The 54,035-nt window shown below is 31.8% G+C and overlaps 2 protein-coding genes across 2 annotated transcripts; one reads left to right on the forward strand and one right to left on the reverse strand.

Moving 5' to 3' along the window:
• Nucleotides 1-2,212: 2,212 nt before the first annotated feature.
• Nucleotides 2,213-17,129, reverse strand: LOC143043648 (ATP synthase mitochondrial F1 complex assembly factor 1-like). Its single transcript, XM_076215857.1, has 10 exons — nt 17,012-17,129; nt 15,008-15,282; nt 14,310-14,463; nt 13,839-13,901; nt 8,965-9,015; nt 5,665-5,712; nt 5,177-5,272; nt 4,023-4,089; nt 3,118-3,158; nt 2,213-2,421 (listed from the first exon to the last, which is right to left on the reverse strand). The coding sequence occupies exons 2-10, from the start codon at nt 15,268-15,270 to the stop codon at nt 2,254-2,256; spliced, it is 951 nt and encodes a 316-aa protein (XP_076071972.1). The 5' UTR covers nt 15,271-15,282; nt 17,012-17,129; the 3' UTR covers nt 2,213-2,253.
• Nucleotides 17,130-17,159: 30 nt separating this feature from the next.
• Nucleotides 17,160-50,308, forward strand: LOC143043635 (voltage-gated purine nucleotide uniporter SLC17A9-like). Its single transcript, XM_076215850.1, has 12 exons — nt 17,160-17,309; nt 21,404-21,530; nt 22,115-22,334; nt 23,269-23,368; nt 24,422-24,495; nt 25,758-25,914; nt 26,909-27,005; nt 27,339-27,426; nt 36,129-36,163; nt 39,659-39,830; nt 42,776-42,805; nt 43,135-50,308. The coding sequence occupies exons 1-12, from the start codon at nt 17,278-17,280 to the stop codon at nt 43,272-43,274; spliced, it is 1,272 nt and encodes a 423-aa protein (XP_076071965.1). The 5' UTR covers nt 17,160-17,277; the 3' UTR covers nt 43,275-50,308.
• The last annotated feature ends 3,727 nt before the right edge of the window (nt 50,309-54,035 follow it).

Consider the following 54,035-nt stretch of genomic DNA (forward strand, 5'->3'; position numbering starts at 1 on the left):
TGATGATGAAAATGCATATCTTCGAAAAATATAGTTTTTTGTGTGTGATAACTAGGGTTTATAATCTGCAACCACTGAAAATGTTTAGTCTACCCTTCCACGAAATATTTAATTAGAATTTTTTTTAAATGTTTAAGAATTTTCGAAAATTTGACATCACAACTGATCAGACAATAGTTTTAATTTGAATCAATGCAGACAAGATCATTAACCGATGCTCATTTGATTAGCTAGTAGATACATTTGTCTTTTAAAATACAACTGACATATAATGATCGTAATGGTGCTATGTGGATAAATTTATCGGTTTCCAAGAGCAAAATTGGCAACGCGTCATCCCTACAATGCTTTAATTTCTATGATTGTGAAAATGAACTGGTGTAATGGGGAGATAATTTTGACGAAGTAGAAACCTGACTGACTAGTAGTGTAAGAAGTATATCAAGTATGTTTGGTATATATGGAATGAATGTTAGGTGTACATGTCAGTCTGGCAAGTTTCATCTAACTTTGACCTCATTTTCACTGTCCATAGGTCAATTTTAGTTTTTTTTTTCTAATACTATAAGCAGTAGGTAAACATTAATTGGTGTATAGAATAACTGTAAGGTGTATATTTGTCTGGCAGTGTCTTTTGTCCTTGACCCTTATTTCATTGGTTCATTGGTCAATGTCATTTTTTTGTCTGTTTCCTAATACTATAATTAGCTGTAGGTCAACTTTACTTGGTGTGTGGAATGATTGTAAAGTGTACATGTCTGTCTGGTAGGCATCATCTGACCTTGACCTCATTTTTATTGGTCAATATTTATGTTTTAGTATTTAGGTTCTCTTTTCACTCATTTTAAGCAAAATATCCTATATTTGATGCATAGAATGATTGTAAGTTGTACGTCTGGCAGGATTCATCTGACCTTGACCTCATATCCACTGTGCATTGGTCAATATTAAATTTATATTCATTGTTTGGGTGGTTTCTTGTATACTATAATCAATACATTGTAGGTCAACTATATTTAGTGTATGGAATTGTTCTATGGTGTACATGTCTGTTTGGCTTTTTTTTTTTTATTGTGATCATATCCTCATATTTATGATTTATTGAAAACTGTTAAGTGTATGTGTGAAACTTTATTTTTTTGGGCTATCAATATAAAATTAATAATGGTCAGTAAAGAAGATAAGACAAAGTAATTTCATTGTGCACTCTTGTTAATGATTTGCACGAAAAACATAAGTTTTTAAGCCCCACCTACAATAGTAGAGGGGCATTATGTTTTCTGGTCTGTCCATTCGTCTGTGTGTCAGTTTGTCCGTGCGTCCGTTCAGGTTAAAGTTTTTGGTCAAGGTAGTTTTTGATGAAGCTGAAGTCCAATCAACTTGAAACTTAGTACAATTGTTGCTTATGATATGATCTTTCTAATTTAATAGCCAAATTAGACTTTTGACCCCAATTTCACAGTCCACTGAACATAGAAAATGAAAGTGGGAGTTTCAGGTTAAAGTTTTTGGTCAAGGTAGTTTTTGATGAAGCTGAAGTCCAATCAACTTGAAACTTAGTACACTTGTTGCTTATGATATGATCTTTCTAATGTTAAAGCCTAATTAGACTTTTGACCCCAATTTCACTGTCCACTGAACATAGAAAATTAAAGTGGGAGTTTCAGGTTAAAGTTTTTGGTCAAGGTAGTTTTTGATGAAATTGAAGTCCAATCAACTTGAAACTTAGTACATATATTCTCTATAGTATAATCTTTCTAATTTTAATGCCAAATTAGATTATTATCCAATTTCACGGTCCATGGATCATGGAAAAGGATAGTGCAAGTGGGGTATCCGTGGATTTTGGACACATTCTTGTTTGTTTATGTTTCTGTATTGGTGGTCTGAACAAAACATAGAAAAACAAGAATGTGTCCATAGTACACAGATGCCCCACTCGCACTATCATTTTCTATGTTCAGTGGACAGTGAAATTGGGGTCAAAACTTTAATTTGGCATTAAAATTAGAAAGATCATTTCATGGGGAACATGTGTACTAAGTTTCAAGTTGATTGGACTTCAACTTCATCAAAAACTACCTTGACCAAAAACTTTAACCTGAAGCGAATGAACGCACTGACGGACGAACGGACGGACGGAGGCACAGACCAGAAAACATAATGCCCCTCTACTATCGTAGGTGGGGCATAAAAAATACAAAAATACAGATAATGAATGAAGTTTATTTTTAGAACTAATTACAAGAACCATTAAGATGGTAATGTGTGTTTCATTTTTTCATATTCATTTAAGACATCAAGATGTTCAAATTTGTCTGGAGTTAGGTTAAACAATCTGACCAGATTAAATTTTTCACCAGCACTAGGACTGTAGTATGAACTCATCTGACAAACCAATATTATGGCTTCTTGTTTACTCTGTAAAAAATATATACAGTATATATTTCTTAAAACATTTGCAATTAGACATTTTGGCAAATATTATAGTCAATTCTATATAAATCTCTTCAAGTTTTGTTTAAGAGTTGCCAGTATTGAATTCAAACTTCTGAGTTATAATTCACTAAACACCTGAAGAAAGCCAAATGATTTTATCTAAAAAAAAAAAAAGGAAATTGATTCCAATGCTAAACACATGTCTCAAAAGTTGTACATAAGTTTCAAATTCTGAATGACCAGATGCTTTACACATGTAAAGTTTCTGTTGTATTGCTATAAATACACTCTTAAAGTTGATGTTCCATAAAACTTAAAGTTTAATCATGTCTTCTTACTGCTGGACACCTTCCGATTGTTTCTTAAAACAAATAAAATGCTTTTTTTACTCAATTATGGCCAAGCTGAACTATAACCTTGACTGATGTATGATAATGCTACAGGGTGTTGTTGACCTTGATTACCATGAGGGTCCCAAGTGGTAGATGAAGTAAATTTAATAAAAATTGATAATTCGATTTTATTTTATTATTCTTAACATTAAATTGTACTTTGAAGGAAAAAAGTCACTGCAATGACTACAATAAATAAAGTCAACAAGCAATTATTAATAAACATGAAGCTCTACATTTTTTTCAAGTATACATTTAGTCATTTACCTAAGATAAGTGTACTTACTATAATGTTTTCATCATACTGTCCAGCCATTAATACTATCCCTGGAAATTAAACAAATAGAATAATATACATGTAATTTCAAAGGTGTTCATTTGAATAGTTTCAAAAAAGTAATAATTGAAGTTGTATATATATGGATCTTTTACATTACAGGATAAAAGCCTCTCATCCAAAGAGAAGGGTTGCCAAAGTGCCATTTTAGCAAACAATTCAACATTTGCATATAATCTGAATAAATCTAAGACTTGTGTTTGTATATCTACTTCCAGATGTAAATGTATATTTTGAAAGTATTGAACTCATTGTACATTCTGTTAAGAGAGAAATTTTTATAAGGGGTTAATTTCATCATCAGTCACTACCTTATGACGGGGGAGGTTTCTTGTGGAGTAAAATATATTTTTTATGCATAGACTTTTTACAAGTCCCACTCTTGTTTGCAAAAATATGAAACACCAAACATAATCAAATAACTCTTCACATATTCAATATGAAAATAGTGTTTGTTATATGTATGTATTAAAAACATAAACATGGTTAATGTAAAATTGTAAATCAGCAATTAATATTGAATGTTTTTCAAATTGAAATTTCTGGTTGTATAACATTAAGTATATATATAAATTTTGTGTACCTTTTGTAGAAGTTACCTTCAACTAAAAGCAGTTACATGTGATATTTTCAACCATTAAAGTGAAGACTATTTAGTCAATATGACAATTCCTGACAGAAAACTAATTTATTTTATCTGATTGCAAAACAGATACCAAATGGCATAATGACCAAATTATTATGAAATCCTGCCTATAGAAAACATATGGACCCTTAACAAAACTATACTTTTAAATATTCTCCCTTATACAGCCTATTGCACAACAAAATATTTATTACATCCTGATTCCTACCTTTGTCATCTGCAAATTCAGGAAAATGTGCTATAGTCAGACATGGAGGAGCATTTTCTTTCAGAAGCTGTAAAATAACAAAATTGTACTATCAACTTATCATAAATGACTTTTCATATAATTTGTTAACTTGATTTAGGGTTTAAAAAAAATTCTATGTTTTACAAGTATTTTAAATAAAGTTCTGAAAACATTTGATGGAGATAGTTGGTACATGTACTAATGCCTCGTTCACACATACATTTAATTCGAATACGAATCAAATTCGCTAATTGCGTTCACACACTCTTCTTTTTTAATTCAAATTGATTCGATTTGGCTAAATCTCTTTATACAATTTGCATTAGAAATGCATTTTTGTTAATACAAATTAAAAGTTAACATCGTTCAGACAGTAAAGCGAATTTGACATGCATTGCAATTCGAATTAGAATTTAGAATTTACATTTGGACGAAAATGTTTCAATGCCAATTAAATTAATACGTGTGAACGCAGCATTAAATAAAATGGAATAAGGTCCAAAACTGTAAAATTAAAATGGAAGAATAAGTACGGAAATAATAGATAGTAAAGCTTTATATATAGATGAACTTTGAATAATTACTATTATGAAACTTTATGTTTCTATGGATATTTTTGCCATATCATCAATTTGACACATTCCAGTCATAACAGTCCAATAGATTAATTGATGATTTTTCACTTTCATCTTATTCCACAATTAACTATTAAATGTAAATTCAAAATGAAAACATGTTAATAACATTTGAATGCACCTTTTAGGAAGACATGTCATACTACATGGACTCCATGCCGACTATTCTAAGCTGTTACAAAAAAATATACTCTTAAGTGCAATGTACTGGGATCAAATTCACCGCTTCTGCTTTCAAGGGATGTAAAGCTACTATGTAACCATAAAAGTGGGTATAGCAACAGTAGAGGTAAAATAAACATTTCTAATGTTTCTCTACCAGATTCTTTCTTCCTACCTGTAAGTTCAGTTCATTCGATTTTGATGTGTTTTGTCATTTGAAATTGTCATGTGATTAGGGACTTTCCGATTTTATTTTCCTCAGAGTTCAGTATTTTTGTGATTTAACTTTTTGATCAAATTAACATTTGTTTAGCATATATCTTGATTGATACTTACCTGGTACATTCCCAGTGGGGTGAAATAGACATCTTTTCCATGAATCTGTGAGAAATAATATTCATAACCATCTCCTTTTGGTAATGGGTACATGAACTGAAAATCAAAAAGATTATTAAAATTTCATTAAATTGTTGATTTTTTAAAAATTAAAACCCCATAACTTTAGAATAGCCCAATCCGAAAATTGTCCTTATCACCCATGGAATCTTGAATTTAAAAAATATATGCCTTTCTTTCTATGATAACCCTAAATGCAATTTATAAGGTCATTTCAGGAAATTATAATCTTTAAAAAAAGTAATGCTGATGCAAGAATGACATAAAGTTTCACTGATTGAGCTTATAACATAATTCTGATCTGCTGTATTTTAAATAATTTGCTGAAAGCCAGAAATCTCATAATTCTTTATCCATGCATTTAAGTAGTGAAATGTAAAGATTGTATATCATAATTATAGTTTACTGAAACAAATTAGACAACTTACAAGAGGACAAGTCTTTGCTTTAGAAACTATACTTTCATAATTCATAGCCTGAAAAAAAAACAATAATCTGCATACAAAATAACTTAAGTAAGTAGAGTCAGATATCATATAAATATATAAGTAGGATATTTAACAAAGGTTAATTACTGCAACACGATGTAAAATCAAGTTTTATATTACCCTCTTCATTTGCTTTGTAAAAAAATATTGTTTTAATTCCAATAAAAACTTCAACTTGGCTTTACATTTTTACATCACAATTGAAATTGCAAACCATTTATATTTTGACAAAAACACACAAGAGATCACAATGGTCATTTTTGCAGAACCTGTTTTGTCATGAAATTCAATAAAATCTTTTCAAAAAGTAAGACAAATGTTTGTAGACTCTTAATTCATGAAATTGTGAAACACTTAGTTATTTTATAACATTTTTGCTTAAATAAAATCTAAATGGCTGCCTTCCTAAAGTGTCTTATAGGACCATTTGCTAACAATTGCTATAAAACAATTCACAACTATACATGGCAAAATTATATGTACAAAGAATAGTACAGGAGATGAAAGAACTATTGCTTAAATTATACATAGGTCTGCTTTTCAATCTAACATCAACATAATAGATATAGGAAGATGTGGTATAAGTGCCAATGAGACAACTCTCCATCCAAATAACAATTTAAAAAAAGTAAACCATTATAGGTCAATGTACGGCCTTCAACACAGAGCCTTTGCTCACACCGAACAACAAGCTATAAAGGGCCCCAAATTACTAGTGTAAAACCATTCAAACTGGAAAAAAAAACAAGAAACGAGAAACACGTATAAATTACATAAACAAACGACAACTACGGTAGATCAGATTCCTGACTTAGGACAGGTGCAAAAATTTGCAGCAGGATTAAACATTTTAATGGATCCAAACTTTCTCCCTTTTTCTGAAACAATAGCATAACATCACAACATAGAAAAACACACAGTAAAATATCAATTGGCAGGCTTAACTCAATCAAAAAAACGTACATTAATACACTATAAATGAATAAAATTTATCTGCGATACATATCTGAATGCAAATGCACAGTTAATAAAATATTAGGGACAAACATTCAGCGCCAAAAAGCAAACAAACAAGTCCAAACAAAGCCATGGCAAGTCACCACTGCGAAATATTTAACCCTTCGAAAATATTTACTTTAGAAAAAGAAAAAACGGTTTTAAAAACAATACAGGTAAATCTTGAAGTTTATACAAATGTAGTAAGAAGAAGCGAAACTTAGAATATATTCCAAATAATCAAAGCTGGTATATAGACAAGATCCATATAAATATAAAATAACAAAAAAGCATTATAAACAGTATCAACAGGTTGAATTAACAAGAAAATACGATTTAAGAGTACTCGCAGTTACTGCACAGCTAGTTAAAAGCCAAAAACAATTAATAATAAAAAAATCATGCATCAAAGACTAAAATCAACTAAAACACATCCCAGGGATTTAGTATTTTAACGTCATGAACAGTCAGAGAAGACATGACTTGTGCAATGCCAAAAATAAATGTATCGACAGGTAGTAGGATAGTGTGAAGCGACTTCTATAGAGATAAAAATTAATGTGTCTGTGTCTCTATACATCCCGCCTCAAAAGAAGATACAATTTAGTTATGTTTTAATTTGCTAATGACAAAATCGATATTAGTGCCAATGTATTCAGATATCTAATTACAATATTGGTACGATAACCTTTACTTATAAGTTTGTTTAAAGGTTCGATGAGTTTACACGGATCACATAGCGATTTCCTCGCTTTAAGTACAATATTACCATAAAATTTATAACACAAGATTAAAATCATTCTACAATGTATATGCAGAATCCACTGCATTGATGTATTCTACAGTTGACTGAGTTTGTTATTCCTGTAAATAAAATTATAAGCAGATTTCTAGGAATACCAGACTATTCATCTATACTATTAAACGAGAAGACCTCATTTTTGGTGTCGCTTCTTTTCTTTCCACAATAAATTAATCAACACGCCTCTATGTCCTATGGGTACAGTGCATAGTCGCATTTGTCATCCATTCATATGATTATTCAGATTGAGTTATTTTGGGAGAAAAACGAGAAAAAAGGCATCCGGATATTGTCCCGTCATTGGACGAAATTTTAAGTCTGATTAAGCTTCCGGTTTGCGTTTTCTGTATACTGTATTTTAAGAATTCTATCTGCTATCATTTTCAAGTTTACTATCCACGGCGGTCACATTGTTTATTAAATAGAGAGGGTCTGTATACTATATCAATGACCACCATGGTATCCACGGCGGTCACATAGTTTATTAAATAGAGAGGGTCTGTATATACTACATCAATGACCACCATGGATCGATTAGTAAACTTAAAATTGAAAGTAAATACACTATATTTATAATATAGTAATGAATTTTCATAATATACAGATAAGCTGCCTTATTCATGTACAAAAAATGAACGAAAAATAAATATGTAACACATAAACAAACGACAACCATTGAATTACAGGCTCCTTACTTAAATGTTCAGAACATCCTCAATGTATTATGTTCACATTGAAATTGATAGAAAACCAAAAATTGGGAATTTTGGAAATAAAGGAGGAGGGATATAAAAAAAAAAAAACATTTTCCTGTCACCAATAACCTATGACTTATGATACTTTTGCTGAAATTCCCCACTAAATGTATTATGTTCATATTGAAATTGATAGAAAACCAAAATTGGGAATTTTGGAAATAAAGGAGGAGGGATAAAAAAAAAAACACATTTTCCTGTCCCCAATAACCTTTAACTTATGATACTTTTGCTGAAATTTTTTCAACAACACTTTACATACTTTCAACTATGCCTTGAATGCCCGCGATTTCGCGGGTGTGTTCTAGTCATATCTGAAACTTGAATAACCAATAATAAGCATATATGTTATAATTATAAACCTGTCCTAATTCATGAATCTGTTGTTAAGTGGTTGTTGTTTGTTGATGTGGTTTATAAGTGTTTCTTGTTTTTTATATAGATAATTAGATTACACAGTTGGTTTTCCTGTTTGAATGGTTTTACACTAGTCATTTTTGGGGGTCCTTTATAGCTTGCTGTTCGGTGTTGAAAGCCTTTCTTTGACCTATAATTGTTTACTTTTACAAATTTTGATTTGAATGGAGAGTTGTCTCATTGGCACTCATACCACACCTTCTTATATCTATATAATGATAATTATAACAATAACACCAATTTCTGGTCTCTGTCCAATGGAAAACTTACCTCCACTGCTCCAAAGATGCAATCTTTTTCTGCATAGTATTGACTCCAAATCTGAAATAAATTAACTATTGTGTTAAAAAACATGTTATAACTGATTTATTCTTAGATAGATATTGTAAGTTATCTGGTTTGCTACTGGCCCCCTATGAATCCATAAGGGGTTTGAAGAGATTTTAAAATTGAACGTCTTCTTTAACAATTTCCCACAAATCATTGTAAAACAACATAAGATTATTTTTAAGAATTTTCATTTTGATGGTTTTTAAAAATTCTAAAAAAAAACAAAATCCACAACAAAAACTGATACTGTAAATTCAGAAATTATTGTGAGGTTTTTATTATTGCAAAAAATGCAACAGGGTTATAATCATAATAATTTTAACTTGCATTTTGAAATTTTTTATATGAATAAAACAGGATTTTCCTCAATATCGCAAAAATTAAAATCAAATTTTAGTCTAAAATGACAATAATAAATGCATGCAATAATTTCTGAATTTACAGTAGCTATGAATAAAATTACTTTCACATAACCCATGGTGACAAAGATTAATTCATTTCCCAATTGCATCTCAAAAGAAAATATCATGAATATAGTAATAATCTTTATTGTGATATAATCAAATTAATCTTTATTGTGATACATGTATAATCAAATTAATCTTTATTGTGATAGAATCAAATTAATCTTTATTGTGATATAATCAAATTAAAACATGTTTGTGATAAATCGATTATAGTATATTTTAAGTGTTTCATTCAAGAAAGATGAGGCAGGCTGATGTTTAACAAAACTAACATTACAGTAACCCTGCAACATTTTATGTGGCAATGATAAGTCTGTGATTGTTGTCATCTCTATGTATTTCAGTGGCGGATCCAGGGGGGGGGTTCCGGGGGTACGCACCCCCCTTTATTTTTGCCGATCAATGCATTTGTATCGGGACATATGTTTTGCACCCCCCCTGCACCCCCCTTTGCCCTGGGTTAGCACCCCCCCTTTCGAAAATTCCTGCATCCGCCCCTGTATTTTCTTTCTTTTAAGAATATTTTATTGGTACCATATGTCTATTCTTTTCTTTTGGAAACATACTGACCACCTGTCTATGTTAAGAGCCTGTCATTATAACTAAGCCCATTGTTTAAGCATTTAGCTTCAGAGGACAATTCTACACATCTTTTTTTTTTAGTTAACTTATGTTGCTAAGTTTATGATCTTATTAACATTTACCCACATCTGGCATTATCTAAGAAACTTAGCACTATCCAAGACTTGAACTCTAATATTTAATGTAACAATAGAATTTGAACCACTCACTGTACAATATCAATTTTAATATGATCTCCAATTTCCTATGCATGTATAAACCAAGTTACAGGAATGTAGGTCAATAGACTTGGTTATAGATACTTTCAGTCTTTCACATAGGTATGAATGTAGAAGGTACTCCAATAGACCCTCAACTTCAACTTTAGCCAATATAAAAAATAATACAACTTGGGGGATCTCCATACTGCCAAGTTATTTATAATATTGATGATGTGTAGTTGTAAAATTGAGAATGGAAATGTGGAATGTATCAAAGAGACAACAACCCAACGATAGAAGAACAGACAACAGCAGAAGGTTAACAACAGGTCTTCAATGCAGCAAAAAATTCCCGCACCCAGAGGCGTCCGTCAGCTGGCCCCTAAACAATATATATACTAGTTCAGTGATAATGAACGTCATACTAAACTCCAAATTCTACACAAGAAACTAAAATTAAAAATAATGCAAGACTAACAAAGGCCAGAGGCTCCTGACTTGTGACAGGCACAAAAATGCAGTGGGTTAAACATGTTTATGAGATCTAAACCCTCCCCCTATACCTCTAGCCAATGTAGAAAAGTAAACAGATAACAATACGCACATTAAAATTCAGTTCAAGAGAAGTCCGAGTCTGATGTCAGAAGGTGTAACCAAAGAAAATAAACAAAATGACAATAATACATAAATAACAACAGACTACTAGCAGTTAACTGACATGCCAGCTCCAGACTTCAATTAAACTGATTGAAAGATTATGTCTTCATCATATGAATATCAGGTACAATCCCTGTTAGGGGTTTAGTATCATACCATCATAACATATATGAGAAGAACATTTTTTTTTTTTTTTTTTACATAAATAAGGCCGTTAGTTTTCTCGTTTGAATTGTTTTACATTGTCTTATCAAGGCCTTTTATAGCTGACTATGCGGTATGGGCTTTGCTCATTGTTGAAGGCCGTACGGTGACCTATAGTTGTTAATTTCTGTGTCATTTTGGTCTTTTGTGGATAGTTGTCTCATTGGCAATCATACCACGTCTTCTTTTTTATATATAACCTGTGTCATGCCAACAACTGGTTTTTAAATGAATGTGTTTAGTTCTGATGCAAAGACCCTATAAGTGAATCAATATTAACGCCAAAATATGCAATCTTTAATGACCTGACAACAGTATTGTAACTATATCCTATCTTAATAAGTCTATTTTAAGGTTTTGTTAGCTTCTGAGGTGAATACTGACATTTTTGTGCTTTATAAAGGAGGGCCCTCATGGGGTTTTTGATTATGTGATTACTTGGCCGTTTTTTTAATGATTATTTGATTATTAAGCCAAATATTTCATGATTATTTGATTACCTAGGACTGTATTTTTAGTTTATGATTATTTGATTACTAAAGATAAGCAAATATTTAATGATTATGTGATTATATTGGCAAAAAAATGGTGATTATGTGATTACTAGGACCCCCCCATGAGGGGCCTCATAAAGACTATTTCCATAATAAATTGGATTTGAAATACCTGAACGTATAAGAAGACTGCATGTTGAGCTATATTTACGAATGATGGTCTTATACCGATGATAAAATTTAGTAAATGTTTTGACTAGTTTGTGATATCGAAAACCCTTGTGTAATAATTTTTCAGTAATACATAAATTTCTCGCGTTAAAATCTAAAACATTGTTACATACACGAGCGAATCGTACAAGTTGAAATATATAAACACAGTAAGAAGGTGACAAGGGAACGTCACCATCTCAGAATGGATAATTAACGATATGAAATGAAAAATCATCTTTTTTATCATAAATTTTAGTTTAGCTTTCCGTAAAGGATATAGATATCAAGATCGAGGAAAGGGCAGTGGTCATTGTTAGTATTAGCTTTATTTAAAGTATGTTCAACAGGATAAATTTCTTTAGTATACATACTGAAGTTGTCATTATTGAGAGCAAAAATATCATCCAAATATCTAAAAGTATTATTAAATTTGTCTATCAGATATTGTTTCCATGGGTCTTTGCTGATTTTTGTCATAAATTGTAACTCATAGCAATACAAAAACAGGTCGGCAATAACTGGTGTACAGTAAGTCCCCATTGGAATTCCGATATCCTGACGATATACAGAACCTCCCAAGCGAACAAAAATGTTATCTAGTAAAAATTCAAGGGCATATATAGTATCAAAGCATGTCCAATTGACATAGTTTTTTTGTTTATTGCTACTAAAAAATGACCTAAATAGTTTGAACATATATATTCTCATTCTGACTTTTTAAATGCCCATTTAAGTAGGTGTGTGAATTTTTTCTTAATGTGAATGTGAGGAAATGTGGTATAAAGGGTAGAGAAATCAAAACTTTGAACAGATTCAAAATCACCAATATAAGCATGCAATTTATCAAGTACTTCCAACGAGTTCTTGACACTCCAAAAGTAATTAATTCCACTATTTTCAATGGCCTTATATGAACAATTTATTATCAGGTTTTTGATTGTACCAAGTGAACTGGTAAGAAGAATAGACAATTTAGTAGTGGAACAATGGCTTGAAGATGAAATAAATCTATATTTGTAAGGTGTTTTGTGTAGCTTCGGAAGCCAATACATAGTTGGGACTTTTCTGAAAACGGAGTGAGTTGAAATGTTGGTGAATTGGTGATTTCTTTTTGCAGAACCTCAATGTAAAATTTACGTCAAACAATAATAATATTATAATAAGCAGCTTTATAGGCCGGGACAAAAACAAATTCCTTGGCTAGTTCTTTTAGTTTATGTTTGATACAAAAAATAGGTTTATTGTGGTTATTATTAAGAGTAAATGTTCTTTAAAATGTTGAATATGTATATCAACTATGTTCATTACAGAATTAAAAAAAAGAGTCCAAAGATTTTTTTGTGCATTTTTAAGAATAAATACCCCTACATTTCTGTTTAGCACTAATAATACCATAAACAAGTAATTTCAGTTTCACAAAAAGACAGAAATCAAAGGATTTACACTATTCATTTTTGGGGGCCCTTTATAGCTTGCTTTTCGGTGTGAGCCAAGGATCTGTGTTGGAGACTGTACTTTGACCTTTGACGGTTTACTTTTACAAATTGTGACTTGTATTGAGAGTTGTCTCATTGGCACTCATACCACATCTTCTTATATTAATTAAAGGAATTTCATCTTTTAAGCAAGTATGGGTAGTTTAATCTTAGGGAATTACCACAAATGGGAGTACCAATATAATTTTTAAAAAGTCACTACATGAAATTAGGGTATTGTGGATTCATTATTATTTGTTGGATACCAATTTTCATGGATTTTGTGGATACAGTTGAACCACGAAATTAAATGTTCAACAAATGACAACTTTTCTTTAGGCTTGTGTGCAGACTTAGACAAAACCACAAATTAAATATCCACAAACATGAAGTTTTCCTTAAATCACGAAAAATGGTACCCACATAAATAAATGAGTTCACAGTAATACAATTATATTCTAAGGGAATTACACGTTAAAGTACATGTACACTCTAAAAAAAAATAAAAATTAAATAGATTACCTTCTTTATTTCTTCAGCACTTTTATCTTTGATTAGATCAATTTTCATTACTTCATCTAAACTCTGCAAATATACAATTCAGACAATAAGCTAACAGACTTGACAGAAAATGATTAATATATTTGTTTTTAAGATCTTTTAAGACAATCTATCAATTTTTGATGCAAATATTGATCACCTAAATTTTGATCTTTATTTCAAATGACTATATATACGCATTGAAATTAGTAAAGAGCTAGAGAACGATTGTAAGTATTAAGCAGGTGTAAGGAAAACATTCTCATAAGTTGAGTCATGTTGTTTGCTTGACAGACATATTAAGCAGTTTCAGATAAGACAATTTAAAAGCATTTAAGCTTAAGTATTTTAAGTTCTACAATAAAGGTCCATAAAACTTCCAGCTTTCAATATAATGTGGTCAAAGTATATCAGTCAAGTCTGAAATGTATTGTAGTAAAAATGTATAGTTACCCTTGGTGGCCAGTTACCAGTGCCTTGAGGACTTTCAACACTAGGTTTGGGAACTGATTGAGCCTCTTTAATCTCCTGCTTTCTCTTCTCTAATGACTCCAGTTTTTTGTCCTTCAGTTGGTCAAGTCTAGCCTGAAATTCTTCTGGAGATGTACTGAAAATTGTAATTTGACAATTGACATTCTAATTTTATTCAGTTTTTTTAAATTTTAAAGACAGAGAACTGTGGGGTTATAATAAATTGTCTTTTATACCTTTTATTCATTCTTATATAATTTATGTTTGATTCTGTTTGCTGTTTAATGATACCTTTACCGTAGAGTTACTTGCTTTTCCTGTTTTGAATTTGATTGTTCTATAATGAACCCTTTGTCAAACCGCTGATCAAGATTAAAGGGGGAGGGTTGAGATCAAGAGAAAGTAGCTATACCCTGACTTATGTTCAGGCACCTGTACAAGTCAGGAACATTACCAGTGGTTGTTCTGTTATATTGTAAAGGTTTTTGTCTTTCTAGGTCACTGGATTGATGTCTTACTGACACAATTCTTTTAATCATAATTATGAAATACAGTGGTAAGTGACAGTGTTTTCATGTAGATATAAAAGTGTTTTATTTACTTTAGGTGGCAATATGAATGTCACTGATGAATAAACATGGTTTATTTTTATATTCACCAATATACATTAATTTACTTACCTTTGTATGTTACTGATTTTCCCCTTGTACTTATTAAAGTATGGGTTTTGTGATATATCAAGATCATCTTCTGTTGTATTGGAATAGTCCCTTGTAACAGCCTGTTGGGATTTTTTCCACCTTAGTCCACACTTATTAGAGCATAATAGATTTCTTGAATATGTTGATCTGTTTAATTGAGTTGGAACATTTCTCCAACAAGAGAAACAAACACGAAGTAACTGTGACCGTGGTAACATAGTTGTATCACATCTGTAATTCATGCATGATATTTTCTGTAAAAAAGAAATCAAAATGCAATTAACTTTTAATTATTTCAAACACCTAAAAATGAAAACTTATTACTTGAAATAATGTATGTATCAATCCATGATCATTCTTCTGGATCATGATGATGTTACCATATATTATTACAAACTAATCATTTACTAATGTACTGTGTATATATATATATACATTTCAGGTATCAGTCATCCTTATAATTAAAGATATAAACCTAGGAAGATGTTGACTCTCATTTAGTAAACAATATCAATTTTTTTTATCAAATATAAAAGCTTTGTGTTGAAGATGGTACTTTGACCTATAGTCATTTACTAAATATAAATTTTGACTATGATGGAGAGATGTACACATATGATACCTGGCCCCCTGTCCCTACTTTTTCTATTGATCTTATAAATTCATTTGTAGATGCCAGGGTCCCATATATACATGTATAGTACATCAGTAGTCTAACTTTGCTCTTACATATATGTGTTTGGTATGCTCTTTCTTCAATTGTAAATGATTGTTTCAGTTTGCACTTTAAGATTTATTCTGATGGAGCCTAAGAATTTATTTTCTTTAGCGGCAGTTTTTTGTATGTAGGTGTTCCATTTTAGGTCTGCAGAGATGGTGATACCCAAGTATTTTGCATGTTTTCCTGATTCTAAAATGAGTCCATACAACGTTGTAATAAAAGTGGATGAGATTAACATTCATTTTATGTTCAATAGTCACATGATATTACGCTTTTCTGGATGGAAAGACATACGCCAATCTTGTAGACATTGTAAATGTTGTATAGTAGTTTCTAGGTCATCTTGAAGTTTGAGGCAGTCGTTTTGCTTGTAGATTATACTGTCATCAGACATCTGCAAAGAGTCTGATTTTGCTTAATTGTGACATCTTGAAAGGCTATTCTAATTTTTTTCTGTGACACATTCCTTTCACTAAGGTGTCAAAGAAAAAATTAAATAACTTTCAAGATGTCATAATTATTTGGACTAGATTTTGCTATGTTGAATGAATTCTGGCAGGTCATGATATCTGATATATGATCATAGTGGGTCTCATTGGGGTCTAAGCGTGACGCGTGATTGCCGATTTTTGGTAAGCGTGACACGTGAAAGTCAAATTATTGTGTCCTGAAAACGGGAAATGAGGTCTTGCGGGACCCGGGAAATGACAAAAAAAGTGAAAATTACTTACATACATAGTGTAAGCGGGATACGGGAATCTGACAAAACAGTAAGCGGGATCCGGGATCGGAACCCCCCAATGAGACCCCATCATATATGTGGTTTACGAAAAGTATATCAGCCCTACATTGGCGGGACCCCCCCCCTTATTTTTTGGATGATCAATGCATTTGAATGGTGAATGGGAGCATATAGTTGGAACCCCCCTTTACTCTTGGTTGGGAACCCCCCCCCCCCCCCCCCCCCCTTTTAAAATGGCTAGATCCGCCACTGCCCTAGCACTGTACCCCAGCTGTAAGAATGCTATTTTTTTAAGATGACATGTAGTCAACCAACTGTTTGATATCTCATTGAATTTTTCCTGTATATATATATATATACATTGATTATCTGCTAATGACTCTTACATTTGAAGGGTCATAATTTTTACCCTGAAAATGATTTGTGTATGGAACTTGGAGAACAGTTCACACAGGACTTCTATAATTTGTTTCAATATCTGTTATGGAATATTTGCAAACACTTTTTCGTAATAACTTACTTATAAGACTTATAAGAAAGACCTGGACATCAATAGTATAAAAAAGAAGACAGTGTCCTTGTCCGGAAAATAGATGATCCGATGTTAATTTAACTTTATAAATTATCATCTACATCATTGAAGTGTTTTGATGAGGCGTAGAAACTCCGAACAATAAACGCGTTTAAAATACATTGAAATTAAAAAAAAATCGTGTAGGAAATTGTCACAGGTGAAAAGACAGGTGCGAGCGAAAACGTATGGTGACATGAGAATATTTGCAGAAAATGACAGAAAGTGAAGGAAAATATTGGACCAGGTACTAGCAAAAACATTGCAAATATCTTTTTTATTTTAAGGGGGTTCGCGGGTCTAAATCATTTATATAGGATTTCTCAATATTTTTCTATAAATGAACTTTATCTTATAGTTAAGAGAAAAATAAAATAAAAAAATGGGGTCACCGTTCATTTGCGCTCACAATCTGCCTTCGAAAGAAGCATACATCTTTGTAAAACTGTTTTTTTCCTGTTGAACTAATAGGAGAAATAAAGGTAATATCGAAATAAAAAAAGAAATTTATTACAGAAATTGCTCAAATTTTACAATAATTTAGTTTAAGTAAAGCATATATCGAAATTATATTAAAAAATATAGGTCACCGATGAGTTAAAAGAGATATTTCAATTTTAAAGCCAAAAAATGGCATTTTTCCACCAAAGGGAGATAATTTGGAACTTTTTAGATGATGTTTACATTTTAAAAGTCATCTGGGGCCAACACGAATTAATTTTTTTGATTTTTTTTTTGGTACCATATGATAAAGTAACAACTACAAATGGTAATAAATAAAATTTGTAATGAAAAACAAATGTTTATTTTTTTTCAGAAATTTTTATACCCTCGAGCCTCCTTAAATGGTTTTTTTTACCGGCACTTGTGTCTGTCAAAGGAGTAGGGGCATTACGGCCTGTTGTTTTTGCCCAAGAAAATAAAATGTTTGATTACTATTTCAAATTGGCACATCATGTTTAGAAATGCATAGGGTCAAGAAATAATATGAGGCGGGCATTACCTGTGAATGTCAGAGGATGAAGTCTGTATCAATTATCAGGTTGGGAACAAACCCCCTGTACGGTGATTATACCTCTATAGAGGGATAATCCTTCTTTAGAGGGATAAAATTATCCTTCTATAGAGGGGTATTTTTGTTTGCACTGGATTTAAAGCAAATTAGGGCAGAATGGCATTTTCTAGTTATATTGGCTATAATCTCTAGCATTATATGCATCAACATATGCACTTTACTAAAAATTGGGATAACCAGTTTTCTGCTAAAGTGACAAAACTTGCAATCTATTGTAAACCTATCTGAACACCTGATCAACAACAAAAGGAATAGTTGACCTTTAAATTTCATGTTAAATCTAACAATAGAAATTCTGTTCAGTGAGGCATAAGTGAGTAGAATTTACCTGATCATCACAGCTTTCAATCATGGTGAACAATAGCTTTTATATTTAGTCAAATAAGCATCAAACTGGGCATGTGCATATTAAATTAAGTACATCAATTGGTGCATCAACTATTCCAGGTTACTGCCATAATAAGTAGAGAATGCCATTCTGCCCTATTTTGATTTAAATCCAGTCTAAACAAAAATACCCCTCTATAGAGGGATAATTTTACCCCTCTATAGAAGGATTATCCCTCTATACAGGTATAATCACCATATAGAGGGTTTGATCCCAACCTGATTATTTTTTTTAATTCAAACATGTTAAAAAAAACGAAACAGAAATACAACTGTACTGTGACATTCCGGTTTTGGTTCTGTTAGAGATTTTAGTTGTGACATTGTTAAGTTATGACGTCATATTAAATGTCAACAAAGAAACGCTGTAATCAAGAAACGTTTTTTTCATAATAAACAATTTTTATTACATTGGTTGCAATGAATTACATTGATTTCCCAGTTCAATAAAAAACGATAATTTCACATGTGAAATAAACGTGGTTATTTCACTCTCTGACGTCATACAACAATAGGCGTTGTCAAGATGTCAATTACGGCGCATCTAAACAAATTGTAAATGCGTAGAAAAAACTATAGTTCCTTACATGTTTTACATTAATTTCTGTTTAAAAAAAAGCCATTTGCCAATGTAATAAAAAGAATAACTAATTAAAGAATTCAAATATCGGAAAATATTCAACTCATGACCATGATGACCGAACAACACTGATAATTAACTTGTGAATTAATTTGTTGTTCGGTCACTCTTTGAATATTTTTCTCTGATTTGAATTCTTCGATTAGTTATTCTCTAATTAAAAATGAATTAGTATTGAGATCCTTTCTGTATATTTTACTAGACTGTCCAATGCAAACAAGACCGAAAAAGGAAGTAGATTTCTGCGCAGATGCAGGGATTTAAAAGAGTCTGAAAAAAAGTTTGAACAATTTTGAGTTCATAAATAGAATGATAAATTCAGGAATTTTTTTTATTTTTCTACTATTATAGGGGACCTCGTCCCCATATTAATGAAAAACATAAAGATTTTTATCTGATGACTTTATTGACATCACAATTACTTCATAATATGTACTGTTCACATATTCACAAAAACGATGAAAAATACAGAATTTATGCAGTTTTCTATCTTTAATTTTGTTGTGGAAACTTTGTGCGCAGCCAAGAAACAACAAAATAGTTTAACAGCAGCTTTTATATTATATCTATTGACATAATCTCACTAAATATAAAGTTGTTTCTTAGGTGCGCACATACTTTTTCAATCTAAAATATACTTTAAATTTGATAAAATACAAAGAAAATCAAGAAATTTTGCAAAAGTCATGAGTTGTTGCCATTGTAACTTGTTCAATGTCAAAATTGTTTTGTTTTTTCAGAATACCTCGTACCTTAGTTAATTTTAGCAGTTTAAGAATATATCCCAGAGGAACCAGTAATAACCACATTCACTTATCTCAGAATTTTGTCCCCCTATATACATTTTTGTACCTTAATAGACCACAAAGTACTTAACTGGAAAATTTCAAAAATGTCAGATGATTGCGAAATTTCCTTATATTCAGACTTATCGGTTGTCAACCCCGGCCACTAAAACTTGTTATGTCGGAAATCTAAATTGATTTATCTACACACTGGTGTATAACACGTCTACGTTTGTTGTTGGAATCAACGGTAGCAATTCAACCCAAGTATGTCAATTGTAATTATTTCGTCTACTGACGCCAAATTGTGCATGTATCTTGATTTTGGCATTAATGTTTTAAGTCTGCAGATATTTTAAACACTGATCAGAGATTCACTTGATTTGTTCTACTCCAGTCACCTATTTTTTGTAGATATCCATTTACCATTGTACATTTTGTACATCTATTGTTCATGTCAATTGATACTTTTCATTTCATTTATTATATGAGGGAAGCCACTCTCACACCATTCCCATGCATTAGTTTACTTTGTCACCTTCTGTGTTATTGTAATGTTTCAACCACACAAACAGTTCAACCATGGGTTGTTTTGTTTACAGTTTCTGATCCCCATAGTTGATTTGGATATAAAAATAAGAAGATGAGTCTAATATTGCTAATTGTCATTGAGACAACTTTCCACCAGAGACCAATAGCAGATGTGGTCTAATTGTCATTTAGACAACTTTCCACCAGAGACCAATAGCAGATGTGGTCTAATTATCAATGAGACAACTTTCCACCAGAGGCCAATAGCAGATGTGGTCTAATTGTCAATGGGACAACTTTCCACCAGAGACCAACAGCAGATGTGATCTAATTCTCATTGAGACAACTTTCCACCAGAGACCAATAGCATAGAAGTTGAAAGCTGGATAACTACAGTATTTCATAATTTCTTAATTAACATACATGTATAAATACATGCATTAATTGTTTTGAGAGAAGTTTGTTTTTAGAATCAAACTAAGCATGAATTTTGTCATATCAAAAGTATACATCTGCTGTGAAACAGGAAGACACAAGCCTTAAGCTTCTTCATAGTCTTTATGTTACTCTTGGTTGAAACAACGATATTTCACTTTGACTTAATTAACTCTTGTTTTTAAAAACAATAATAATTTCCTCTGTGTTTGTAAAAAAAAATGACTGAAAAGAGTCCTTAGAAAGTTTGGCAAAACTTGCAGTGGCCAAATTGACTATGACCAAACTGACAATGTAGCCAAATTGTCTTGCATTGCCTTCTGTGGGAGGATAAACAATGTTCATGAATAGAATTATTTTAGAAAAAAAGTAATTTAATATTTTGAAACTTAAATTATCCAGACGCACTGGTTTTTCTGTACTCGAGTATACTTTTGCGGCACCGTAAACATGGCCATACTTTTCAAATGAACATCTTAATTTTGCAGACCTGAACGTAGAAAATGGGCAGGTGGACTCTTCTTTGGTTGTATGGCTTTGTATGCTTGTAGAACTGTGCCACCATTATGTTTACCAATTATGGCAGAAGAATTTGGCTGGGACAAAACACAGTCGGTAAGGTTTAACAATACATAAATTGGATAACAAACCACACCAACCAACAATTAGACAGACGAACATGCAAAGACAAATAAAAATCAAAAAGGCACATAATGGAAATTTTAAATATGACAAAAATAAATAATACTGCCGTGTGAATAAAGCAGCTCTAAAATAGCATTGGAGAGAATACTGACATGGTCCAATCAGCCTGTCTTAGTTCAGGTACAAAAATGGTGGGGTAAACGGGGTTAAGGGTAAATCAGTTTAAAGTGTTCACTGTACTGCACATGTCCTGATTTTAATAGCACATTATCATTATCTTAAACTGGCCAATGTAAACCAATAGGAAATACCGGTACAATGTAAAAGGTTAAAATCAGAAAAAAATTAAGGTCTATAGGTTTACTTGCCCGACAAAAGGATAATGTTAACTTACTGTAATGTTCTGAATGAATTTTGTTTAAATAGTTTTATATAAACTTTAACTATTGATCTATATTTTAAAACAACATTACATAATTAAGACAAGGAAAATCAACAATTAAATGATTTTGTCTCATTTTGGTATTTAAAGTATAATTGATCAATATTTTCAGGGCACAGTCTTGGGAAGTTTTTTCTGGGGTTACACAATGACCCAGTTTTTGGGTGGCTACCTGAGTGACAAAATTGGAGGAGATGTAGTACTGCCAGTAGCAGCCACTTTTTGGGCATTAGTCACATTGATGACACCACAGCTTGCCTATCTTTCAACAGATAAATATAGCACTCTCTACATAGTGATATTGTCAAGAGTTTTATTAGGATTGTCACAAGGTATAGTTTTATTATTCTAAAAAAATATAATATGAGTCAAAGACTCACATGACTTGGTTGCAATTGTAAGAATTTGTAATTTGAAAATCAATAGAAATGGTTATTATACTAGAACATATGTGTTTGTAATGCTGAAGGGGAACATGCCTTTATAACCCTTAGGGAAACATGTAATTGAATGCTACTATAGAAAGATTTCTTCAAATTAAGAATTCATCAGTATGGCCATGATGGCAGGAGATATAAGCTTAAAGATATATATTGTAAACAAAATGGGTATCCTTCATAGAGAATGTTGCTTAATTTTTCACCATACAGAAAATCTGCAAAATATCCCCAAATATGTATACATAGATATATCTTTACATAGGTGTAAATCTTTGATATACAGAACAAAAGAAAGTTTAACAGCACTGGGTTGAAATGGTAACACAAAATCATGATCAGTACCCTTTATCTAAAGTATATTAATGAACATTGAACATTGATTTTTTCACATCAGAAAAATGAACAAAATTCTCATAATTTATAAACAAAGTAAGGTGCTCATTTTCAATATATAGTATACAGACATGATTGAAAGTTTCTGGGTTGCAAATTTTAAACATAATTTATGAGGAAGGATGTCCAATTCCTTTATCAGTCCATTGAATAATATGTCATTTTTATATGATTTAAAGTTAGATCTACGGTATGTGTGAACCAGACAGCAACCCAACATGATAAGACAAAAAGTTGATATAAAAAATTTATGAATGCATTAACCGTTAATATTATTGAGAAAATTCTATGCTTGAAGTAAATACTCATAAATTGAAATTATAATGTCAAAAGTGAAAAATAAAAATATGTTGTTTGCTATGCATATATTATATTTTTTCATGAAAGGTAAATGTATAGAAAAATGAAATTTTGCATTTATGATTTATTTTAGGTTTCCATGTGCCTGGTACAACATCCTTAATTGCCAAAAAAGTTTTAGAAGAAGAACGATCATCAACTTATAGTTTTGTGTGTGCTGGATCTCCTCTAGGGTATTGAAAGTACTGATTATGTTTGTTATCGCCTCTAGGGTATTAAAAGTATTGAAAGTACCAATATTATTTTTTATCTCCTCTTGGGTATTGAAAGTACTGATATTATTTTTATCAAGTTCTTATGTATCTGATAACTCTGCCCTTGATAAAACCTGCAAACATGTGTGGACTGTGACAGCTTTTACAATGTAGATAAAGGAAAGCATTTGTTAGTTTAAAGTGTGTTTTTACATCCAAGATGTTTTCAGGTTTTATCAAGGGTGAAGTTATCATTAGAACAACAAATAATGATGATGATTGTTACCGTTCAGATAGAACTTAATAATAAGAGGCTATAAGGAGATTTAAATCGTTAAGTACATAAATGAGGCAATGCCACATTATCATGTGATGAATCTGACTTAATTAGAAAAAAGGCAAAAAAAACACACAAATGAAATTCTGTTTTGGCAACGAAATTCAATCCATGCCTTCAAAAATTAAAACAATGCATTAGTAAACATTGGGATCGACTAAAACAGGATGCAGTATGCAACAAAATATTTTCAAACAAACCAATAATAGCTTATAGCAGATCTATTGACAATGACAAAAATAAAATAAACTGATACCTGATGATAGCGGGCCTACAATGTTTATACCCATGTAGAAATGTTATACATTTATCATTAGCATATAATACAAAAACCGCCAAAACACAAAATTAGTGTTGAATTGATGAAAAGCAATTGCAAGTCTAGTAATAGTGATCATTATTTTGTAATATAATTACAATAAAATACTAATAGTATGTATACAGAGTCTTCCGAATAATATTTTCTGCTATCGGAATTCAGATTGATGTTGGAATGCATGGATGTTAGGTGTCACTTTTATATAAATACTGATCTCTATGTGGCCTGATATAACTAACAATAATGTTATCCTTATTTCATGTATATCATACTGTTTATCAATTTCTTGTCTCAACTTTTAATGAAATGTAATATGTTTCTGTGTCTTTGATCTTTCTTCATCCATTATAGAAATACATCTGGATTTTTTTTTTAGGACTTTATTAACTGGAAGTGTTGGTTCTCTGCTATTGGAAACTTATGGCTGGCACAGTGTATTCTACTTTATAGGTATGTGACCATGGGTTTTGTTGTGATATATGTCTAAATAAAACAACTAATGCGTTTTACCATGTGTTCAAATGTCTTGGTACAAACACAAATTGTCAATCTGTGCAAAAATAACTTGAACGACAAGAAAACAATTAATGTATACACAGGTTTGTCACTTAGTTTATGAACTACTTTTTACAAGGTATTTTGTGAACCCCATAGTTAGCATGGTTAGTATTTAGGAAAAGGAAAATGATAAAAGTAGATAAGAGTATGACTATAATAACAAAGAGGTGCAATTCTTTTTTTATAACAACAAAACAATACTGCACAATCCGAAGGGATTACAGTGACTGATTACACTGTATTGCTTAAAAGAATTTTATCTGTTGGAACAAGTAAAATGCTCTTCAACTTTGTACTTGTTTGGCTTTATAAATATTTTGATATGAGCGTCACTGATGAGTCTTATGTAGATGAAACACGCATCTGGCGTACAAAACTATAATCCTGGTACCTTTGATAATTATTTACACCACTGGGTCGATGCCACTGCTGGTGGACGTTTCGTCCCAGAGTGTATCACCAGCCCAGTAGTCAACATTTCGGTGTTGACATGAATATCAAGAATGTGGTCATTTTTATAAATTTCCTGTTTACAAAACTTTGAATTTGACAAAAAACTAAGGATTTTCTTATCCCAGGCATAGATTACCTTAGCCGTATTTGGCACCACTTTTTGGAATTTTGGATCCTCAATGCTCTTCAACTTTGTACTTGTTTGGCTTTATAAATATTTTAAAATGAGCGTCACTGATGAGTCTTATGTAGACGAAACGCGCGTCTGGCGTACAAAACTATAATCCTGGTACCTTTGATAACTAATTATGTATATAATTTTACTGAATGACCTAAAATTGGTTTTTATTTCCAGAAATATATCACATATGTACTCCTTGGTTTGCAAAATATATAAACACTATAATTTTAATAAAGAAAATAATTCAGTCATTGTAAATCAATTAAAAAGTTTTTTTCATCTAGATATCATTAGGGTTTTAACTCATTAATTAAGGGTTTTTTCTCATTCTCTTGCACATCCACTGAAGATCTGTCAACTTGTCATTCACAGTGGATTTTTTTATAAAATTTTCAATATGGAGAAATCTTAAGAAAAACGGAAACATGTCTCAACATAAGTTAGAGATTAAAAACACAAAATGTAAAAATTAATTCAATATTCTTTTCAGGAGTGGATTAATATATATTTGGTATTTTAGGTATGTTTAGTATTTTATGGACATTATGCATGAGATTTATACTGGTAGCCAATCATAGAAAAAAGTACCAACTCTCAATAGATTCAGTAGATAAACCTATTAAAGAAGCCAGGGAACCAGTGCCATGGTTAATGTTACTTACCAAAGCAGGATTTTGGTGAGACTGTTTACTTGTTATAGTAGATAAATAACATTCAAAAACAAAATGTCCAAAAAAGGGAATATTATTTATGGACAACTTACAAAAAAGTAAGAAAGTATCAAGGTCACAAACAAAATTATAAGTATCATTGTCACAAACAAAATCATAAGCACCACTGTATCAAAAAGAAATTGAAGTATCAAGGTCACAAGAAAAAATTTAAAGTACCATTGTCGCAAACTAAGTACAAGTACTAAGTCATGAAATAGATATAATTACCAAGCTCACAAACTTATTATAAGTACCAAGGTTTATACAACAAAACTATAGATACCAAGGTCAAAAACAAAATTATAAGTACCAAAGTCATAAACTAATAAGTACCAAGGTCACAAACTTATTTTTATATACCAAAGTTATAAACAAAATTATAAGTACCAAGGTCACAAACAAAATTGCAAGTCGAGGATGAATAAGCCAGACCATATAAAAAAAAAGATGATCAAATATAATCAAAACTGTACAAAACACTTCACAGCAGAAAACTAAAGATTGAACAACACATAACAACAAAAACATTTACTAAAGTAATTCAGGAGGATAACCCAGAAGTGCAGTATCTAGAGTAACAGAAATATAGTTTTACTTAAGGGAAAATATTCTAAAGTAAAGCTTAGTCTATGTCGACTAGTGATAGCGTTAATTAACCATGCATTGTTTTCAGCTCTCATAAATCGAAATTATGTCAGCAATTAACAGATATTCAGACCAATGTCTATAAGCAACACTCATCAGATTAAAAAAAAAATCATTTGATATTTTTGCACATACGAAGTTCAGGATATTATAGGTAAAATACAGAAGTATATGGGCAGAAACTAGCTCTAAATGCAATAATTTACCACCTTATTTGGTCTGCACTGAAAGGTCTATGGTAGTAATATGAAGGGGTAAATTCCATCCATCTGTATTCAACAGTATGGTAAATATTTATTTTGATATATTTCAGGGCTCCTGTGATTGGTCATTTTTGTCATGCCAACTCATTCTTCATCTTGTTATCATGGGCACCAACATATTTTCATGAAAACTTTCCATCTGCAAAGGTAAAAATCATGTTGAATTATATTTAATTAATATTAAATATAAGCTAAACTCCAACTGTTCACTCCGGTTTTTGTTGAAAGCTAAATGAATGTGAACCAGTAAAGGATAAAATTATCAATAATTCAGAGTTAACTATCTATATGTCAAATAATGTATATAAAGGTTGTTTGAACACTGAAAGAATTTTAATTATTATTTTAAATTGTTCATTACATTTTGTTGATTGAAAGAATAGCTTATTAGTTATATTATTTAGTACATGTACTTCCATTGTAATTGTTAAGTTGTTTGGAATTTGATGACAATATGCTAATATTTTGATACTGTTACAGGGTTGGGTATTTAATGTTGTTCCATGGATAGTTTCAATGTTCAGCAGTATATTTGGTGGATGGCTAGCAGACACCATGATAAGAAAAGGTTTGTCTATAAAAAGAAGGGGCGTAGCTGGGTCCTTTTGAAGTGCTCGCAACCAGGTTTTTATGCAGTTAAGCTGCATTATGCGAGCACCCTAGATTTGTGTTCTTCCCAATAAATGCTGAAATACTTGCCATTGTTATTATCTAGCTCGCTACTATGTTATATATAACTAATTGAACACTTTTTTAATACTTTTTATTCTGGATTACAAAAAATATGATCAGAAAAACCTTAAATGATCGTCGATTTATCCAAAAGTTTTAAAGTTACACATAGGAAGTAGTGCTTATTAAGAACCCTTGTGTAGTTCATTATGACTTGTACTTTCGGCCAAGATGTCAAAGAACAATTGTATGAAATATTTAATCGCCGAAAATCTCTTAAGACAAGTAGTTTAGATTTCCCAAATGGCAAAAGTCGTAGGAATATTGTTTGTCATCAATACGTAGTACAACTACGTCAGTAGTCTATTATATAATAAGTTCAACTGTTCATGCTGTTGGCGGCAATTTCAAATTAGAAAAAGAAATGTTCGTATCTTTTCAATTTGGAGGCAGGTGTGCAAATTAGCAGTGGTCCGAGATCCGCGACCTTCCACTTTTGCAAGCGGAATTTCGCCTAGGATAGTTGGTTTCTAGCTACGCCCGACGTAGTCACCTTCCACTTGAAAGAAAATAAGAGTTAACTTGGCAAACCATTACCTTTTCACCATGTTCACCAAAGTCTCCAATTAAACGAGCTAAAAACTTATTTTTATCATTATTATTCATGACAGCGATGTTCGTTTTGTTCAATCGCTAGCTTTATACAGAAAATAGCCGACAAATATTGTATAAATTCGAGTAAAATCGTATCTGATTGACAAAAACAACATTGTAAAAACATAACAATGGCGGCCGTGAAGACAAAATTTTACAATATCGGATCCGATCCCGGAAGCGGATAAGGGTAATTTCGGGTTTGGCGATCAATTACGCAGGTGAAAAAAATACATCTATGCATGGTAAATGAATATAAACACTAGAATTGTAAATCAAAAGATATATATAAAAGAAAGAAAAAGCAAAAAAATATTTTATGCAGAAACTCAAAATTCTTTTTGACAAATTTTAATTTAAAAATCCAATACAACGTGACAGCTGGGAACAGTATATCTAACAATATACATGTTCATGGTCACAGTCTAAATTTTCTTTATCAGTGATAAATGATGATAATGCATGTGAGATGCTTTTAAAGTGTAAACATAGTACTGCAATTTCAAAGGATTATTTTTTTTATCTCAGTTTTGAAGGGTCAATTAAAGTAGCTGAAAGTTTCTTTATTTTCACAAATAATGCAACTATATTATATATACCTGAATGTAAGTAAATCATATGATATATAGGTGGCATCCTTTGGGCCACTCCACCCCCTCCTGTTTAATAACTTGGAAACGGTCGAGCTCCCACCCCTAAACCATATGAGGAGGAGCAGATCCAGGATTTTAGGTTAGGAGGGGTGCTAACTTAAATTTTCTCCGAGCAGAGCGAGGCTAAAAAAATATTGAGGTAAAATTATCGGAATATTCTTTAAGCTGAGAACAACCCATGCTTTGCAAATTTATGGGGTGCACGCCCCCCCCCCCCCCGACTGAATCTGCCCCTGCATATATTCAAGTATAGGACAATATAATGAAATATAGGGGGAGTCCATAGAGTTACCCCACCCTCCTGTTTGAGAACTTGGAAACGGTCGAGATCCACACCCTTTAACCATATATATTCATGTTTGTGACAATATGAAAAATCAAATGAAATATAGGAAGAGTCGCTGGGGGTCACCCCAACCCTCCTGTTTTAGAATTTAAAAATGGTCGAGATCCCCAACCTTAAACCATATATATTCATGTATGGGACAATATAACAAATCAGATTAAATATAGAGGGAGTCCCTTGGGTCACCCCACCCCTCCTGTTTGAGAATTTGAAACCCCGTTGAGATCCCCAACCATTAACCATATATATTCATGTACGGGACAATATAACAGTTCAAATGAAAGATAGGGGGCGTCCCTGGGGTCACTGTACACCCTCCTGTTTGAGAACTTGGAAATGGTCAAGATCCTCACCCCTAAACCATATATACTCATGTATGGGACAATATAACAAATCAAATGAAATATAGGGGAAGTCCCTGTGGTCACCCCAACCCTCCTGTGTAAGAACTTGGAAACGGTCAAGATCCCCACTCCGATACAATATATATTCATGTATGGGCCAAAATAACTAATTAAATGAAATATAGGGGGAGTCCCTGGGGTCACCCTACCCCTCCTGTTTGAGAACTTAGAAACCAATGAGATCCCCCCCCTAAACCATATATATTCATGTATGGGACAATATAACAAATAAAATGAAATGTAGGGGAAGTCCCTAGGGTCACCCTACCCCCAGTAGCGGATCCAGAAATTTTCATAAGTGGGGGCCCACTGACCATCCTGAGGGGACCCGCTCCAGTCACGCTTCAGTGATTCCCTATATAAGCAACTAATTTTTTTTCCCAAAAGGGGGGGGGCACCCCCTAAATCCTCTGCCTACCCCTACATGTTTGAGAACTTGGTTTTTGGTTAACTGCCTTCAGCGCTTACAGCGCTTTGATTTTTTTTATTACTAGACTCAAAATGGTGCGTTCTGAGGGCCTAAAATTGGTTTGAATAGCAAATTATTAAGACTGTATTTGATCATTTTTCATTGAGAAACAGAGTCAATAATTTTCAAAAATCTGACCTTCATTTTTTAGCTGCAACAAACACGTCCATAGCCTTGTCTAAATTGACCTCAAAATCAAGGTGGATGATGTGCATTCAACCCAGGGGTGTAAGTCAGAGACAAAAAGCTGACAAAAGAAAAATGGAACTAGCGAGAAATCTAGCACCTGGATGCGGACGCATCTAACCCCCAAACAACAATGTGTGGCAGTTCAGCAAAAAAGGATGCAAACACAACAACAAAAATCCAGAAAAAAACAAGCAAGACTAATATTGACTAGAGGCTGCCGACTTGGAACAGGTGCAAAATTGCAAATAAATTAATTTGGATAATAGTGGTTCAATACACTTGGAGTTACAGATTAAACATTTTAGGTACCCCTTAAAAGCGTGGTGGACAGACGGACAGATGGACGGGATCAAGTGGCAGCTGTTACTACCCTGACTTTTGTACTGATGTAATGTGTTCCTTATTTTGGAAAGGTCGTGTTTTCCGGTTTATGGTGGGCATTATACAAATGTACGAGCTACTGTATGAAATCTGCGTAAAAAACAGTGACCTCGTAGCTGGATTATTTGTATGTCGACTTCTCAATGATGTTTACCAAACACGTCATACTACTATTCATATAATCAAATAAATTAATTTCAAATCAATTGATTGATTTGAGGTGATTTGAGGCCAATTATTTTGTTCCTTGCATTGGAGGTAGTTCTGCAGAATTGGATATAGTCTAGATCTTGAAAGGCTATTTTATTATATTTTTTTAATGCGTTGACAGGAATGTGTCAAAGCAGAACAATATGAAGTAGCCTTTAAAATATCATAATAATTTAAAGAGGGAATTTCAGATTACCGTTATCGTAAGTTACATATAACAGACGGGTGAAAGATACTAAAGGGACAGTCAAACTCATGTGAGGGTTACTACAATTCATTATATTGTTCAGGGTCAGATCCAAAATTTGCTAGATAAAACTAGAACAAAAGTCAATTGGTTGTGTTTCGCCAAAATTATGTATGAAATTTACAACCCTTATCATACAAAAAGGACCCCTGCAGCCCTCTTAGTTCAAGGATTTGCATTATATTTTTTTTATTGAAGTAGAGTTAGTATACCTTGTCGGAAATTTGAAGTTGTGGACAGCTTTCCATTTGTCGGTCAAAAGTTATAACTTTACATCTTTTCCTAAGGATATCGAATCTTTTAACAAAGAAATATCTGGATAAATATTTTTATTTTATTTTCCGGCGTAAATTATTTTTTAGACCCCGCGATGTGCACGCCATGGCGAGACAGCGTATATTGAGCTACGCACCAGAAAAGTATAGTACATACAATACAGCTATTTAGTATAATCTTTTGAATCTCAACACATGAATGCATACATTAAGGTCATAGTTATAGTAGATACTTTGAATAATCCAAAATAAGTAGGTTTAAAGATGATAATACAGGACCTTATAGGGCATTGGAACCAAACTTAGTATATTGTAACATATGAGGGGAGGAGAATTTATAGATAAGAAATATGGTTATTGCATTTTATACTTTAAGCTTACTTGCTAATACTCTTTAATTTTAAGTTGAAATAAGAACTTGCGTTTATTTGGTCACTTAAATTTGAGCATTATATCAAAGTTCATATTAGGGTTATACGCTTCGAGATTATTGGGAATGACAACATAAATTTAGGTTTCAAAGTAACAAAATTTGACTTGTTTTGATTGGAGTAATTCAATATGATTAGTAAGACAACAAGTTAGGTAAGCTCTTTTCCCCACACAATTCTCTTTTAATAACTTTAAGAACTGAATGAACAAAACTTATGTTTTTTTACTTTTTCAACAGAAGAGCCCATGTGAGTTTTACATGCTTGACTAGATTGAACAATTCTTGCCAAGCTATGCATCCTGTTATTTGACATATTTTATATAGTGGTTACTATATACAGTATTTTATTCTTTAAATTGAGAAATTAGTTATAAAGTTCCCTCAAAAGAAACATTTGTATTCGGTGGAAAATCCTTTAAAAGATCCTTTATTTCATAATGGATAAAATCATCAAATGAATATATAAGGGATTTTCTCTCTGCCTTGAAGACCCATTGGTGGCCTTTAATGGAACGCCACAGCTGTACTTATGTGGAATTCTGATATTACTTTATGTTGTTTTATTATTACTTAGTTATATTTTGTCATTACTTAATATGGTTTTGACATTACGTAATGATGTTTTAATATAACTCAATATGGAATAGTCATTACTTAATGATATTTCGATATTACACGATATGGTTTCGTATTGACTTGATATAGTTTTGTCATTACTCAATATGGTTTTGTCATTATTCAATGTGGTTTCACCATTATTTAATATGGTTGTGTCATTAGTCAATGTGGTTTTAACATTACTTGATGTGTATGTAACTTAACGTAATGTAGTTGTTTCATTACATGATGTGGTTTTGTTATTTCGTAATGATGATTTGTCTATTCTTTATATGGTTTAACATTACGTAATGATGTTTCAAAATTTGACGATTTTACACTACTTGATGTGTTTGTTTCATTATTTGATGTGGTCCTGTCATTCTGTGATGTGGTCCTGTCATTCTTTGATGTGGTTATCCCATTACTTGATGAGGTAAAACCACGTGACAAATTCAGAAAAAATATTTTCTTTTTTTTAACAGATTTCAATACGTCGTTTGTTTAATTTGCTTTGGATGGGTATCGTCAAAATTAAAGTTCAAATTAAAGTTTGAGTGGTTGTTCAGAGTTATTTGGTATGAAAAAGGGGAATGGCAGACAATAATAATAAAAAAAATCTAAAAATTTTACAGTATTTCGGACATAATTGGGATATCCCCAAACCACTTGGTCCTGTTATTTTATCCGAAATTCTCAAATAGAAGCAGTATTATAATAAATTTGTAAAATATTCCACAGAACGCTGTGTCTCGACTGATATTGCTGCTTTCAGTGTAAAAGCGTAATGTTGATTGGCTGTACATTCATCGGTCAAAAATATACAAGTTTTAAAACACTTCATGGAGGTAATAAATTTATCATGTCAAAACAGTTTAATTCGGTTTTATTTAAATAAAACAAAACTGTATGGTTTTCAACATTGAGCAAAACCCATACCCCATTGTAAGCCATAAAAGGTCCCAAAATGACGCCACTTTCGACGACGTTGTTGTGTCTCACTGCCGTTACATTGATGTCTCAGGCTCAACACAAATCAAAAGACTATTACTTTATTGTTAATAAATGAAACACTTCAAATCAACTTACACTTAATTCACAGGAAAATCAGAGGAGAGGGCTCGGACTAATCGACAAAGCATCAATACTATAAAATAAAAATTCTCCAATTTTTTTTTAGAGTGAATGATCATTTGAACATATATACGAATATCAATCTTTTATTTTTAATCAATTGAGTTCTCTGATCTACCTCGCACTTATTGAAAAAAAAACTTTTTGGAATATCTTTCACATGTGACGACGAACATGTTCCAGTTGTCGTAACCATAATACCATCATCTTTTACTTGAATGTGAACTACCAATTAAAACCAAAATCACTCAGTTTGTAATTGCGCGAATAACACAACGGATGCCACACTTTGAACAGAATCTCTTTACCATTTTAGGGAACCCAAGATCACACCGATGAATTTAAATTATCCAGTAATACCGATCTATTAAGTCAATCCATAGAAACTGTTTTTAAGCCACCCCAACTGAAAATTGGGGGCATAGTGTTTAACCTCTGTCCGTCCGTCCGTCTGTCCGTCCCATTATGGGTATATAGTTATTCAGCATAACTCCTCAAACAGTTTGAATCCTAGGAAGTTTTCTCTTTACTGTCTGTTTGTACATATATTGAAGGTGTGCTGCATGTGGTTAGGGTTTAATTTTTATTAATATTTGGTCTTTTTGGAGAAAGTTGAACTTTGTCATTTTTTGGGAAATTTACTTGCATAAGTAGGGCGTTTCCAGATAACTCCTCCTACAGTTTGAATGCTAGGAATTTATTACTCTGCTGGCTGTTTGTACAGGTATTGAAGGTGTGCTAGTGGTCAGGGTTTTTTCTTTTTATTATTTTTCCTCTTTTGGGAGTAAAATAGAATTTTGTCCATTTTAGGGTATAAGCGGTTAAATGAGTGGAGTGTGGGGGCATCACTTTGTCTAGTTAACATTTTTTTTCTCGTGTTGTGCTGTTACACTACTGTTACAGTCCGATGTTAGGTTAGGATTTATCGCTCAAATACATGTTAAACTCCGCCACATACACTTTCTTCATGTACCTGCTCCAAGTCAGGAGCATGAAGTTCAATTGTTGTAGTTGTATACATATGTGTCATATTTGTTTTTTTCGTTTTATTTTTCTTTCACATAGTTCATGGTGGCCTTTTGTAGCTGACTATATGAGTGTTGAAAGCTGTAAGGTTACCTATATATGATTTCTTATATCTACTGCATTTAAACTCTGGTGGATAGTTGTCTTATTGGCAATCACACCACATCTAACTTTATTTCAACTCCTATGTTGCGTTTTGTATACTGTAACAATGTTTATTTAGTACGCATACCCCAGAGCCCTCTTTTTGGAAGCCTGAGCAAATTCCCTTGTTCCGCGATAGAAAATTTAATTACAAACTCAAAAAGACATATAAAATAGCTCGAATTTCAACTCGAAATCTTAATTAATCTAAATGAGACTTAAATTTGAATCTTTCTCAAACTCTACCTCAAGAAGTGACTCAAATTCAAAGTTGTAATTAGAACTCTGCCTTTAAATGTGACTCAAACTCGAAGTCCAACTCAAAACTCAATGCTAACAAGAACTTTAATTCTAATCAAGACTTGAATTCGAAAACTAACTCAAAGTTTAACTCAAACAGTAACCTGAACTTTAATTTGAACACTAATTCAATGGATGGTCACACTCATTCAAGGCACATACAACATGAAAATCTATCTAAAAATAGAACAGGTTTTTCCAAATTGGTCACATGGTTTTACCTCATCAAGTAATGGGATAACCACATCAAAGAATGACAGGACCACATCAAAGAATGAAACAAAAACATCAAGTAGTGTAAAATCGTCAAATTTTGAAACATCATTACGTAATGTTAAAACCATATAAGGGAGCTACCATTTGATTTTTATGGGGGGGCTAGGATGAAATTTGAAAAAAATAGGCAGGACAGGAGTTTTGAGTAAAAAAAAAAGGCAGGATGAGCAACTTGGTAAAAAAAAAAGGCAGGATGACAATTTGTGTAAAAAAAGTCAGGATAACTAGTAAAAAAAAAGGCAGGACCGAATAGAGTAAAAAATAAAAAGGCAGGACAGAGACTATAACTAAAAAAAAAGCAGGACAAAATTTGTCATCCTAGCCCCCCATAAAAATCAAATGGTACCTCCCTAAAGAATAGACAAATCATCATTACGAAATAACAAAACCACATCATGTAATGAAACAACTACATTACGTTAAGTTACATACACATCAAGCAATGTTAAAACCGCATTGACTAATGACACAACCATATTAATTAATGGTGAAACCACATTGAATAATGACAAAACCATATTGAGTAATGACAAAACTATATCAAGTCGATACGAAACCATATCATGTTATATCGAAATATCATTAAGTAATGACTATTCCATTTTGAGTTATACTAAAACATCATTACATAATGTCAAAAACATATTAAGTAAAGACAAAATATCATTAAGTAATAATGAAACAACATAAAGTAATATCAGAATTCCACATAAGACAGCTGTGGCGTTCCATAGCCTTTGGCTGTTGTCTCTTTGACATATCTCCCATTTCCATTCTCAATTTTATACAAATAAATCAGCATTATGACACATTAAAATGTATAGAGATAATTTATAATATCAAATGTTTAAATTTTGTAGGGTATTCAGTAACTTTTGTCAGAAAGTTTATAGAGGTAAGGTGAAGATATATTTATTGAATTAATTGTTTATAAAGACAGCATTCAATTTAATGTTGACATTAATCCACTCTTTCATTTTCAAATTTAACTTGTTTTATGCTTTTTAGCAGATTTTCTGTATTGTTTACATTTCTGTTAATATAAACCTGTGTCTAAATTATGCATGAAAATAACTTTGTACTCCCAAAATTTTACTCAAAGCGTCGTCATTATTCCTCAAATCTATATGTAAACCTAATTTTAGTCAGAGTTTAAATCAAGTTGTAAAAATGCAATGGTAATAATTCTTTTCGTTTGAATATAGACCAACAAAGCAGTATTAAATATTAAAGTCATAAGAAACCTCAAATTAAAAAAAATCATGCATATGTTTTTTATAACTAAATGGATAGTTTTCATTATACAACTTATGACATATACTTTTTTCTGAGGAAAATTCTTTAATGTGTCCACATTTACAAGAAGTTTATTTGTTTTTGGTGGAAGAAGACGTCAAGTCTTCTGAAGACTTATGGGACCGACTTTAAACTCATTGAGCCTCCGTATGCCGCATTCGTTTCTGTACATTACAATTTCATAACAACTTAAGATTCCTGACATCGATTTTTACACATGATTAAGCATCTGAATCATTTAATTTGTAAATTAGGATTGAAAAACAATCACTATCGTAAATATGACCTTTTTATTTATGTAAATTAATAGATTTCATCTCATCCACATGAAATCCATGAACGTTATTTGTTTACTTGTAACCGGATGTTTTTACTGTAGATATTTGTAGTACGAATGCGTAGATTTAGTATCGGGACAACTCGCCCTGTTTACAAGTTCGCCCTTGAAGTTACGAATTTGCAATCTTGCAGACAAGAAGATTTTGTTTTTAATAAATAGAAAGGATCTATTTCTTATTAAATTGGTGTCTTTATTCATTGTTTTCCTTGTCATGTGAATTAGATGCCTTTCTACTTCAAATGGTTTGAATCTATTTATAAAATTATTCAAGACTCAGTTGACAAGAGCAGTACGTTACTGTTGGGAGAATTTGATTAAACTCTAAATGCTCATAGAATAAGAAATATAATTGAAACTGAATGTACCTCCTTCTGAATAATTTATTGCAATATAAATATAAATCCCTTTTGACAAGAGAAATCTGACTTTTTTCAGAAATATTTTGTTCACATGTGCAAAGGTAATCACGTGTGGCGGCCATATTGGTTTGTTTACAAATATGTGAAGAAGCCTGTAGAACCATGACCTAAACATAAATAGTCTCTGAAAGCGTAAACTTTGTGCAATACTATTTTATCAATCATGATTATTTTCCTAAATTTAAATTTGATTATTTAAAGAAATAAAATTATAACAATTATGATTTTAGATAAGAGATTCTACTCAGACATGCTGTGATCTATTTATAGCCAAATTAGTTCGAAAGCGTAAACTTTGTGCAATACTATTTTATCAATCATGATTATTTTCCTAAATTTAAATTTGATTATTTAAAGAAATAAAATTATAACAATTATGATTTTAGATAAGAGATTCTACTCAGACATGCTGTGATCTATTTATAGCCAAATTAGTTTACCTGTGTGAAAATGTAAATAATTTGTTTACTAAACAAGTAAAGACAAACTATGGATGGAAGATAATAATTTACATAAATATTTCACGACATTTGATTGATTTTAATAAATATAGGATTTAAAAACTGCAAGTGGAAACAAATTTAATCATTAGCTACATAATCAGCTGATAATTTTTCTCGCAAACATCGTGGTGATGTAACTGATAAAAATCACTCCATCAATCCTTCAGCCCTTTCACATATTAAGCAATAGATCTACTTATTATTGTAGAATATTCATTGAATATACATTCATCTCTAATTGAATATATCGGGTAATCGGATATTTTTAGCTGAAATTTTGGGTATCCGATTGTCCGGAGTCTACTGTACTACCATAAACATGATAAAGATAGTAAATGGTATTTTTTTTCACTAATTTATTGACATAATACTGGTTGTAACATATTTTATTTTTGTATTCAGGTTGGGACCCCCCCCCCCCTCTCCAAAATTATGAGTGGTGTCCCTTAAATAAGGGAATGTTCCTAAAACAAGGGGTCATTTTACTGTTGAAAAAAAAGAACATTTTTAAGATTTTTATTAAACTCAAAAGTGGGAAAATTCTTATATTTGGAACAACTTTTCTAAATGAGGGGTCAAGTTAATAAAGAAGATATAAGTTTAGAAACAACAGAAAATTCTTTTGACATATTTTGACCATTTAGTACTTAATAGATGCATAGTTCTTGGGGGAAGGTTTAATCAAATAATATGAATAAAAATGTGCTCATTTTTTTACAGTGGGTTGTAAAGTTCTTCCAATAAGGTTACTCCTCATTTGGAGTGTTGTTCCCAACCTGTTAAAGGTCCATCTTTGTGTGCATAATTCAAAATTGGAAATTTCAACAAGCATCTAATATTCTTACGCAAGAAAATAAACACTGATCTGCTAGCTTCATCTCTTCTACCGATTTAATAACTAGAATCATGCAAACAGACTTAAGAAAAAGGCATGTTAGTTCATCATACAAATATGACACTTTTTCTAGACAATCCAGATCGTGCAAAATACTTCGCTTAAAATTGTAACCTTAAAATTGTTGTTGTGCACTAGAAACCCCTATGGGAACTTTCAAAAGTTGGCGGGTATGTAACAAGCCTTACTATTTTTATGCTCCATTTATGGGCATTATGTTTTCTGGTCTGTCTGTTCGTTCTGCTTGTTTATGGTCGAGGTAGTTTTTGATGAAGTTGAAATCCAATCAACTTAAAACTTAGTGCACATGTGTTCCTTATGATATGATCTTCTGAATTGTACTGCCAATTTAAAGATTTTACCTAATTTTCACAGTCCAGTGAACATAGAAAATGATTGTACGGATGGGAAATCCATGTACTTATGACCTTTTCTTGTTTGAAGAAAAAAAAATACATCATAACGATAATGGATCAAAGCAGCCTTGGTAAGTGGGGCTGCTTTTGTGGTAATTCAGGTTACCTTTTATCCACCTTCTTCCACCTCAGAGCTATCAGCTCTTTGATTAATTGCTTGCTTCCAGGAAGCAATTCGCCGACGTATTTTCCGTATGCATAGTGACCTGAGCGTAACCCTCCTCGTGTATCGGCACTCGGTAAACTTCGGCTTTAAAACACGGCATTTAATGAGCAGCCATATTTGTTAAATCATAACAGACAGAGAGAGAAAAAATTGACGATTATACGATATATTTGCGTAAAAAATGACAAAATCGTGCACAGAGCTCTAAGTTTATGATATAAACATGCATTGGTTCAAGAATTGGATAAACATTATTTTTCACCACTCACTGGTTTCATATGACTTTAAGTTTGACATATATAATCTTATATATCTTATATATAATATCTTCAAATTGTTTTTTTTTATATTTCAGACAATCTCATTACTTGGTACAGCTGTACCATTGATATTAATTTCCTACATGTCAACGTTTCATGGGGCATTATTCTGTGTGGTCTTTGCTGTGGCTTCATGTGGTCTTCATAACAGTGGTATACTCATCAATCCACAAGATATAGCACCAAAACATGCTGGATCAGTTTTTGGTAAGCTTTTTAATTCATATCATCACTTGGCGTCCGTCGTCGTCCGTCATCTGTCGTCGTCCGTCATCTGTCGTCGTCTGTCGTCGTAAACTATTTCAAGAATCTTCTCCTCTGAAACTGCTAGGCCAAATACTTCCAAACTTTAACTGAATGTTCCTTTGGGTATCTAGTTTATAAATTGTATCCAAAGTTTTGATCTATCAACAAACATGGTCACCTTAGCTAAAAATAGAACATAAGGGTCAAATGCAGTTTTTGGCTTATATCTCAAAAACGAAAGCATTTAGAGCAAATCTGATAGGAGTAAAAATGTTCATTAGGTCAAGATCTATCAGCCCTGAAATTTTCAGATGAATCAAACGACCCATTGTTGGGTTGCTGCCACTTAATTGGTAATTTTAAGGAAATTTTGCAGTTTTTGGTCATTGTCTTGAATATTATTATAGATAAAGATAAACTGTAAACAGCAAAAATGATCAGCAAAGTAAGATCTACAAATAAGTTAATATGATCAAAATTGTCAATTGACCCCTTAAGGGGTTATTGTCCTTTAATGACAATTTTTCACAATTTGTTCATCATATTTGCTAACTTTAAAAAATCTTCTCCTCTAAAACTACTCAATCAAATTCAACAAACTTCAACTGAATGATCAGTAGGGTGTATGAAATAAAGTTTGTGTTTTATTTTCTATTTTGTCAAAAAACATGGCCGTCATGGCTAAAAATAGAACACAGGGTAAAATGCAGTTTTTCAAGAATCTTCTCCTCTGAAACTTCTAGGCCAAATACTTCCAAACTTGAACTGAATGTTCCTTAGGGTATCTAGTTTATAAATTGTATCCGAAGTTTTGATCAACAAACATGGTCGCCATTGCTAAATATAGAACATAGGTTAAAATGCAGTTTTTGGCTTGTATTTCAAAAACTAAAGCATTTAGAGCAAATATGTTGAGGAGTTTAAGTGTTTATAAGGTCAAGATCTGTCAGCCCTGAAATTTTCAGACAAATAGATACTCATTGTGAGGTTGTTGCCACTTAATTGGTAATTTTAAGCAAATTTTGCAGTTTTTTGTTATTATCTTGAATATTATTATAGATAGAGATAAACTGTAAACAACAAAAATGTTTATCAAAGTAAGATCTACAAATAAGTTAAATGACTAAAAATGCCAGTTGATGCCTTAAGGAGTTATTGCCCTTTAATGATAATTTAACACAATTTTTCATTGTTTGCTAACTTAAAAAAATCTTTTTCTCTTAACTACTGAACCAATTTCACTTTAACTTAAAACTTAACAATCCTTAGGGTAACTTGTATTAATTTGTGTTTTTTATACAGTATAAGTATATAGGAATCACCCTGTCCGTCCGTCTGTCTGTCCATATGTCTCGTAAACGCAACTCCTCCTTAATGGATGGACCAATATTAATGAAACTTCACACAGTTGTAGTACACATGCACATGGATGTGCATGAAGGAAAATATTTCTGGTTGGAATTATTTTAAGGGAGATAATTGATTTTACTTAGTTAAATATAGCTATAAATGGCAACAAGTCTGTAAGCGCAACTACTCCTAAACAGATTAATCAATATTGATGAAACTTTACACAGTTTTTGTACACAACCTGTAGATGTGCATGAAGGAAGATATTTCTGGTAAGATTTTTTTCAAGGGAGATAAGCACAACTCCTCCTAAATGACTGTACCAGTATTAATTAAACTTTACACAGATCCAGTACATGACCAGAGAATGTGCATAAAGGAAGATATTCTTGGTCTGAAATATTTGAAGGGAGATAATGAACTTAATTAATATAGATTTAGTTATTTTGTTGGTTTCTACACACTGACTTAAAATATGCAAAGAGAGATAACTCTAATAATTATTAATTTTAAATGTTCTTTCATTTCCTTTTACTTCAAGAAAAATAGCCAATGCTGCTAGGGGTAAAATGCATTATTTTTGCCTGTGAAGAAAATATGACAGATACAAAGAATGTTTGAATGGCATATTTAAGCACACACTGAAAAGCAAAAATAATCAATGATGAATGATTTAAACAAAAAAATTGAAGGTGAGCGATTCAGGCTCTTGAGAGCCTCTTTTTTTTAAACACCTGTGATATATCAAGATTTGTTTATAGTTAAGAAAAAGTTGTTTAACGGGACAATCTACATCAGTGGTTCTTCTTCTTTAAGTTTTCCATCATCATTGGAGTATCTGAGTTTTACCAACAAATACATCCCTGCCAGCAAACCAACATGACCGACATGGCTAAAGTAAAACAAATGAGAAAATGCAAGATTGGTCAAAAATCTTAAAAATGGGTTTAAATAGAGAAATATTTTCAGTATGTTGAGTTCTACCTACTGCCCATTACCATAGACAACAGTCAGACAACTTATTAAAGGAGTTATTGCCTTATAATGACAATTTTACAATTTTTTTCATAACTTATACTATTATATTGAAAAATATAATAGATAGACTGAAAGTTGAAATTTTTTGGGATATATAGTAATCAACTTGTCTGTCTGTCGATATTCCTTCGAATCTTCCTACTAATACTTTCATCATACAGTTATCCAAAACTACAAAAAAGTATGACTTCATGTTTATTTTTGAAGTGGGGTATGATTTGCAAAACAACAGAATCTTACTGCATCAAGTCAGGAATTTGACAGTTGTCCAATTCGTTTGATGTGTTGAGCTTTTGATTTTTCCATTTGCTAATGAATCTTCTGTTTTGAATTTTCATCAGAGTTTTGCTCTTTTTTTTATTTTACTTTTTACTAATGTAGTTACAGTAAAAGACATAAAAGACAGTGACATGTTCACATCAGGATAAATCATGGTTATACATGTACTTATAAATTAAGATAATGATTGCTTTATTTTATGTAGATATTTTTGTTTCAAACTGTAACTTACATTGTAGGAATTATGAACATGGCAGGGGCTATTCCAGGTAAGATTAAATCTTTACTTTAATTTTTTTGTGTTTAAAAAAAAAATATATTGTGCTTATGCAAATTTAAAAGTATATAGGTATGCTAAATGTAGTATATATCAACTAATAATGTTTTTACCAAAGTATAATCCTTTATCCTATCTTCTTAAAAAGAAATGAGAAAACATTTTTTAAATGAACAAAATTTGAAAAATATTGTACGGAACTTTCAGATTATATTCAAGAAATTGATTTAAATGTTGCTGTTGTTATCATTGTTGCTATTTTTATGAGAAACAAACTTTAAAAAATCTGAGTGTTGTGTATCATCTTTATTTTATTTTTAGGTTTTGTAGGAGTATATATGGCAAGTCACATTTTAGAGGCCACCAAGAGTTGGGCAGCAGTATTTAACCAGACAGCTGGAGTTTGTATTTTTGGTTGTATTGTTTACATACTATTTGGGACAGGCAAAAGGATTATATGAATGTATAATTAGTTTGTCGAAATTTATTAAATCAAATTTTTTACACTTATATTGGAGGGAGTATTCATTTACTTATTTATAGATTTTTTTTATTGTATTTTATTGTGGTTTTTTTAATTTATTCTGTGAGGTTGTTCAATTAACATGTTATTTATATTGCTAATCATAGGTGCACATTTTTGATAAAAGGCCATATTTATACCCCTTCATGGTGAAGCCGGGTGTATAGTGATTATTGTGTTTTCTTGCCTGTGCATGCATTAATTGGTACTTTTGATTGTCCTGTATCAGGTTTTATTATTGGTTAATTATTTTATTCTTAATTCTTTGATTGTTGTTAATTTGATATTCTATGTTAGCTCTGCACAATTTTTGTACAAGTCATAGAGATATATATAAATCAACTTTGAGTTTCCTCGAGGGGGTTTTGATGATGTGATTACTTCGGCGAGGGACGTTTGCGCTTTTTTATAGGACATTTGCGCTTTTTATTTTGGACACTTGCGCTTTAAATCATAGGACATTTGCACTTTTTAATAAAGGACATTTGCGCTTTTTACATAGGACATTTGCGCTTTTGTAATATTTGACCTTAAAGAGTTAAAATTATATTTTTCTTTATTGTTAATAGTTTAAAATCATTTCGTAGCACATTTCATAGCACATTGATATATGTTTTAAAGTTTATATACAGCTTAAAGTTAACATTATAAAGACATAAAATATGTGTAGTCATCACAGGTCAGTTTAGCTTGATAACGGAAGCCCAAGGAATGATCAAATTTAGCTCTTGTTATCTGTTCTGACTGGTATTTCGCTCACAAAAGTCACATTTCAAATAAATAACTTAAGTTCAAGTTATTTTTTCTCAATTCCAGACCAGGGTGCCTGTTCATCAATGTAACGAATCTTAATGTAATTCACCGACTGTTGTTCAATGATACTCTTCAAAAAGATATAACAAAAAATAGCAACTGTTCATTTTTATGGGCATGGAAGGATTCTGGACGATTTGTCGTACTAATATAAATTAAATTTATTGACGTTATGATAACTTCTCAATAGAATTACAGGTAGACGACTATAGGTAAAAAGCGCAAATGTCTGGTCAAATTAATACAGGTGAATCAAACTTTAAAGCGCAAATGTCCATAATATTTGAAGCGCAAATGTCCTATTATTTTACAGGTAAAAAAGCGCAATCGTCCTGTGTCCGATTACTTGGCCATTTGTATAGTGATTATTTGAATATCAGACCAAATAGTTCATGATTATATTATTTTTTTATCATCTAGGACTGTATTACTGTTTAAAAAAATAATGATTACGGTATGTGATCATATTGACAATCAAATTATGATTATGTTATAACTTGGACAACCCCATAAGGGGCCTCATCTCGCCGACTTCAGTTAATTTTTTTTTTAAACATTTTGTGCTATGATTTCAACAAATATAAAGATATAACTTTTGTTATGCTATTTGAAATTGATTCCCATTGACACAAAATGATGACGGTTGAATTAAGGCCTTCTTAAATGTCTTCTATAACTTTACAAAAAGAAAACTGCTAAAAAAATTGTGCATCACACAAAAATGTGTAAGCAGACTCTTTGGTTAAATTTCAGTTTTCCAGTATGTATCTATTTCATATTTTTTATACAGCTATTATTACATTACATATATATTTCATATTGATTCCATTATATAAAACAAAACTTCAACGGCTCGATGTGCTCATCATGACTGTATGTCCTATATAACATGAGTAACTGTAAAAAATGGTTGTAAACTTTTCAAATTTGATGATTTTAACTCTTGTTTTTGAATAGTTGTGTTGTTGGGTTTTTTTTTTTAAATATGATAGAATTAAATTGTATATGAACATGTTTTTAACCAGATTTTTTAAAAACTTTACATGATGTGAAGATACCTGAGAGTAAAATCCAATCAGTTTTAATGATTGGTTTATCTCAAACAACATTTCATATCTCAAATACTATAAATGAGGTTCTTCAGAGGTCTCAAATAATTATCTGTTACTGTTATTTTTATAAAGAATATAATGAGATTTGTCAAAATTAGTCAATTTTATTATTGTCATAAAGAACATGTACATTTTATCGTCATGCTTCAAAAATTACTGTTAACTTCAATTGGCAAGATTTATAACCATTATTAGTCATGAAGGTACGTAACCCCATGACGACCCTCATGAATTAGTTGATTAAGTTGTAGAATGATTATTCTTGTAGTAACAATCAAAATGTCAGGATCTTTATAAAAAGTGAAGAGAAGTTTCATGCTGAATACTTTAACATCAATTTTACGCTCCTGTTACATTAACATGGGATATGTACTAAGATGTATAGAATTATAGAATGTTGCTTTCATATGAACTGATGTAAAAGTTAATATAGGGTAATATTTATTTGTTATTATTTTTGTAATATTTTTATATCAGTAAGATAAAGTTTGTTAAAATCAATACATGTATATTTATATTTGTAATGATTTTGAAATTTATTTACTGCAATTAATAATCAAACGTGTTCATTAAATCAATAATATATTTAAGCATACTTTGAAATCACAGATGAGATTTAAGAAATAATTCATGCAACCCAAAAGTATGTTAAAAATTTGTACATGGCCCAGACCATTATATCTGAATTCCATCAATAAGGTTAATGAATATAATGGCCATGGCAATTTGAAAATGATAACAAACTATGGCTTGCATTATTTAAATTATAATAGGACAAATATGGAAATGAAAAACCTGATGTGAAAGTAAGGTAGCCTTGCGTAAGGCTGTACTTTTGACCTCCCTGTGAGATAAAAGCTACATTTTTCTTATAAATCTCATTGCTGGCATAACTTATTCCTTATTTAACCTCAAATAATCACTGTTACAAATGTTTTCAATTCTTATAATTCTTAACCTCAACATTTTTTCCCCCGGTTGCTGTCAAAAATTTATTGTCAAATCCTCTTTTGACATGTCTGAACTAAAGAGAGTGCTGCCAGGTTGACAAATGGCTGAAAACCATAAATGTGTTAATAAAACAATTGAATAGACAATGAATCAAACCTACCTCAAAACTACATTTCAATGAGATACTATCTAAATTTAGAGCATATTAACTGAATCAAATAACCTTCGGCATGAGACTTTTCATTTGTATGACGTCATGTTTTGACATGATGTTAATGTGCTAGGATCATTATTGAAATTTGAAGTAATTTTATACATATTTTTAAGTGCTTATGCGTAACCCTAATCCTTGGATGAGTATTTTATTTTTATTGACATTCCATTAACAGATCAGGTGAAAACACTTATAACATATCAGCTATTTTTCAAAGGAGCTATTTAAAGATCTGTTACAATTTATAACTTTTATACGATAAAACCGGAAATCAAAGGCAGTTGGTAATTATTATCTGTTAAAAAAAAAACATTTCTTCATACAAGGGTTTTCTGATAAACTTTATAATAGTTATCAAAGGTACCAGGATTATAATTTAGTACGCCAGACGCGCGTTTCGTCTACATAAGACTCATCAGTGACGCTCATATCAAAATATTTATAAAGCCAAACAAGTAAAAAGTTGAAGAGCATTGAGGATCCAAAATTCCAAAAAGTTATGCCAAATACGGCTAAGGTAATCTATGCCTGGGATAAGAAAATCCTTAGTTTTTCGAAAAATTCAATGTTTTGTAAACTGGAAATTTATAAAAAAAAATGATCACATTATTGATATTCATGTCAACACCGAAGTGTTGACTACTGGGCTGGTGATACCCTCGGGGACGAAACGTCCACCAGCAGTGGCATCGACCCAGTGGTGTAAATAGTTATCAAAGGTACCAGGATTATAATTTAGTACGCCAGACGCGTGTTTCGTCAACATAAGACTCATCAGTGACGCTCATATCAAAATATTTATAAAGCCAAACAAGTAAAAAGTTGAAGAGCATTGAGGATCCAAAATTCCAAAAAGTTATGCCAAATACGGCTAAGGTAATCTATGCCTGGGATAAGAAAATCCTTAGTTTTTCGAAAAATTCAATGTTTTGTAAACTGGAAATTTATAAAAAAAAATGATCACATTATTGATATTCATGTCAACACCGAAGTGTTGACTACTGGGCTGGTGATACCCTCGGGGACGAAACGTCCACCAGCAGTGGCATCGACCCAGTGGTGTAAATAGTTATCAAAGGTACCAGGATTATAATTTAGTACGCCAGACGCGCGTTTCGTCAACATAAGACTCATCAGTGACGCTCATATCAAAATATTTATAAAACCAAACAAGTAAAAAGTTGAAGAGCATTGAGGATCCAAAATTCCAAAAAGTTGTGTGCCAAATACAGCTAAGGTAATCTATGCCTGGGATAAGAAAATCCTTAGTTTTTCGAAAAATTCAATGTTTTGTAAACTGGAAATTTATAAAAAAATGACCACATTATTGATATTCATGTCAACACCGAAGTGTTGACTACTGGGCTGGTGATACCCTCGGGGACGAAATTTTTTATAAATCATTCCTTGTATTTATAACTTTTATTATGTTAAGCCCACCATATAAGACAATGCAATCTTGTAGTTCTAGCACTGTATTTTTAGTCCTATACATGTTTTCATTCTGAATTTTTATCTTGCTATGACAAATTCACAAAGGGGATACTAAGTAAGGCATGCTGTTTCTTTCAGATGATTCACAGCTGCTTTGTCAGCCATGTATAACTGTGAATTCATTATAATTTGTTGGATACAAATTTTCATTCACATAGGCATATCCAGGGTGTGGTGGGTCTTGGGGCGGTGTCCCCCTTTCGTTGTAAAAAATTAGTTGATTATATAGGGAATCACTGAAGCATGACTGGAGCAGGCCCCCATTAGATCAGTCAGGTTCTTAATCCACAAAAATTGATACATATTGAAATAAATGAATAATTGCATGTTAAATAGTTTAGTTTAAAGGGCACCAATACCGTAGTGGTTTGTTGAACAGGCCAAAATACCTTGTAATACATGTACTAATTACTTTTTGATGACATTCTGATTAAAATGAAAATTCATCAAGTTATGTTAATTGTCAATTTATCATGTCTCATATAAACTTTTTTATTATTTATATTCATTGAGTATAAACAAGTTAAAATAGTTTTGATTACTTATTAGCATGTTTAGATATTTTAAATTATGAAGATATACATATAATTTGTTATTATTTGATACCAACAAAATGTTATTTTAATGATTTTTGTAAATCTTGTTTTTGATGATGTCATTACATGATAAAAGGTAGAAATTATTTGTGTATTAAGTATTAAAATGTACTGGTATAGAAATTCAGTTTCTTTGATTCAAAGGTGAAAATATTTCAGAGATGATTAAATTGTACAACCAGTGACAAAAAGTTCATGTATACATGTTGTGAATCTCCGTGTTTTATTAAATTGATTAAGTTTGAATTGAGTTATTGTTTAAAAGCACATCAAATAAAATCCGTTTTTAAAAAGTACTATAGTTACATATATAACCTTTTTTCATTAACATCATTCAATGGGTCATTTCGAAATTCAATGTAATCAGAAGTAATCATGAGTACTTACCATAATCAGAAGTAATCATGAGTACTTACCATAATCAGAAGTAATCATGATTACTTACCAATGCAATCATTAATTTAATTATTAACTTTGAGAAATGATGTAATTGTTAATTTAATTTTATTGTCACTGGATACAGGAAAATTGGTGAATAGATTATGGGATAGTAATTCAAAAGCAGTAAATTTATGAAGATTTTGATATCATAAAGGATTATCTTTTTACAAGAAAATTCACAAGTTTCATAGTAAATTTTAGCATTTTCAATATGTAAAACATATTCAACTTTTTTTTTAGAAGTTCACTTTTGATAATCACTTTTGTCACTAGCTACAGCTGAAGATTATTAAGTTTGTTAAGTTTGAATATTAGGAGCAGCTAAGGTTTTGTTTGATTTATCATTATAGTAAAATAAGATATCAGGAAAAAATATTGCAGAGCTTACTTTAGGGAAATATAAAATCACATTAAGAAATATGTTGTTTTTTTTAGATATATCTGGAATTTATTTTAATAAAATACATGTCATCTGTTCACAGGTATATCCATTTTGTTACATCTTGTAATCAATTTTGTTTGGCAATCGCCAATGGCAGTCAGCAGGGTTAAAGAACATCAGTTGTTCGACCTGTTAGTCAAATGGGTTTTGTTTAGATATACTTTTTCACTTTTTTGGTCTTTTGGAAAATGTTGTTTGTGCTGTTTTTAGACCCTTCTACAACAAAATTTGTTTTACATGCACACGTATAAAAATTGCGGTTTTTATCCAACGCAATCATAGGTTTGAACATAGTTTTCAATTTAGACTCGTATATATACCACTGCATCAAGTGTGATACAATATTTATCCAGTCAAGACAGTTAAATTTCAAACTTAAAACGCAAGGCTCGGAGATCGTTTTAAATATTTAAAATTAAACTGTCCAGAGTGGATAAATATCGTATTACACGAGATTTGGTGGTGGAATCTGTTTCTCTAATGATTTTCAAAAAATAAGCAGGCAAAGTTATTCCTTCTTTTCTAGTGATCTACAAAAAGATGTGTTCATCTCTACATGACGTCATCAGACATGGTCGTCTTTTTCATGCCATCACAATAGGAAATTCAGAAGAAAGCAAGAAAATTTGACGTCATAAACAAATTTTAACCAATGAAGAACTGAGATCAAACGAACCACACTTTGATTAAATTTTTTTATACAATGGGTGCAGAAAGGAATAAATTGACGTAGAATCATTTTTACTTCAGTATTTTTTTTATATCCATTTTGATTGATTTGTAGTTTGAAAATTTCCATGATTTTCTATAAAGGTGTTGTAATGTTTTATAAACATGTGATATTTATAGAAAAGCAAATGAGTCTTTCAATATTAAACTGATATACAGTTGATATATTATTACCTACAATGGTTTGTTGTTCTTCTTATACGGCTATCATTCATAAAGTTAACAAAAGTCTATATTTAAGTTAAACTATATAGTATTTTTTAGTTAAAGTAATGCGGCTACATGTATTGGCTGTGATTGGAAATTTATTGATTTTCACAATTGAAACTTTGCAAGAAAGGGGCATGGACAGAAACTTTGTCAGTATTATAAAAATGGAACATATTTATCAGTAAATTGATAGAAAAACAGTTCAGTAGGGTTGTTTTCAAGGTGCTCTTTGAAACAAAACTAAAGAATAAAATAAGACATCTACACATAAACTATATTTCTGACACAAATGAAACCATGAGGGTTAATGTTTTTTTCAGTTTAATAAAAACATTGTACACCAGTTGAAAAGGGAGTGTAGAGAGCTAATTTTTAATAATCAGATATACATTGAAAGACAACAACCCAACCAAAGAGAAGAAAACACCACAAGGCTACCAATTGGTTTTCAACACAGCCAGAAAATCCTGCACCTGAAAAGGGGGATGGGGTTCAGCATAATAATGCATACTAGTCTATTTGAGGGAAATGGATATGCCACACTAAAATGTGAAACATACAAATTTTAAAAACACATGACTAATGAAGGCTTAAAGTTCCCAACTAGTGACAGGCACAAAATATACAATATTCCTATATCAAAAACGTCTCATAAATCAAATTCTTCATCTCGTAGTCATCTGTTCACCTCCTCAGGTATAGATTTCAGGTGGTAGTGGACAATTTGGTTCATAAAAGTAGTGCCATTAATGCTTTTTCTGAGGTTCTCACTGAAAAGAGTTCTCTTTAAGAAACTCATTGTGGTGTTGGCACTACTTTAGATACTTTTAATGCTACAACCCAGGTTTTCTTGCTATATAAATCCTGTGTAACATCATGATACTTGCTACTGTAGTATGTATAAGTTCAATGAGGTATCCAGGGTGGGGGTTATGAGGGTTGGAACCTTCCTTTGTTTTTTTATGATAAATGTTTTTGAAAGGAGACACATGGATGGAACCCCTTTTAAAAATGGAATGATCCGCCCCTGATAATACATCTTCATGTATTAAATCACTAGTGTTCAAGTCCTGTCTTAAAAATAATCATAAAGATCAATCTTATGCTATATGGCATACTCTATAATATAGCTGTAGCCCAATATTGTTTCCTTATGTACCATTTTGTATGTATAAAAAGTGGCAGGAGGTACAACATCAGTCTCTAATGAGCTTGTGGCGCTCACCTCTCAGTTTGCATCTTCATAATTGACTTCATACGTAGATCCAGGTGGGGCTGCCCACTCCCCCCCCCCTTTTTGTGGGAATTTTTTTTTTGATTATATAGGGAATCACTGAAGCATGACTGGAGTGCCCCCTCCTTTAGGTCAGTCAGTGCCCCCCCCCCCCTTTTATGAAAAGTTATGGATCTGCCACTGGACCTTCTATAACATTGTAGACTCTAATGGAATGCATTACAAATTTAATGAATATTCAAGATGAGAACATGAACCCTGCTTTGTGCTAGACTGACAAGATAGTCTTGTCTTGGGACAAACAATTCAAAAGGTAGCCATGCACAGGAATAAATGGCAACATACCCAGACACCTTTGCCTGCCGAAGTGCTGACCAGCCTTTGATACTACTCCCAAATATATGTTTATAATTTAAATTTTCATGTAATAATTACCACTAGACGTTAAGGATTGATGTAAAGCAATTGCAAGTCTAGTAATACTAGCATAATGTGATCAATATTTTGTAATATATACATTTTTGTAATTACAATAAAGTTCTTATAGTATGTATACGTAGTCTTCCGATTAAGATTGACATTTGTTTGGTATCGGAATTCGGATTGATGTTGAAATACGTGGATGTTAGGTGTCACTTTTATACAAAGATATAAGAGCCAGAATTAGCAAAGCCAGATATGCATTCTGCCTATTACAGCCCATATGGAAGAGAAGGTCAATCAGTCTGAAAACAAAGATGATCAAAGATCAGAATATACACCAGCAATGTGAAGTCAGTCCTTCTATATGGGACAGAATGCTGGAGAATTATCCAATCAGACATGAAAAAGCTTTCCTCATTCCATAACACTTGCTTGAGCAAAATCTGTAAGATATTTTGGCCCAACACTATTACCAACAAAGACCTGTATCACAAAACCAATCAGTGTTGTATTGAGACAGATATTAAAAGGAAGAGATGGCGTTGGATTGGCCATGTATTGAGGAAAGGAAATGAGTATATCACCAAGATTGCTTTACGATGGACACCTGATGGTAGAAGAAAGAGAGGGAGGCCAAAAGATACCTGGCGCAGAATGGTAGAATCTGAGATGAAAGACCTTGGGAAAACCAGGAAGGAGATTGAGAAGGAGGCAAAAGACAGGCAAATGTGGCGAGTACTGGTTGAGGCCTTATGTGCTGACAGGCACGAAGAGGATGAGTGTGTGAGTGAGTGAGCTAAGCATGTTATCCTGTATATGTATGTACTATTTACTACTGGAAGTAAAGCATGTTATCCTGAATATGCATGTAATATTTACCACTGGACATGAAGAATGTATCCTGAATATGTATCAACTATTTACTACTGGAAGTAAAGGATGTTATCCTGAATATGTATGTACTATTTACTACTGGAAGTAAAGCATGTTATCTTGAATATGCATGTACGTAATATTTACCACTGGACATAAAGGATGTTATCCTGAATATGCATGTAACATTTACCACTGGATGTACAACATGTTATCCTGAATACGTATGTACTATTTGCCACTGAACGATCAACGATCAATCAATCGGGTATTGAAAAAGGATGGAAATGGGTGGGTCACTTTCATATTTACATGTGCACCTTATTACTTCCTTTAGGATAGCTGAAGTGAATACAAGTAAATTACAAATTTATCTTATACATAGACTCTTTTCCCAGCTGTATCTATTGATTCATGTTCAATGGTATTTCTGAATTGCTGAAGATCATTGAACATATATAGTTTAAAGGGACTTTACTATTCGTCATTTATGGGGGCATAGAACTGTCTATAATAATTGCTTTGGTAGCTTTGGTAGCACATTTGTTTTTAAGTGTTTTTTCTACTAATTGTAGGTAACATCGATGTTGTTAATTTTGTTCTCTTTGATCATAAATAAGGTGGACGGATGCCACATGTGAACCAGGATCTGATTACCCTTCCGGAACACTTTATATTACTCCTAGTGTTGTTCTTTGTGTTTTTTGTTTGTTGAATGTCTGTAAAGATTATGTTTATACTGCGGTTACAGTCTTGTCTATATTTTTTCATGGAAATCTTGTTCAAACTTTTAAATTTCATATAGTCGGTTAAGTATCAGAGTTAAAAATTTGCGATGTATTGGGATTAATAGATAACTTAAGTCAATTACCAAATTGTTACTGGCTTTCGAGTGATGCCTTGACATAACTTATACTTTATAGGAGTACCACGACGGGTGTCACATGTGAAACAGTTTATATTACCACAGGCACTTGTTTCTGTCAATATGGGGTTTACTATAATCCATACCCGTACGAAAAATCGTATGGTATGGATAGTAAACCCCATATTCACAGAAACAAGGGCCTGTGTGTATTACCCTTCACAGGAACATGATATAGATATATTGTTCCCAGTCCTGTCGGAGCATCAGTATCCTGAGCTAGATCACCCCATTTTGGTGGG

This window comes from Mytilus galloprovincialis, chromosome 1 (genome assembly GCF_965363235.1).
Source record: "Mytilus galloprovincialis chromosome 1, xbMytGall1.hap1.1, whole genome shotgun sequence".
In the NCBI taxonomy this organism is placed as follows: Eukaryota; Metazoa; Mollusca; class Bivalvia; order Mytilida; family Mytilidae; genus Mytilus; species Mytilus galloprovincialis.

Coding starts and splice junctions, on each gene's coding strand:
- LOC143043635 (XM_076215850.1), top strand. CDS start 17,278: ATGACAGAAAGTGAAGGAAAATATTGGACCAG. Junction 17,310..21,403: donor GAAGGAAAATATTGGACCAG/GTACTAGCAAAA, acceptor TTAATTTTGCAG/ACCTGAACGTAGAAAATGGG. Junction 39,831..42,775: donor ACATGCTGGATCAGTTTTTG/GTAAGCTTTTTA, acceptor CTTACATTGTAG/GAATTATGAACATGGCAGGG.
- LOC143043648 (XM_076215857.1), bottom strand. CDS start 15,270: ATGAATTACAGATGTGATACAACTATGTTACCACGGTCACAGTTACTT. Junction 14,464..15,007: donor AAAATCAGTAACATACAAAG/GTAAGTAAATTA, acceptor TACAATTTTCAG/TACATCTCCAGAAGAATTTC. Junction 5,273..5,664: donor AAGCAAAGACTTGTCCTCTT/GTAAGTTGTCTA, acceptor TTTGATTTTCAG/TTCATGTACCCATTACCAAA.